This window comes from Theobroma umbraticum, unplaced genomic scaffold (assembly GCF_002168275.2).
Source record: "Theobroma umbraticum cultivar Fairchild unplaced genomic scaffold, ASM216827v3 scaffold_44.0, whole genome shotgun sequence".
NCBI classification, from domain to species: Eukaryota; Viridiplantae; Streptophyta; class Magnoliopsida; order Malvales; family Malvaceae; genus Theobroma; species Theobroma umbraticum.
The window spans coordinates 2,541,112-2,609,876 of record NW_018397255.1 but is presented as its reverse complement, the minus strand read 5'-3'; the positions used below and the strand labels follow the sequence as shown (position 1 = coordinate 2,609,876).

General features: G+C 34.1%; 12 protein-coding genes across 17 annotated transcripts in view; 6 read left to right on the top strand and 6 right to left on the bottom strand.

Annotated features, from left to right (window-relative positions):
• LOC110429478 (FMN-linked oxidoreductases superfamily protein) overlaps positions 1–698 on the top strand; it is a 2,218-nt gene extending 1,520 nt beyond the window's left edge. The window contains exon 3 of the mRNA XM_021445537.1: positions 1–698. This exon is cut by the window's left edge and continues 385 nt beyond it. Within this exon, the coding sequence (XP_021301212.1) occupies positions 1–354 (354 nt within the window). The 3' untranslated portion in view covers positions 355–698.
• A 67-nt stretch (positions 699–765) lies between these two features.
• On the bottom strand, positions 766–4,938 carry LOC110429480 (homoarginine-6-hydroxylase 2-ODD-C23-like). 5 transcript variants are annotated; one of them, XM_021445543.2, is made up of 12 exons: positions 4,727–4,938; positions 4,208–4,320; positions 3,736–3,854; positions 3,568–3,631; positions 3,026–3,093; positions 2,518–2,576; positions 2,255–2,420; positions 2,126–2,145; positions 2,001–2,047; positions 1,463–1,543; positions 1,283–1,372; positions 766–1,170 (listed from the first exon to the last, which is right to left on the bottom strand). In XM_021445543.2, exons 1-12 carry the CDS (start codon positions 4,758–4,760, stop codon positions 1,042–1,044), a joined length of 990 nt encoding a protein of 329 aa, XP_021301218.1. In that variant the 5' UTR covers positions 4,761–4,938; the 3' UTR covers positions 766–1,041. The 5 variants fall into 5 exon arrangements, with proteins under 5 accessions (XP_021301218.1, XP_021301217.1, XP_021301220.1 ...); XM_021445542.2 differs by having other exon boundaries at positions 4,205–4,320; positions 4,727–4,935; XM_021445545.2 differs by having other exon boundaries at positions 4,628–4,737.
• A 543-nt stretch (positions 4,939–5,481) lies between these two features.
• LOC110429481 (homoarginine-6-hydroxylase 2-ODD-C23-like) lies at positions 5,482–8,147 on the bottom strand. Its single transcript, XM_021445547.1, has 12 exons — positions 8,015–8,147; positions 7,768–7,883; positions 7,408–7,526; positions 7,259–7,322; positions 6,938–7,005; positions 6,771–6,829; positions 6,492–6,648; positions 6,319–6,338; positions 6,178–6,224; positions 6,008–6,088; positions 5,840–5,929; positions 5,482–5,738 (listed from the first exon to the last, which is right to left on the bottom strand). The coding sequence occupies exons 1-12, from the start codon at positions 8,046–8,048 to the stop codon at positions 5,610–5,612; spliced, it is 984 nt and encodes a 327-aa protein (XP_021301222.1). The 5' UTR covers positions 8,049–8,147; the 3' UTR covers positions 5,482–5,609.
• A 5,992-nt stretch (positions 8,148–14,139) lies between these two features.
• LOC110410098 (homoarginine-6-hydroxylase 2-ODD-C23-like) lies at positions 14,140–15,669 on the bottom strand. Its single transcript, XM_021419689.1, has 8 exons — positions 15,641–15,669; positions 15,298–15,361; positions 15,151–15,218; positions 14,997–15,055; positions 14,726–14,891; positions 14,596–14,615; positions 14,465–14,511; positions 14,140–14,265 (listed from the first exon to the last, which is right to left on the bottom strand). The coding sequence occupies exons 1-8, from the start codon at positions 15,667–15,669 to the stop codon at positions 14,140–14,142; spliced, it is 579 nt and encodes a 192-aa protein (XP_021275364.1).
• A 5,607-nt stretch (positions 15,670–21,276) lies between these two features.
• On the bottom strand, positions 21,277–22,564 carry IRX15-L (IRREGULAR XYLEM protein (DUF579)). The gene has a single exon (XM_021445548.2). The coding sequence runs from the start codon at positions 22,449–22,451 to the stop codon at positions 21,504–21,506; it is 948 nt and encodes a 315-aa protein (XP_021301223.1). The 5' UTR covers positions 22,452–22,564; the 3' UTR covers positions 21,277–21,503.
• A 3,978-nt stretch (positions 22,565–26,542) lies between these two features.
• On the top strand, positions 26,543–29,428 carry LOC110429474 (Leucine-rich repeat protein kinase family protein). The gene is given in 6 exon segments (XM_021445531.2): positions 26,543–26,854; positions 26,857–27,048; positions 27,051–27,494; positions 27,497–27,568; positions 27,571–28,128; positions 28,628–29,428. Coding segments are annotated over 6 exon segments (1,977 nt in total). The 5' UTR covers positions 26,543–26,709; the 3' UTR covers positions 29,194–29,428.
• A 292-nt stretch (positions 29,429–29,720) lies between these two features.
• LOC110429473 (kinesin-like protein KIN-4A) lies at positions 29,721–40,905 on the bottom strand. Of its 2 annotated transcripts, none has more exons than XM_021445529.2 (26): positions 40,412–40,905; positions 39,675–39,821; positions 39,410–39,559; positions 38,992–39,245; positions 38,167–38,354; positions 37,957–38,081; positions 37,318–37,354; positions 36,533–36,624; positions 36,189–36,293; positions 35,986–36,099; positions 35,686–35,779; positions 35,356–35,468; positions 34,887–34,985; positions 34,697–34,810; positions 34,476–34,592; positions 34,299–34,379; positions 33,637–33,708; positions 33,201–33,294; positions 33,095–33,126; positions 32,627–32,724; positions 32,446–32,544; positions 32,068–32,289; positions 31,518–31,680; positions 31,034–31,192; positions 30,652–30,954; positions 29,721–30,225 (listed from the first exon to the last, which is right to left on the bottom strand). In XM_021445529.2, exons 1-25 carry the CDS (start codon positions 40,526–40,528, stop codon positions 30,742–30,744), a joined length of 3,099 nt encoding a protein of 1,032 aa, XP_021301204.1. In that variant the 5' UTR covers positions 40,529–40,905; the 3' UTR covers positions 29,721–30,225; positions 30,652–30,741. The 2 variants fall into 2 exon arrangements, with proteins under 2 accessions (XP_021301204.1, XP_021301205.1); XM_021445530.2 differs by having other exon boundaries at positions 31,034–31,189.
• A 5,386-nt stretch (positions 40,906–46,291) lies between these two features.
• Positions 46,292–49,685, top strand: SCE1 (sumo conjugation enzyme 1). Its single transcript, XM_021445262.2, has 5 exons — positions 46,292–46,573; positions 46,674–46,757; positions 48,663–48,815; positions 48,918–49,031; positions 49,293–49,685. The coding sequence occupies exons 1-5, from the start codon at positions 46,505–46,507 to the stop codon at positions 49,353–49,355; spliced, it is 483 nt and encodes a 160-aa protein (XP_021300937.1). The 5' UTR covers positions 46,292–46,504; the 3' UTR covers positions 49,356–49,685.
• Positions 49,686–49,829: 144 nt separating this feature from the next.
• On the top strand, positions 49,830–54,110 carry LOC110429298 (RNA-binding (RRM/RBD/RNP motifs) family protein). The gene is given in 12 exon segments (XM_021445261.2): positions 49,830–50,426; positions 50,429–50,516; positions 50,519–50,703; positions 50,795–50,857; positions 51,059–51,143; positions 51,253–51,318; positions 51,536–51,608; positions 51,852–51,897; positions 52,445–52,527; positions 52,600–52,669; positions 53,652–53,737; positions 53,820–54,110. Coding segments are annotated over 12 exon segments (978 nt in total). The 5' UTR covers positions 49,830–50,336; the 3' UTR covers positions 53,863–54,110.
• Positions 54,111–58,837: 4,727 nt separating this feature from the next.
• Positions 58,838–60,117, top strand: DEAR2 (DREB and EAR motif protein 2). The gene has a single exon (XM_021418244.2). It carries the CDS (start codon positions 59,153–59,155, stop codon positions 59,696–59,698), a length of 546 nt encoding a protein of 181 aa, XP_021273919.1. The 5' UTR covers positions 58,838–59,152; the 3' UTR covers positions 59,699–60,117.
• Positions 60,118–61,196: 1,079 nt separating this feature from the next.
• LEJ2 (Cystathionine beta-synthase (CBS) family protein) lies at positions 61,197–65,463 on the bottom strand. The gene is made up of 8 exons (XM_021417951.2): positions 65,041–65,463; positions 64,460–64,547; positions 64,292–64,356; positions 63,601–63,649; positions 63,139–63,188; positions 61,981–62,096; positions 61,707–61,764; positions 61,197–61,604 (listed from the first exon to the last, which is right to left on the bottom strand). The coding sequence occupies exons 1-8, from the start codon at positions 65,263–65,265 to the stop codon at positions 61,530–61,532; spliced, it is 726 nt and encodes a 241-aa protein (XP_021273626.1). The 5' UTR covers positions 65,266–65,463; the 3' UTR covers positions 61,197–61,529.
• A 2,889-nt stretch (positions 65,464–68,352) lies between these two features.
• PAB4 (poly(A) binding protein 4) overlaps positions 68,353–68,765 on the top strand; it is a 4,931-nt gene continuing 4,518 nt past the window's right edge. The window contains exon 1 of the mRNA XM_021445516.2: positions 68,353–68,765. This exon is cut by the window's right edge and continues 60 nt beyond it. Within this exon, the coding sequence (XP_021301191.1) occupies positions 68,540–68,765 (226 nt within the window). The 5' untranslated portion in view covers positions 68,353–68,539.

The window sequence follows — 68,765 nt, the reverse complement described above, 5'->3', positions numbered from 1 at the left end:
CTTGAGAATCCTGCTCTTTTTGCTGGATTTCAAACTGCTGACTGGGTGGGGGATAATGAAAAAGACAATATAGCTGGAAAACTAGACCAGGCAGAACTGCTTGTGGAGTATTTGAAGCTCTGTGAAAGATACCCTGTCCCATGGCGGATGATCCGATCTCATGTGCACAAAATGCTAGGAGACTGGTTTCGGATTCAGCCACGCGTTAGAGAGGACCTAAATTCACAGTCCAGGCTAACATTTGAATTTCTTTACAATCTGGTGGATCAGTTACGTGAGTTGGGTGTAAGAATTCCACTCTATCAAAAGGATGCATCTGCAGCCAGAAGCTCAGCTGAGGATGTGGCTAGTTGATTGGCCTGATCCGAGTTAAATTGAGTTGTAGGTGCATAGGTGTCTAGAATATGGGGAAAATCAGATTCAGCTGTCAGGTTTACTGCTGACTCTACAATTTGATTTGTTATTCTTTCTTAATTCAAACAACAATTTATAGTTCTCAACCTAAAATGGTTGAGTTAGAATTATAGCTACTGACGAGTGAAGCAGGAGGGCTCTCAAGCTAAAAGAAGGAATGCCCTAACAATTTTTTGTACTAGATTATTAATTTACCCTTGTTGTATTATAATCTTCCCTTCAGTGGGATAAACCTTGTTTTGAAGGCATTGGTTTTTTGCTAGAGCACCAAAGACGTTTGTTTCCATTTGCTGTTGTACACGATAATTTTGTTGTTTGGCTGTTCTGGTGGTCTCTTGCACTCTGCTCATGTTAAAATGAACATCTCGATACCACAAAATCTGTGTTTGAAATGATGACAAAACTACAATTTAGTAGATGGCCTGAAATTCCTAAGAAATCTATTTGTTGCAAACAATAGTCTCAGTTTTCTGTCGTTGAAAGGCATATTATTTATTTCCTCAATCGACTCTGAACAGTTTTGAGGAATTATTTTCATCTCAGCCTTCATCAATGCAACTTGAAACAATTCTTAGTCAATGTACAGTGAGACTTTGAAAAGTTTGGACCGAAAACGAAACCTCCTAACTACATTACAAAGTTTGTTTGAACTTTGCTAACTAAATGCTCTCCATAAACAGCTTTTTCAAACCTCCGAGTTCCGCCACTCCTCCGTACACAGACTTCCAAAGGCTCCACTGCTGCATCATAATTCGGCTGTTTTGCAGAAACAAGAATATTCAGTTAAGGACCATTTATGGTGAATCATTATTCAAGAAAGCCAACAAAAAAAAGAAAAAAAAGGAGCCAATTTGAGTAAACGTTCAACCTCATAAAAAAAGGCAACGCAGACTCGGTATGTCAGGGAATTGTTGATGACTCGATGTAGAGTTGACTCGCATAAACCATTGGACAGTATCTGCACCACCTCCAAACTTGTAAGGATGACATAATAGATACGACCGAAATATTAAGATTTGAATCCACTTTTGGCATGGAGCCGATGTACCTTCAACATATCACCGATGTTACAGACAAATGTTCCGGGAATTGGAGGAGCCGAGATCCACTCACCAGATAGGTTTCTGACCTATACAACCTTTTTAGTTTAACTATTGTGGAAAAATAAAGCAGTCAAGATTTCAAACAGCAGTACATACAAAGACAGACTTAGGCACAAACCAGAAGCCCGTTAACAATGTGAAACCATCCAATATATACTGTTAGATCAGGAGAAAGAAGGGGAAAACCCCCACTACAAGCAATTGGAATCTGATTTGGTTAACAAAGCAACAAAGGAGAAAAAACAAGCAAGCGATGTTTCCATCAAGTAGCAACTTTTTCCTCTCCACACAAGATAAAATTACTAATAATAGCTGGTGTGATCTTCAGAATGACAAAAGAAGACATGTTTTGCTGGCTAAAAGAAGTGAAAAAAAAGGTTAAATAGGATATTCGATTAACTAGTTAATTCACTTTCAATCAAGAGAATTAGCTACAATAGATTAGTTCTGTTATTTCCTTAAAACTGGGAACTAGAACCATACCTGAAGTGCAGTAATATCTTCATCTTGATTAACCAATGTTAATAAACCTGTTGCGAACATTAAAATCTGAGAATGGTTTTTTAAATCTTTTTCGTAACTTGTTATCTTAAGTTAAAGAGTTTTACCATAGTCAGTGTGTGCTCCGCTGAATTGTTTCGCCAGAAGACATGGGCAGAAGCGAATGAGAGGTAGTAAGGACATATTTAAAGGCCAATAAAGGCAAGGCAAAACCACAATCATTTATATTCCATTACCATCCAATGTCATTCTCTGGCGTGCATTTCCCATTTGCTGTTGATACCCCTGGGTAGCCAATAAGACGCATCACCCAAAACGCATCTCCACCCCTTTCACCTTCAAATTCATCCGGTAATCCACCCAATGCTAAAGCGATTCCTCGCATAATTTTTCTTGAAAGGTCTGAAAGCACCAATAAACCAAAATTTGTCATGAATTTCCTACCAAGTAAACTTATGAAAGACAAAGAACACAAATACTTGCAACAAGACAAGCATGCCTGTGCAGAGGCTGATGTAACTCTCCATCAGTTCTTTGAAGTTTGGAGGATTATGTGGCCTGTCAAATACATTTCAAGATGAAGAGACAGAGCAACCTCATTATTACCAGAACCATCTAGCATCCAGTCAGTAACTTAAACATCTAAAAGGAAACATCAACTCCAAAACTGAACCTCCAAACTTTCAGACCAACTACTGCATGCGCAAAATTAAAGTACCATTATTCCCAAGAACTTGGCAAATCACTTATCATTCTGAGACAGATATATAACCTATTTGCAATTGCTTAGGGCCATTTATTAATTAATTCTGCATGGCAGATTCATCAGGAGCAACTAGCCCTAGAAAATACTAGGTCCTATGAAAAAAATTTCACCTTTAAGATTGCCTAAGGTCCTTCAAAGTTTTATCAATCTCCGTATCATTTGATGATAATTACTGCCAATACTGCATGAGAAAATTTGGATAATGGAAACAGTTGAGAAACCACTAGTTCTTTTCACTTACCATTGATTGCATCCTTCCATGGGTTTGCCAAGAGCTCCATACATCCCTTGTTTTAGTTCTTTATAGCACTGTCACCCAAAATAGCATACAAATAAGTACTAATATAAGAACTGGATGATACAGCAGCTGCATTTATGTGCTACTTATGAGAGAATAATTTCCTGACACTTCAGAAATAATACAACACACTTCAGAAAAACCTCCGTTTCAGGACTGCCCCTGAGATAGTTCATGTAAAGAACCTATCGGAACTTTCTGAAGAATCTATTCTATAGGATGGTTTGATATCTCTAAAAATTTGTTATGAGATGATTTACTAATATTAGCTACATAGCACCAGCAGAGAACTTCTATGTCAGAGGTCCGTATACATTATTGTCATTCTTTAGATTAAACAAAACACATGAAAATTTTTCACTGCAATTTTTTGCAGCATCTGCCACCTCGCAATAAGGAGATAATATCAGTCACAATCCTAGCTATATAGACAGCAATTCAATGTAAATGACTGGTGGAACATAAAGTGGCTAAGCAACACCCACATCAATAGCTTCATGCATATCAGGCACGCCTTTGGTTATGTTTTCTCCTACTCTCTGGTATCCCCTGCGTTAAAATATAAGCAAAAGTGGTCAACAACATTTATATACCATAGTGACAAATTTTAAACCACTAATATTTACATATAGATGCTACTTCATTGAAAAAACCTGTATCCAGCAGCTGCAGTCATCTTGATCTTGAGTTTTTCTTCATACGGGAGATCAAAGAATTTGTGTGTTATATTTCTAACCTCTTTCACCAAAGTCTCAGGGATACCATGGCCCTTCTGCCAAATCAGGAAGCATACAAATGGGGAAAAAAATCCGGTGACTAGTCAGTGTAAGAAAAAAAAAAGAAAGGAAAAAATAAATTTGTAGTGTTTAGTTGACTGGATATTGAGCAAAAAACACGAAAGCAGGCTAAAGCCATCCACAGGTTCATTCTTCATTTGAATCTAATAAAATATGATTGACATACTCTGACAGAAGTCAGAAGGCTATAGTTTTAGAGTTTGAACAGGCTATCCCCAAGATATATAGAAACTTTAATTGATATTAGTGAAAAACTAATGAAACATTCCATTTGAGTTTGGAAGAAGAGATAAATTCAATCACAAGCCAGAAGTGAATGTTTTACGACATAGAAGAACCCAGCCTCTCTGCAAGCCTGATCCAATTGCTTAACAACTTCACATACACCAGGGTCTTGAGCCATTTTTGGATCATCCCACTTCGCCAACAGAGGAGCAATATCTATATCACAATTTTTTTTTAAAAAAAAAAAAACGATGAAAATATGAATCCAAAACTAATCACAATTCAACAAGCTTAAGATTTTCAAACTTATAAGTTTATGTGCAGCTGCAGTCTTTAGATTAATATATTACACTGTTTCATTTTCCTTATGCTTTTGCCATAAATTAATCAACCTTCTTTCTTTTGGTTGATACCCAGATTCCACATTCAAAATGCTGATTTGGATTTCAATCGACCTTAGGACTTGAACTTAAAATATAACATAGATAAAAGTAAACCAACTGTTTCTGGAGGTAAAACTTACCTTAATTGAACAACGAGCAAGCAATCGAATCCTATGATTTAATAAAAAATATAGATAACTTTTGGGAAAAAGAAAATCATGGGATATATAATTAATTACCAATAATCGGGATGGATTTGAAGTCTGTGGCCATGGATGGAGTTGATGATGTTCTGTACTTCACTTCTTCTCTCTTTGTCTGATTGTCTGTCTCTCACAGTTTCACTCAGTTTCAAGGTACGACAAAAACCCAAAACTGACTTCGCTAAGAGCGATGAATAATCTTGACAAAGATTCGATTAATATTATTGTGAATTAAAATTTTATTTTTATATCAATTTGGTACATAAAAAGATGAGGATGCTGATATCATTTTTTGGCTTTATCCACTTTGCTTTTGCTCCAATGGGTCGACTACGGACGTGACAGGTTAGCTTCAACTTTTTAATCATTAAGGTTTAACCCTTTTCACCTGTTTTGGCAGTAAAGTTGGCGGCGGTAAAAATCCAACTTTGCACAAACTTTTGTATTTTCCTTTTATTTATTATTTGTTTTTCTCACCTTACTATAAATCAACTTTGGACGATCAAGATTCAATGATCTAAATGCCAAAATCTAAAATAAAAATATTATTTATTTTTATATACTGATAATATATCAAATACAAATCCATTACCTTCTAAAATTATGGAAACAGTTGTTGAAAGAGTAATTATAATGTTACTAATAAATCATACATAAAACTTTAAGAAAATTAAAATGTATTTTAAGGTTTCTAATTGAGGAGATTAGTTAACTTAAAAATCTATATTATGTTTAGAAGTGAAATCTAATATTTTAGTAACACTATATTCATGAATATTCATAAAGTGAAATTGAGAAAGTAAAGTACGTATAAATTTATTGATTATAAGAGGATATCAACCCCTTTTACATTCATATAGGAAAGCAGTTGAAACATTTATTCTCATCAAGATTGTCTACAGAAGATGAGCTTGATGATCTACATGACAAAGTTTGATTTCACTTTATTCACCAAATGCTTCCCATAAACAGCTCTTTCCTTGAGCCGCGTTCCCCCACTCTTCTCCACGCACATTTCCAAGGGTTCCACCAGTGTGTCGAAATTTGGCTGTTTCAAATTAATTACCACCAAAATTGAGCAATGTAATTAAGAAGAAAAAGCTAATTAAATAATGGAAAAAAAAAGAAGAAAAAAACAAACATCCTAACCTCGTAGAAATAAGCCACGCAAACTCGATATTTTGGTGAATTATTGATGACTCGATGCAAAGTTGCCTCGTACAAGCCATTGGACCATATCTGCAACATACCTCCCGGCTTTGTAAAGTATGATCCAACGAAGGTCAATGGGAAATATATAAAAAAGTTCATCTTTACCTTCAACATGTCACCGATGTTGCATACAAATGTTCCAGGAATGGGAGTAGCTGGTATCCATTCCCCAGATAGGTTTTTAACCTGCAACAACAGAGAGTTAGAGAGAACTTTCCCTAATTCATCGTAATTAAATCGAAGAGTTCATATATATGTAAGATAGTATAGATTACCTCAAGTGCGGTTATATCATCATCTTGATTAATCAAGGTCAACAAACCTGTTGTAACAATATGATAATGAGACTGAGAGTAATAATTATAATTATTTCTTAATTTATTCATAGTCTTACTGAAGTTGACGGATTTAATTACCGTAGTCAGTGTGAATCCCACTGGAATTGTTTGGTCGAAAGACATGGATAGAAAAAACAAGAAAAATAAGGAAATTAATATTCATAATAATAGCCTAGGTTAATATCGGGCGGTGATGAAATGAAGAAAGCTTTAATTGATTTGCATATTTTTTTTAATAAATTGATGATTACCATCCAATGTCATTATTTTGGGTATTTGTTGGTGATTTTCCAGGGTATCCAATAAGACGCATGACCCAAAATGGATCTCCACCTTTTTCACCTTCAAATTCATCAGCCGATCCACCCAATGCCAGGGCGATTCCCCTCATAATTTTTCCTGAAAGATCTGATAAAGCACCAACAAATTTACCAAATCAAAGTTTTTAAAGATCGGAGATGACTAGTTGAGTTCGTACTGTATGAAAAGCAGAAGAAAATGAATCTTTGGAGCACACAGAAGAAGCTTGCCTGTGCAAAGCCTCACGTATTCCTCCATGGAAGCTTTGAAGTTTGTAGGATCTTGTGGCCTAGAGTAAAACGGTTGATTAGAAAGGGAAAATACCACATACATATTGATAATATCCAAGAAAATTCAATTTAAAATGCACTACACAAAATAAATTAATTGTATATACCATTGGTTACATCCTTCCAAAATCTCACCAAGTGATCCATACATCCCTCTTTTTACTTCTCTATAATACTGTCATAAAAAAACATGTCATGCATAAAGTTAATAATAACAGAACAAAGATATGATTTAATACAAAAAAAGAAATAATAATTTTAATGGAGAGATAATATATTAATTATAAATATTACTTTAATCAGTGTCAATAATCACTGATTAAAAATTTTCATTATAGGAATTATAATTATATTTAATGATAAATTATCTAAGGGAAATTTATTCTTTACTGTAATATTTACAACCATATTGTTATGCGAATACTCACATCGATAGCTTCCTGCAAGTCAGGCACGCCTTTGGTTATATTTTCTTTGATTTTTTGGTAGCCCCTGTAGCATTTAAAACATTTATTAAGTCATTTTTAGCAATAGCTTTTAAAAATATATATATTATTTTATTTCAAAAGAAATTAACCTGTATCCACTAGCCGGAGTCATTTTGATTTTGAGTTTTTCATCATAGGGAAGATCAAAGAATTTGTGAGTCACATCTTTGACCTCATTGATAAGGGACTCCGGAACACCATGACCTTTCTATTATCAGCATAACAATTTAAATAAGATTAGAACATATGAGGCTATCTTGGAACATTTCCCTTGATAATTAAGAGCACATAAAAATGTTTGATATTAGGGCAACTATTTGTTATCTTATAGTCCAGGATGAGAACCTGGGCGTCATGTTCCGATATTGTTAATTAGCAGAGGATTAAGAATAGCAGGATATGTATGCTGAGTTGCTTGCTGATCATGACAAGAGCAATCGGGAAAGTACCACGTAGAAGAATCCTGTCTCCCTGCAAGCCTGATCCAGTTGCTTGACAACCTCACGTACGTCTGGGTCTTGACCCATTTTCAGATCATCCCCCTTGGCCACAAGAGGACCAACGTCTGTTTCCCAACACCAAAAAGAACAAATTAAGAAGGAATTCAATTACCACATTTTCTTGCGTTTTGATTGAAATAGTAATACAAACCCCATTCTGATTGAAAATAATTTGAGAAGCAAGGAATGAAATTACCGATGATTGGGATGGATTTGAAGTCAGTGGTCATGTTTGCTGGTGCTAGTGTTCTTGCCTCTCTCTCAGTTCCAATCGTAGCTTTGCTTTTAGCTAGCTAAGCTTATGATGCTACAAAAAAACCCGAGTTTCCTCGTCCAATATATAGACAAATGGAAGCAGGTATACGCCAAAAATACGTTCGTCGAGCCGCCGCGTCACGTGCTCAATTTCAAATTGAGACGAAACTATAACATATTAAATAGCCGTCGACGTACCAACAAATTGCGCTAGAAAATTTGAACTCGAACAGAGAAAACTGGATATTCGATTCCAACAAAAGTTTATGTTAAAGTTTATAATATTATCATATTTTTACTCTCAAAAGTTATGAATTGATTTATTTGTCTATTTCTTATTTTCTTTAAACCATCTGGGATCTATATATAATCTCCAATTAGATACTTATTTCTCTATTTTTTCAAATCAATTTGGTCTGTTCAGAAGATCTCAGTTAGCCCCACAACATATTGGCTTAGCTAATCACCTCAATTATGTTTCATTGATTATGGTTTTTTAATATATCTTGGACAGACACATGCACGGGCACATGCACATGCACGAGCACCGAGGCATGAGCATGTGGCCACAATATATATTAGACATAAAAAAGAAGACATATATTATCTCTGCTGCTTTTTGTTTGTTCTTTCAATGCACCTCTCGTCTAGAGAATTCAAGACTCTCTGTTCGGTCATCGTTTTCTGTCTGCGCCACAATTTTCATCTATAGACGGATAGATGTGACCTGACTTAGGTATGTGCTCTTTGAATTTTTGTTTTTGAAGAAAAATATTCCTTTTTTCTTCTTCCTTTTTTTTGTGAATATATCTATGTTTAATTGTTACTTCCTTTAGTTTCATTGTAGATTTTCTTTTCTTCCTTCATGCTTTTGTTTATTAGTTTGTGCTGTTTGTATAGGAAAAACCTTTTGGTGTTGAAAATAAATAAACAATTATATATAGAATTAATTGATATTGATGGCATACCTAACGTTTGCTAACATTAAATAAGAATTACGTGTAGACTCATCAGCTGGTGACACATGTCCGTTTTTAGGACACAAAAGGAGTAATATTTTATATACTGAAGTGGGGCTGCTTCAGATTAATTCTCTTGTATTTCTGTTTCCTTACAGTGGTGAGAAAAGATTTAGGGAGGAAAAAAAAAAAGAAAAGGAACATTTAGAGAAAAAGAAAAGGAAATGTATTGCAAGTAGGGTTGAGCATGGTCTAAATGGGGTCTAGAATTTATTTTTTTTTATAATTAGAAAGGAGAGATTCGAACATGTTCTTTAGGTAAGAGAATCATACACTAACCAATAAGCTAAATGTTCAAATGCAAATGAGGTTTAGAGTTGATTCAAAATTTTATAATATATTCAAAATTAATATTAAATAATAATATTGTATTATCATAAATGTAAATTACATTCAAATATTGTATTAAATTCATGAGCATTATAAAAAATTTCATACATGCACATTACGATTCATTTATTCATCTAATATTTGATATCATTCTTATTTTTCTGGTGTTCTGTTTTTATTTTTTGGGTGGAGTGTTCTCTTTTAGGTGTTGATTTTCTGGTGTTCTGTTTTGATTTTTCATTCTAATTTCATACATGAGGTCTTGTTGTTTTGTTTCTGGTGTTTTCTGGTTTTTATGTTTAATGCCCTCTATTATAGAGTGTTCTGCCTCTAGATTCCTTTGATTTTTCTAGTGGCATCTTGCATAGGTTGTAATTCTGGGTATGGATCAACTGTCATGGTTTGCAGATCCATAATTAGTTCAATCCGTATGAATCAGTTCACATGCAGGGGTCTATCAACTGTCGCCTTGATAGCCAAGCAAAGTATTATAAGGCAATTAGAATACTTTCCAAAAATAAATCTTTCTTATTGATCAAGAAGGCATAGTTTTAAGACTTTACTTTTCTTATATTTCAAGGTAGTTTAGGTTAGATACTTCTATATTTACTTTTACTTACGCACCAAGTTTAGGTTAGGTAGACTTTTCTTTTCATCAAACAATTTACTTTGTACTTAGATCTTAGGTACTTTATTTTTCTCTTGTTGGCATAAAAATACTTATTTATTCTTTTCAATATCTTTCTTCATATTTATTTATTTTACGCTACTGTACCAATGATCAAGAAACCTCATTTAAGCTTACTTAATCTTATGAACACAAGACTATAGCACTGCACGAAACTTGGTTAAAGTTTCAAGCCTGTGACAATTGAAAATAAAGGAACATTTTCCAAAGTTAAGTATAACACAGTTTGAAGATTGATGGAAAGAATGACATCAATTTGTGACTAAACCACATCCCACTTGAACGCCTTGGTTTAAGATAGTGTGAGTGTTGCAAATAGGAAAACTGTGCACACACGTATCACGAAACGTTACGAGTTTGAGGATATCTTGCAAGTACTGGATAACTGCGTATCTCGTTGTGAGACAATTATCAATCACGAGGTTTGGAGCAACTTCAAACAGGTTGAAGACAGTATTAAGCAGCTAAAATCCAATAACGATGAGCTTCGCAAAGGATGGCACAACACGGTAGATTCATTAATTCGCCACAATATGGGACTGGATGAATTGATGGCAAACAAGTACTAGGAAGACATGTTCCACGACTTCCTTACGGGGCAAAGGAGATTTGATTCACTGAGTTTTGACATTACTTACACGTCAAGCTCAAATTCTGTGTGTATCACAAATGGAGACACTGCGCACATAGGAGCTATGTACTTGGATCACACAAGTCAATCGCAAGCCAGTAATCCACACAGCAAAATACATCCTAACTTAAAAGTGTTCTTGAGATAGTTGGAGAAAAACTATGTTAAACACACCCATGACACTTGTGGGGAACCTGATGAAGATTGTGGTGAAAAGAGATCACGAGACAATAAGGGCGTTGCTTAAATCAAGTGGAGGAGAATGTCACAGTCCAAAGATTCGTAACTAGTCTAGCCTGTATGGACTATTGAACTAGTCCACATGCAGGGGGTCCATCAACTGTCGCCTTGAGAGCCAAGTAAAGTATTCTAAAGAGGCATATTTTTCAAAAATAAAGTCTTCCTTGTTAATCAAGAAGGCATAGTTTTAAGATTTTATTTTTTTTATACTCCAAAGAAGTTTAGGTTCGATACTTTTATATTTACTTTTACTTGCACACCAAGCTAGTTTAAGTAGGCTATTATAAATAGCTACTTTACATAGAATTTTCTTTTCATCAAGCAATTTACTTTGTGCTTAGATTTTAGGTATTTTGGTTTTTCATCATTGGAGCAATAATACTTATTTATTTTTCTCAATCTTATTTTTCATATTTATTTACTTTACGTTTCCGCTTCAATCATCAAGAAACTTTATTTAGGCTTACTTAATTTTGCAAACACGAGACTGTAGTGCCACACGAAACTTGGCTAAAGTTTCAAGCCCATAACACTTAACACTCTGTTGGTGTTTTTTCCATTCCTTTGCAATAAAATCTCTTGATTTTCCAAAAAAAAAATATTGTTATTGATCGCTTATTTATATATTTATCTATTTTATCTGTATTGGATATAAATCATTTAAGTAAATAGCTCTTTAGCTTACTAAACTCCCAAATCTTATAATTTGTAGATAATTAACTTGTTTTTGTATACCCGTAATTTGATTTTACAATCCAATCTTTGGATTTAGGATGGGTGGGGTGTTTAGGACCATTTACCATCTTAAAAGTGTGTATGCTAAAAATTTTAGATGAGAGACCATTCACTGAACTAAGAGACCATTCTAAAATTGATCCAAACCCATCAAGTTCATGAGGACAATCTGTAAATGGCTATCCACATAGATTTATCCACTTGTTTCCAAGTAAGCGCCAATATACCAAATAATTGCATGTGATTAATTATTTGGCTAACAACGTTGTTAATTAATTAGGATTTGTTTTGATTGAGACTAATCTTTCCTTAGGTAGCTTATCGAACCAATGAAAAGGTACATAGCCTCTTAAACAACTCGGGTGTTGTCAGATTGTGATAAACATGTTTGAGATTGGACATCTGCTTGACTAGGATTCTAACTCTACTGTTTTGGACTTGGGATTGGATCGAAAACGATTGTCTATCGATTTTTTCAGAAAGCATATACATATCTTATGCATCATGACAGTTTCGATGGCTTGTTATTTTTTATTTTATTTTCTGAGATGATTGTATCAGAGAAGAATTTGGTCAAATTTCAGAGCTAAACACTTTATTTTCGGTTTTTTGCAATGGAAAAACTTTTCATAACCTGGGTCAATAATTCATCAGTGTTTTGATTTTTTTTTTCTCTTTTCATCCTTTATTTTGTGTCAAATTTTCGATCCAGCTTGTTGTCTCGTCTGCTTATTATCTGCTTTGTTCTCTACAGTGGCACAATAAAATTTCCCTTCCTTAGTGGTCCAATACAAATTGATACATGAATGTACCAAACAATATTGGTGCATGCATCTGAATTATTGTCTTGGATTTTTTTTCTGTTTTCCTGATGAATTCTTTTTTTTTCTACGATTTTGACAGATATCTTTGTATTTATATTGAAATATTGATAATATTGTATGCATGAGTAAGGTTTTGGGTGATCAACACTCAGTAGACCTCCTTTGGCTTGAAAGACTGGTGTAACTAACACCAAGTCGACGATGCTTAATCCCTTGGAGTCCATAGTTATGTCACAGGCTGACGTTTCAGATACAGTAAGGTCCCCTGGAAGATTTGGATGAGAAAATTTTGGTCAAGGTTCTGGAAAGTCTGAAGAGGGAGAGGCGGCTAAAAGAGTTAGCATTGGACAAAGCCTGCTGAAATTTTTTCCCCTCCTTTATTGCATTATTTCAATTATTTTATCATTGCATGTTTGATAATCCGATGAAACTATAATCTACTTTTTTAATATTTCAAGATTTATTAACATTAATGTTTGTATCTTAACAGGAAAACAATGAAAATGTGATTTGATCTTGGACTCTTTAGCCTGGTAAATTTGCATTTGCCATTTGATTTGATTTTTCAAATTTTGAGATAAATGAAGAAAAAGGTTGAATGGATCACTATCAAGCACGCGTGTCGGATTACGTTAAGGTGGAATTTATGAGATGATAACCTCAAAATTTAGAATGATTTGTATTCAATGATTAGATCATTCATGTTTGGTACGTGACAGCGATCTTTATCGAGAGTGATTAGCTGATTGCATTCCCATCTAAAAAGCAGAAAAAACATTTTTTATCAAACTAATTTGTAAATTAATTAGGAAAATTTTACCTTACTTCCTTCTAAAGTAAAAATAATTTTTACATGGTAAGGTTTTACTCAATCAAATATTCTTTGACCAACTCAAAAGATATATATATTACATATTTATTCCAATATATATGTTCTTTTGTTATGTATATAATCTTTGTTTTGGTAGCAAATTCATTATTATTTTTATAATTAATTTAATGTTCCTATTCAAAGATTTCTAGTCAAATTTAAAAGGTTGAAAAATTACTTTATAAAAGATAAATATATTTTTTTATATTTGTTTATTGATTTGATTAATTATAACATATTTCAAACTTATAATGTTAACAGAATATTAAAATTATTAGTTTATTAACTTTTAAACAGTTTATTTTGGTATTTTATTTAAAATGATATTTGCTCTTTGTACGATACCAAATATGATCTTTAATTTTTACTGATTAATGATTATTAAGTAAAATCATGTCAAATAAGATGATCTTAAATCACTATATGATTATGATTAGATCACTATAATAATCTTATCACATGATTATTAAGTAAATTATTTCAAGTACGATGATCTTAAATCACTTTATGATTATGATTAGATCACTATAATAATCTTGAAAAGGATACCAAATGCTTTCTATAGAAAGAAAAAGGCTTATTTTAATCTTGAAGTGACTGTATATTTGCATGACTCCAATAAGTTGAGACCCCAGAGGCAACACTGCAATTAATGCTTAGACAACTGTTTCCAAAGAAAACAATATCTAGATAACTAACAATTAATACGGACATGGGATTTTTTTTATTTAATTTATCAATTTAGATTGCTCATGCTTCCAGACATAATTAAGCTTTAACATGTCACCAACGCTGCAAACAAACGTTCCAGGAATTGGAATAGCTGCTATCCACTCACCAGAAAGGTTTCTCACCTTCATTGTGGCAAAGAAAATTTTTTAATCATACAAACAGATGAGCGATTTAGGTAGAGAATTTAACTTCAATTTTTAGCCTTCTTTTTTAGTTTTTGAGTTTTAACTATGTTGTACCAAATAAATAAAATCCCCAAAATTCAAAGGAGTTTATAGATGGATATGATATAATATAATAATAGGGTTATAATGAGGGTACCTCAAGTGCAGTGATATCATTATCTTGATTAATCAGAGATAGCAAACCTGTGAAAGATAATGTATTAAATACTAGTATGATACTCACATTATTGAGCTACTAATTAGTCACCTAAACTTGAGAAAGTTTACCATAGTCTGTGTGAATCCCACTGAGGCAGTCAGAAAAAACAAAAAGAAGTTAGAAAATAATTTCAAGTCATAAGAGCCTAAGTAATATAACACCAAAGAGAAAAAGATTAAAGTAAATTAAGACATATACCAACCAATCTCATTTTCTTGCATGTCTTGACCATCTACAAGGGAAATTCCAGGGTAACCATTCAGACGAACCATCCAAAATGCATCTCCACCCCTTTCACCTTCGAATTCGTCTGGTGATGCTCCCAGTGCCAAAGCTATCCCTCGCATAATTTTTCTTGAAAGATCTAATTGACAAGGAAACCATAATTAAATTTAGTCTGCCCTGATCAACTAGCTAGCTTAGACATTGGAGAGAAAAGAAAATCGATATTTCCAGGGCAAAATCATGCCTGTGCAAAGGCTGAAATACTCCTCCATCGTCGTTTTGAAGTTTGGAGGATCTTGTGGCCTAAAAAAATAAATGGATCATAAGATATAATATAACTAGAACACAAAATTTTATTGACCCTAGTATATCATTGTAAGACACTGATTTCCACTTACCATTGGTTATATCCTGACATAATCTCTCCATAAGTTCCATACGTCCCCTTTTTTATTTCTTTATAGAACTGTGATCCAAAAAAAATGACACAAAATGTTAATGAGTTGTAGATTAAAAATGACATACAAATTGTACTATTCACCTACATCGATAGCTTCCAGCAAGTCAGGCACGCCTTTGGTTATATTTTCTTTAAGCCTTTCGTATCCCCTGCGTCCAAATCGTTAGGTTCAACACTGCAATGAGTGGAGTAGGTGTAGCTAGAAAAATGAAAAACTCAACAAAATCGGATCACGGCTTCTCTAACAGCCATAACAAAAAACTAAAACAAAATAACAAGTAGGTGACCGTTGGCCTATACAATCAAAATAACGCTCATGAAGAGCGTTTAGCCAGAAAATTTAAAAAATTAAGTAAATGACACCAGTAGTTATCGTTTCACAAACTTGAAATTAAGTAAACGACACCGGTGGTCATTGTTTCACAAACTTGAAATGCTTAGAATTCCTCCGCGACATCGTTTCACTTGGCCTTGAACCTTCTTCCAACCTTCAGCTTCTTTAGTTGCTTCCCGCCATTCTTCAACAATTGATTTCTCTTGGTTGAAGGTCCCTTTTGATCTTTAAGTGATGACACTGGTGGCCCAATTAAAGGAAAGATAAATTAAAGACGATAAGACAAAACATATTCATCAAAATTCTTATTCACTCTTGATCTTTAAGAAAATAATGATATAGTGTTCAACAAATTTGTTCAAATGACAATCTAGCAGTTTTTTTTTTCAAAGTTTTTCTTATTACAACATTTGAAAAGTTGATACAAAATATTGAAATGCGTCATTTTAAAGATTTTAAATCGTGCAGTCATCAAGAGAGTACAATACACACTATACTCTTTCCTTTCTCAAGGTTTTTTTCGTCGAATTTTTCTTAATAATGAGGCAATATCAAAAGCATATTCTTAAAAAGAATTATGCACTTTTTTTCTTTTACTCGAATTTTTTTTCGTAAGATTTTAACAAGGCATATTTTTAATACAATAGACATTTATGGAATAGTATTATGAATATATGTGTGAATATCCATTATGTTATAATCCAAAATTATTGATAGAGATAGCAGTATAATATGATTTGAACTTTTAGATTTGATTATGTATATTTAGATTTGAATGTAAATTAGATTGAATTAAAATTAAAATTTAATCCATCTAAATCAAATCTCTTAGTATTATATTTGTTTTTTAAATTTTATCTAAATAAGAGTTATTAGCCTATTAATAAACCTTCTACTTCATTTGTAAATATATACTCTTAAATAAGAACTTCTTACTTTATTAATACTTTTCTCTCATAAATGTTATTTATGTTATACTTCACAACATTATCAATCTATTTGCATGGATTTTTTTTAAAAAAAAATTACAAGTAATGAAGAATGGAATTATCCATAAAAGAAATATATGGGCAATTATATTTTTAGTAAGTAGTTTAAATTATTGATAGAGATTTTTTTTTTATTTCATGAAATTTATGTTAGTTACTGTATGAAAAGAATGAAATATATTTTTATTATAATTCCTTATAAGTAAGATGTAGGTACTTCATATTTCTTATGAAATTATATTTACATGTAATAATTATAATCAATTAACAAATCAGCTTATAGTTAATTCTAACATAAAATTGGATCAATTTCACTCATGATGAGTCTTGAATATGGGACTTCAACATTCCATTGTCTCTTAGTTGCCATAAGAAATGGTCTAAAGTATTTGTGTTGAAAATCAACTCCAAAATTAAGCTGTCATAAAAAAAAAACTAATTTAGTAGTTCAAAACTTGAAACTTGCGTAAACCCTTTCAAAATAATAATAAAAAAAACCATCTTTCCGTTTCTTTTTACTTGAAATAATAATCTTGATTTAAAACAATTAAGTGTCTATTTGATTTGTTTTTTTTTTAATTTATCTATTTCTTAAAAGTAGAAGTTGGACCAAATAGAGATTTTGAGAAGCTCTTTAAAAAAATAATTTTTTTAAAAAATAAAATTAAAAAAAACTTCAAGAAAAGCTCCAAAGAGGAGCTTTCTCTTCTCTTTTTTTAAAAACATGCCTATTTTTCAGAAAAAATTTTCTTTCCGTTTCAAAAATGTCATCTACTATTAAAAATAATCCCAATATTTTCTGTTTTTATTTTTATATGATTTATTATTAATTATAAACTTTATGTTATATAAAAATACTTTTTATATTTTCACAAATTTATTTTAAATAAATAAAAAATACAGTTAACTTTTTTTCATTGTGAACAAAAGAATTCGTAATTAATTAAAAGTTAATTATTAAATATCCTTTATGATAATTTTAATCAAAACTAAGACTTACATAAGTTATTTTTTCAAACAGTTTATCTATAAAATAGAGCTTATAAACGTAAATTTACTAAATAGATGTAACTTAACAAAAGTTATTATTTTTCATAAGAGAGTTTTATAATAGCTTTTAAAATAAAAAAAACAAAAACAAAAACCAAAACCAAACAGGCTCTAAAACTCAAAATAATTTAAACTTGAAATGTAGCAAGACAAAAGATGATTCTATCATTATATAGCTTTTGACTTGAGATAATATGAACATGAAATGATCAATGCTAAACACAACCCAATTAATGTAATTGCTAGGGGTAAATAAAAACCAAATTAGATCAATTATTCATCAAAATCAAATGTAATTTGAGTAAAACAATTCAGTCTAATTGGTTCATTGGATCAATTGGTTGAAAATGTTTGGTCTAATTGATTTTTTGATTGATTCTCAATTTTAAAAATTTTAGACCAATTTACCTGAAAACCAAACTAATTTTTTATATATACTTTATATATATATATATATATTAATATATAATATTTTTTATATATATTAAAAAGAATTGATAGTAAACTTAATTAAAAATATGCTTAAAATTTATTAGTTTATTATATATACGTATACAAATCAAAATCATAGTAATTTAATTTTAGTGTTATATATATTTATTTATAAATCTGTATTAATATAAAATTACAAATTATATATTTTAAATGATATAATTTATATATTGATATTATAATATATGATAGTAAATATCTTACATATTAATATGTTACAATTATTATACTTTAATAATGTTTCGTAATATAAAATGTTATTAATATATAAAATTGTATAAATATTATATAAATATATATACATATATTTAATTTTTATATAAGTATTACTATAACTTATAATAAACTTTATTTATATAACTACGTTTAATAACTTTAGTTATCACTTTAGTTTTTATAACATATTGTTTTTAATTAATTATTATTTATACAAACTTTGATATAAAATATTATAATATATAAGTTGTATCATTAATTTTATATGTACATAATAAAGTAATATATTATATATACATATATTTAATTTATACATAAGCATTACTATAACTTATAATAAACTTTATTTATATGATTACACTTAATAATTTTATTAGTTATTGCCTTAGTTTTTATAACATATTATTTATAATTAGTTATTATTTATACAAATTTTGATATAAAATTAAAATATTATACATATAAGTTGTATCATTAATTTCATATATATAATAAAGTAATATATTATATATATTCATACGTAATGTATACATAATTTACATATTTTATAATTATAGATGAAATTTATAAGTTTTAATATTATAATTTATAAAAAAAAGTGATAAAATTGTGCTCAATTGGTCCAAAACTAAATGGATTGAACCAATTCTATATTTTATCGGTTTGGTCTTCCTTTATTTTTGGTTGATTTTTTAAAAATGTTGGTTCATTTAATCCTTAAGTATGGCAGATCAAACCACCTAATTCACCCATTTGCTCACCCCCACTAATTGCAACCTATAAAAACAGGCATAATAATTGAAGTTATTAACTCTTGTTATGCAATAAATATATGCACATACACAATACATCTTCTAGATCTAACATAAAGCTAGAGTTAATTATGCTATTGATACTTAAATGTTCACAAATTATATAATTAATTTGATATCAGAACTAAATAAATGTACAATGTAGTACTAATTTATACTCTATCTAACAAAATGCACATTTTACAGGTAAAATCCAAAAAGCTCACTTAAAACACTTCAAAACGACACTTTGGTCATTCTTATTTCAAAATGATGTTTCTGGTCCTTAAACTGTTAACACAATTAGTCAATAGTTAAAAAAATTAAACCTAATATTACATAAATATTTTCATATATAATTAAGTTAAGCATATTTTCTTTTTTAAAAATTCTACTCATCATTCCCTTAAAAGCCTTAATAAAAAAAAGTTAGAAAATTTTGATTTAAAGGTCTGAAAATTTGAAATTGTATCTACCTTGAAAACTATAAACTTATTTCTTGAAGTAAAGTCTGTTGTAATCGAAGTCCTTATTAAAAGAAAATCTTTTGTTTAATGTTGGATATTTTAAATTTGATGGTGTGAGTCAAAAGATTGATTTCTTACTTGTGATTACTAATTTTGTTGAAAAATTTTTGTGCAAAATTTGTTCTTTGAGAATAGGGATTAGGGTGATGTAAAAAATATTTTGATTTGATTACTAAATATTAAAAGTTTCAAATTTTTTCCTTTGTGTCAAATATTGAATTTTATTAAGTATTAAAGTCAGGCAAACTACTCATTCACAAATTTTGTTCTAAAATTTTTCTAAGTTTTAATTTTTTTCTTCTATTTAAAATATTTAATTTTATTAAATATCAAAATGAATTTTATAAAGTTTTGGAAAAGAATATAAGTAGATTTTTTTAATAGGCCATTTGTATCTTAAAATATTTATGTAGTTTTAGATATAATTTTTTTAAATTGTTGACTAACGGTGTTAATAGTCAAGATTAAAAATATAATTTTGAAGCAAAAAAAGACCAAAATATCCTTTTAAAGTATTTTGAGAGGCTTTTTGGATTTTACCTCACATTTTACTACCACTATCATTAACAAAAAAATTTTGAAAATAAAATAGTGATAAATTTGTAATTAATTTAATTAGAATATTTTAGGTCAACTACTTTTAGATTTGTTAATTAAAAAAAAGGCTACTTTTAGATTTGTTAATTTGATTAATATAAATTGATTGATATAAATAGGGGTATTGAGGCACTTTTAAACATTTTTGGAGTTGGCATTTATATAAAGGAAAAAAAATTATGGCAATTTACCAAAATCACAATTAAATAAACATCTCACAAATAAATTAAAGCATTAGCATGTGCAATTAATTAGGTCAATGCACGCACACTAAAAAATATAGGTCTCACTAATAAACTAAGGCATGTACATATAACTATATAGAAACTATATATATATATATATATATATGTAAGATTTTGATCCAAGACTCGAGAATGAAAGAATCTCATAAAAGAGTGCTTAACAATGAGCCAAAAGACAATCCCAACGTTAGGCACTAACCAGTCAAGCTCAACTAGTTGCATTTCTGGTCTTTACCAATGTCCATGTGTTTTAAATGCAAATGGCACAAAATTTTATATCTTTATGTCTTTTGGAGTTATTGATTTTTTTTCCTTGTAGGATGATAAGTTCACTTCAAAAACATATCAATGTACAAGCTAAAAAAGATATACTATAATTTTCACCAGTAGCTCTTGGGTGCATGATGGACATTAGACAGTCAATTACAAGAGTGAATTGACCTGAACAAAGTTTTGAAGTGGGAACAGCATACTACTAGTAGATTTGGCCTTTGTTTTTCCAGTAACCTTTCAAATTGGATTAGAACTTCAACATGTCGTCGTGGTGGGTGAGAGACTGCTAAATTATCTTCTGCCTACAGTCAATCTGGCTCCCAATTCCATCAGTCAGTCAGTCACCTCTTTCTTGGGCTTGCCGTCCTCCTTTTAAATGGGTCACCAGGGCCCTACTTTGCTCTCTTTTTACTTTATTAAAAACTCTATAAATTCAACCAATGTGGAATTCAATAGACTGATAAGTCTATAACTGTTCACAATTTGACTGTGAGTGCTCATCTGCTCTGACATTAACCCAAAAATGAACAAGGGGAAGAATTTAAAATAATGAGGATTTGAAGCGCTGGAACTTCTGATTCAATGAACTTAATGAACTTACATTTTGCATTGCCAAAAAGAAAAAAATTATTTTTACGCACACACCCCACCCCAAGAAAAAGGTCGATCTAGACAAATTTGAAATGATGATAAATAATCCATATTCACCTCTTTATACCATTTTTTGACCCTTGGGAACTGTATATGATGATCTTTATGAACTTTGATAAGTAATAACTAGGAAGATGAAGCTTTTGTTGATGTATTATTCTTGTTGCGACAATACTGGAAGCTGTTCTCTTCCATTCTTTCCACCACGAAATGTGCAAGCGTGTCATTGTGTTCCACCAAGTTTTCCCTGCACAAAAACTCATCCCCAGACATCTGCTCCACATCTCTGTAATAATCATGAACGAATATGTGAGTCTTGGGATTGCCCCCTTTCTTGCTTCTTGCTAGCACTCCGGAGGTAAAGATTGGCTGCATCCTTCCAGGGCCGTCGGGTCCATCTCCTCTTGGCCCATCAATCAATATCACATCCCAATCAACTTCATAAACATGGTTAGGCAAATCATTAATCCCAAGCTTGCATTCTGAGAACAACAGGTTTTGGACAGGCCTACATTCGTTGCGAATCTGTTCCTTGGCAGATGCTATAAGCTCTCTCGTTTCACTTATCTTGGTCGTGTATTGGACATCGAAGGCGTCGATTTCAGGGTGTATCTCTTCGAAATAAGCAGCGTAGTAGCGGTTTTCATCGATGAAAACTGTGCGGCCATTGTGGTTCAATGCCTTCCAGAGAAGGGTTTCTTGTGTTAGGCCAAAGACAAGGAAATTGCAAGGGGAGGAGCATTTGCGCAGGACGTCAGAGATTGGCTTGAGCTCGGAGTATGTCATGTGGAAACTGTCATTGGATTTCGAAGCATAATGGAGAAGGGTGTTGATGACATTTGTTGGCAACGGTGCACCGCCAAAGGCAGAGACAGCGGAGCTGGGGCCTGTCACGGTTGTGCTTGTGGCTATGGTTTTACCGGAAATTGACTCTCTGGTGTATATAAGTGTGAGAAGGAAAGCAATGGTAAAGAAAGAAACGAAGGCAAGGAGCCATAATCTATTAGAGCTTCCTTGTTTTTGGATATAGGGATGGAGGAGGATTAGCTTGGTGTTGCTGTTACTGTTCTTCATTTCTTTCTCCCTTTTCTTGCTCTAGAGAAAAGCAAGAATTCTTTTAGGACTGTTTCTTCCTCCTCTCTTGCAAACGTAAGAGAAGATTTTGACTCCTGAGAGAGCAGAGACAAATGTGGTTTGATTTAAAGAAGGATACACAGAAGGTTGAAGCAATAAAGGATTAGCCAACACGAAGTGACATTACAGACAACCTAATAATATTCTAGAAACCAAATTAAACCTCATGGAAAATAATTTAGTTATTTTTTTAAAATTGGTTGGTTTTGTTTCCATTGAAATCTTATTGGGTAGTGATGATTATTTTTGTTGAGGAATGGTGAAAACCTGATCCCACATTTGTTGTGGTTTTCAGAGCAGAGTGGTTGGACCAGGGGCGGGTGGGGGGGAAGGTAGACGGAACTCTTGTAGCGACCCCATAACTAATTACAATCCAAAAGTCGCTTTTGCTTCATCAATTTCAGGTTTAGTTCTCACGTAACCTTTTTAAAAATATACGATTTCTTAGATAATTAGTTACCATCGAAGGCGACCATTCACCTGCTGCAGATTCCCATTGGCAGAAACATGGCCTTGGGCGTTAGGATTATGCCAAATTCGCATCATTATAAATAAGATTAAGTGGGCTTTTTTTGGACTGATTCTTCCGTCAACAAACTATTTTGCTGGTTTTATATATGCCGTCAGATTGACTGCTGTCTGGCTTAAAGTTATATGAACAAAGTATTATTTATGGCCCATATTTTTCCATACCAAATTCCGCTGATCTGGATATGGGAGTAATCAGTTTAATTGGATTCCTAGAAAAGTTCACGGGATAATATTAAGAACAATGTGAGCCCGATTTTGGAGTAGACCTATGTTTTGACACCCCACCAACCCAATCCGTCAAGCTCGAAACCCCAATACCACCACGTTTTGGTTCCTATTTTTTATTCCAGATCATTTTGTACATGCAGTGTTGCAGAGGTGCATTGGAATTACGCCACAATGGCTCAACAGCTTGACTAGTTAACAGGCCAGATTATCAAATAACTTGTCTGAAATTTTCCTTTCAAACGAGGCTACAAGGAAGGGCTGTCAATCCTTGGAATGGCCCAAAAATGGGACAGGTAAAGTCGACCACTTGCTTTATGTTTAGGAACTTGTGTTTTTTCTTTTGGATTGCAAAGACAAAAATATGAAGCCCTGAACAAATCACTTTGGGCGTGGTCCATTGAATGAGCCCCCTCTAGTTGCCTACCCGGGTGTCCTCCTGGGTCTTACCGTCAAAAATTCTGGCTCTTTTTCTTTTAGTGTTCAATCTCGTGTCCTGCTCGTGACAGTGGGAACACGACCGTAAAGCTTGGCCATCGTTTTCAAGTGAAAAAATGAACAGATTCTAAACACAGCAAAGACAATCCCCTATGCTTTTTGGCCAAAACACGAGAAAATTTAAAGTTGAGTGGGAGAAAAGGGAGGCTTTGAGCTGTGGCCCAATTACCACTATAATTCGCATGAAAAAACAACACTGACATGACCTTTGTGGATTGGTAACGTTCACTCTTTGGTCAAGAAAGCATCAATCTTTCCTCAATGAGATGGAGCAAAGAGAAAAAAAAATAGAGTGAAAGATTAGAAAGAGAACAAGCAAAAGAGGAAACAGCATAAGGGTCTTGGTTGTGATAAGAAAGGCACATGTTTCAAGTGCGTTAGCTTAGAAAGATGGGGCAGATGGGATGGGATTTTCAAAAAGGTCAGGAGAAGATATCCTGTGAATGATGAATATTAATGCAATATATTATTAATTTAACCCAAAAAAAAAAAAACAACCCATTGCGATTCACCCAACTCACTACTAGTGGAGACAACATGGAGGCCGCAGAAGCATGAATTTTCCTTTTATAATTCAGAAAGGTTTCCTCTCAACAAGCAGACGTGAATTTGGAGAAAATGATAAGTGGGGGATTTGATTGCCTTGGTATCATCATTCATCAACAATAGAATTATTAGTATTACTTTATTTCACAAGTTTATATTTATCTATTGTGGGCGCCATGGCATCATCAAAGATGATTGAAGACTTGGAATTTTATTTTTTTTACATTTTTACACCTGCAAAGCACGTTTTCACCCTTTTTAAGAAGTGGGTTACTTTAAAACCCATTTCGAAGTGTTTTTTCCTTGTTTATTTGGTTAACATTTGGAGGTAATAGAAGCACTCTAAATTATAAAAGAAAAAAAAAAGAATTCCAAAGCAATATCATTTTTTATGCTCTTCCAAAGGGTTCACTGACCATTCAATATATATATATATATACATAGAGTTACAAATAATATAAGTTAAACTGCAATATATTTTACATGCATGCATGGGGAACTGATCCATTCAATATATATTAACCAAATGCAGCAAATTAAACTCTTTAAAGCAACCTTTTCCATCTAACAACATGACAACAGGCCAAACAGCTTACAATAATTCATGGCACTACCAAAAAAGCTTAAGTCTGTATTAACCTTTCAAACAAACAAGACTAAAGAGCTTAACTTTATATCCATTCTTGAATTAAATACTAATTCTTTTTGTTGTATCATAAAAATATGTTATAATAGAGAAATTGATCAACAATGAATTGAAAGTAACAAAGATCTTATGATGTAAGTATGAAATAATTAATTAGTGTATATAAAAACATAATAATACTAATAATAATAGATTGATAACCACTAGTTATATATATTTGTAGGGTTGAATTGATCATGTCAATCCAAGTAATGAGTAGCACACCAAAAAATAAGAAAATGAAAAAGAACTTAATCTTAAAATTTTGCTTAAAGCTAAAAATAAATAATGCCTCATTATTGTATGGGGGTAAATGCAATAATAATAATACTACAAGACAACTTCACTCAATCATGAAACCATAGCTAAATTAGCTGGCTCTTTTCATGTTGCCTACCTGTTGCAACGTCAGGCTCAGGGCCTTAGCCCATCAGCCCCTAGGGTGGCCCGGCTCTTTGGACTTCACGGGCCAACCAATTTGAAAGCTGCTTGTTTTGTTTGACTAACGTTTGACTTCATCCCGACTCGAATGCTTGTCCTGGTTTATCACACTGGGTTTCCATGCAAACAACAAGTGCGTACGCTCTCCCATCGGCGCGTGAGGAACCCTCTTATTAACTTCGGCTGACTATTTTGATCCTTTGATTTATTTTGTGGACCAAAGTATACATTAATTATACTGTTATTGTACGGAATCTGACTGTTGTAGTTTCATTTATTTTGAGTATTCAAAAAACAAAAAAACTTTTTTACTTTCTAAAAATAGTAGTACATCTCAAATTTTAATATTATTCACATATTTTTTTTGAAAATTTTAGTTATTTAGAACGAAGATATTAAAAGTATATTATAATACTCATTCCATCTCTTTTTTTTTTGTCTTTATTATTTTCATAGAGATTAAGTAAAAAATTTAACTTTTTTTATATTTTATATTAAAATTTGAAAAAAAATATAATATAGATGTTCAATACTTTTTAATATGAAAAAGTGAAAAGATATAAAAAAATAAATTTATAATATAAAAAAAGTACGAATATTAAATGTCTAAAAAAAAATAAAAATGAGGTCACTCAAAGACATTCCAAAAAGAAAGATAGACAAAAAAAAATGAAACAAAGAGAGTATCATGCAACATTAAAGAATTTAAAACTTAATAAAAATGAATTTTGTCAAATATAATATATAATATTTAATTTTGTTTTTTCTTTAGCTTAATTTTGAAATGCTTCTTTGACTGGGAGCAATTAAAAAATTTAAACATTTAAGTCACTACCAAATAAAGAACAGAATCCCTTCTTGTTTTCGTTTGAATATGTCAATTAATGTGCTTGGATATCATATACCACCCAACAACTTCCACTATTTATTTTAGTAGCAACAAAAAAATATAATGTATGCATCTGGGTCCCTACTTCCCACCGGTTACGTCCTTTTCTAGTATATACCCCAAAAAAATAATTTGAAAGTTTGAAGGAAGGACACGCGCTGGTGATTGGGGTAGAGAAGGGCAGAAGTAGAACAATAATCTCCCAACATCAAAATTCCTCCATTCCCCACCTTCACGTGACTCTCTCTGACTTCCCAGTACCCAAATACAGCTGCTGCTGCCGCTGCTACCACTGCTTCCTTTCCTTCCCAAAGCAATAAACAAAAGGGATATGAGAAAACCAACCTACAACTAGAGCAAAGCAAAATCCAAACACATAAACAATGCCCAAAGCCAACTCCCAAGCTTTCCTTCCTCTCTTCTTCTCCTTCTTCTTCTTGACCTGCTTTTCTAAGCCTATCACTTACCCTCCGCAAACCAACTTACTCCTCCCATCCGACGCCGTTTCGATCCTCTCCTTTAAATCCAAGGCGACCTCGATAACAAACTCCTTTACGCGCTCAACGAGCGCTTCGACTACTGCCAATGGCGAGGCGTCAAATGTGCTCAAGGCCGTGTCGTCCGCTACATCCTCCAGAATTCCGGCTTACGTGGCATTTTTCCCGCTAACTCCCTCACGCGCCTCGACCAGCTCCGTGTCCTCAGTCTTCACAACAACTCGCTGTCGGCCCGATCCCCGACTTGTCCTCTCTTTACAACCTTAAATCCTTGTTTTTAGATCGTAACAATTTTTCTGGAGTTTTCCCTCCGTCGATCTTATTTCTTCATAGGATAACTTCCCTTGATCTTTCCTACAATGATTTAACCGGTCCGATTCCGGCTAACTTAACCGCCTTGGACCGGTTAAACATCCTTCGGCTCCAATGGAACCGTTTTAACGGAACGCTTCCGCCTTTAAATCAATCATTTCTTCTTATTTTCAACGTTTCAGGCAACAATCTTACCGGAAAAATACCGGTCACGCCGACTTTATCCAAGTTTAATACGACAGCTTTCTCGTTGAACCCTAATTTATGTGGGGAGATCATCAACAAAGCCTGCGCTTCACGTGCTCCTTTTTTCGGTTCTTCAGCGTCGGGTCCGCTAGGGCAAAGCGCGGAGGCCCAGGGCGCGGCGGCGGCGCCACCAGAGGGATTGTAGTTCTACCCCCGCCGTCATCACCTAAGAAGCACCAGAGAACTGGGTGGTCTTAGGGTTTACTATCGGCATTGCTTTGATAATATTTTCAGTTTTGTTAGCTTTAGCTTTGGTTAGAAAACAAAGCGGTAAAAAGAGAGTAGAGTCAAAAGAAACAAAGCCAACAACAGCTTCATCAGAAGTGACGAACTCAAACCTAGGAAACTCAAAAACCCAAGTAGTTGAAGAAGTTTCGGATAGAAAAATAGTGATACCCGAAATTCAAAAGCTGAAAAAGAGTGGGAATTTAGTGTTTGTTGCTGGAGAAGTCGAAGGTTACAGTTTGGAACAATTAATGAGAGCTTCAGCTGAGTTGTTAGGGAGGGGTACAATGGGGACCACGTATAAGGCGGTGCTTGACGGGCAATTGATTTTGACTGTGAAGAGATTGGATGCTGGCAAAACGGCGGTAACCAGCGGTGAAGTTTTTGAGCGGCATATGGATGCTGTTGGAGGGCTTAGACATCCCAATTTGGTGCCGATCAGAGCATATTTCCAAGCCAAAGGAGAAAGGCTTGTAATCTATGATTATCAACCCAACGGAAGCGTTTTCAACCTCGTTCATGGTATGATTTTAGTTTTAATTTTTCTTTTTTGTCTTTGGTTCTGAGTTTACTCAGTGAGTTTTATGGCCGAGTTGATGGCATTTGGTTACAGTTGCGGCTGTGGGGTTTAAAATGAACCAAAGTGGGGCCAACGTTTGTGAAGAGGTGTTTGATTATTGGTGGGGAGGAGTGGGGTAATATCTGGGCCAATCAACCATTTGTTTCTGGATGAGCTAAACGAGCTGAAGTTATGGCGAAAAAGTAGTGAAAGTAGTGAGAAAAAATTGCTGCAGCTTTTAGAACATGAGTGTCCTGAAACCGACAATTACGGTGATGTCTTTTTTAAGTCAAAACTCTGGAATGTGACCACAGTAGCCTTCAGTCAGTTTATTTCAGTTTCTGTTAATTTTATTAGATCGAATTATTGCCAGGATGAGTTAAATTCTTGGAGAATATGAACAGGTTCATTGAAGCTTTAGGTCAATCCATTGCTGATAACTGATGCTAAGATTATGAACAGGTTCGAGATCAACAAGGGCAAAGCCTCTTCATTGGACATCATGTTTGAAGATTGCAGAAGATGTAGCCCAGGGCCTGGCTTACATCCACCAAGCATCAAGGCTCGTCCACGGCAACTTGAAATCCTCCAACGTGCTCCTTGGGACTGAGTTCGAAGCCTGTCTCACAGACTACTGCCTTGCTGTCCTTGCAGACCCTTCTTCCACTGAAGATCCTGATTCCGCAGCCTATAAAGCTCCTGAGATTCGAAAATCCAGCCGCAGGCTCACCCCCAAGTCTGATGTTTATGCTTTCGGTGTATTCCTGCTGGAGCTTTTGACGGGTAAACATCCATCGCAGCATCCGGTGCTGGTGCCCCATGACATGCTGGAATGGGTCAGAACAATGAGGGAAGATGATGGCAGGGAATATCACCGACTTGGAATGCTCACCGAAGTTGCAAGCGTTTGCAGCTTGACGTCGCCGGAGCAGAGGCCGGTGATGTGGCAAGTGTTGAAGATGATACAAGAGATCAAGGAGAGTGCAATGATGGAGGATAGTGCATCATTTGGGTATACATTACAATAGGATGCGTCAACATGTCTTGAGGCAAATACTTGTTGGAGTTCATCCACAATGAGTTTCGGTATGAAATCAACCATGGGAATTTTTATGTGTGGACTGCTCAAGCTCTGCTGCGAATTTTATTCTTCTTTGTATATGACGATCCGATGTCATTTATTACACCTGATATAGTTTATAGTTTTATATGATGTTTACCAAAGGCTTTTGTTAGCAATTTTTGACATAAGCTTTCTTTCAACTCAAGCATTCATTCTCAAATGCAACGAGGATCATGTACGAATCAAAACATTTTAGGCCAGCAAACCCATAAACTCAGCACTTAAATCTAAATGGTACAGGTTGGAACGTGGCCGATGCAATCCACAATCTGGACTGCTGAGACGCCGGAACCAGACTCGTAATTCTGGGTTGCCTCTGCCCTAAGAACCTGCCCTGAACCCAACCTACTCGGTATTAAACATTGACATCATGGCAATTCCATCAACCGATAATGGCCGATTTTAGGCAAGTAGCCGGGTATATATAATTGGTTTGAAGTTCGAATTACCTTCCTTTAAAATTTAATTAAATAATGGAAATATAGAAAAGGCACTCATCCTAAAGAAAAGAAAAGAGAAGAAAAATAGAATCAAGCGTTGTATCTCTAGAACAAGTTTAGCCAATATCAAAAGATGACGTAATTATATATACAAAAAAAAATAACAATTGGAAAGGTCAATCATACAAAAACTTTGGCAAAGGAAAATTTCATTTTCACGATAAAGAATTAAACAATAAAAAAGAAGACTACAAATAGTCAAGCTCTTCATGAACTGCAACACCCACATATGTAACCATGCGTAGTCAGCTACCATCCACTTTCCAACCACATTCGATGCCTACCACAGCATACCCACATGCTTCGATGTGATGATTCACCCCCCAAAAGTATTGAAACCCAAACATTAGCTAAGTACGTTGCAGAAACTTCGTGTTTAGACATCTTGGCTAAGACTATGGCAAGCGCCGTGCTCTTCTTCCCTATTTACAACACGCCTGCATTGATCGAAGAAGAAGAATTATATTAAGAAATGTAAATTTTCATTGAGCAAGGACTTCACTACAACTGAAGGGCACCAAAGCAAGACAGAAAAGGTTCCTCAAGTATTTTGTAATGTCAATTGGAAATAGTTTCTAGCAGTGCAGGAGCCACAAAAAAGAGTTAATTATGTGGAATCAGTTCAAGCAGCAAAATGTGTAATCGTCCAGGAGAATGGGCTGGCTGTATAGCCTGTCAGGCATGGCTCAGCTGTCTACGCTTCATGGTCACAAAGCACGAAAATGAATCAACTCTATCAGGGCATAACTAAGGTTCAAGGTCACAGAAACAAGGAAACTCTATCAACCATACCAAGACATGAGTAAAACTTCAATGTTTTTCATTGTGTCAACAAACAATTAAATTAAAACAAAGGAGATTACCTGCATTTATTTTCTCTGTAAGCCATGCAGATTCTTTATGCCAGTCATGATGTATATACAGGCTAAAGAACGCTGATGAATATAAGCTCATTATATCAGTTCAATCAGAGCCTGTGCACGAGGCCTTGATCTCATGATTGTCTCATCACTGTGTTTGATCCATTCTGAGAGTTTCCATGGCTTCTGCCATTTCCATCTGAATTGAAGCAACCACTGGTGATGACTTCTCTTCCACCTCCAGAGTTTTCCAGTTTGGCCCATGGTTGTCAATTTCTTCATTGACAAATGTCCAACTGGTACCATCTGCAAACACAAGATCTCTACTTTCTTGATCAAGCAGAAAGACAGCAATCCAAAAGACGGTATGGAGCAGATAATTTACCTTTCGTGACTGATCTAGAAATGCAGCTGAGTCTCTAACAGACCCATTAACAACCCCAGGTGTAAATTTCAGTTGCTTGGGGGCTGGGAGTGACATCGGTGAAAGGGGACCGCTCAAATCATCCGCAAAGTGTTTTGATGAACTGCGAGAGTTCCCCTGCTGAATTCCATTTATTAGGTATGCGAATAGATACTTAGAGGCACGTTATAAAGTTGAATGTTATTGGATCCCTAACATTTGAGTTTGATGACAACAAAACCATTTCTAGCATCACAAGTTTCAAAAGATCACCCAAGGCTGATAGTTCCAACATTACTAATGGAAAAAGACACAAAATTCCGAAGGATATTTAGTAATCATGGTCACTTATGGAAATCTTGATGCACCACTAGGATGTGCTGCCTTAAATTCAAATGAGAACATACTAGTGTATTAGACTTTAAACCTAACAACAAAAAGTGAACTGCAGAGATGGTAATCTCACCGAAGCTGATGTAGCAAGAGCAATAGCAACAGCTTGCTCCCTCATCTTTTGCTCCTTCACAAGCTCTTTTTTCTGCGCCTCACTTTGCCATAATAGGGCTGTGAGATCCTTCAGTTGCTGTTTGAGGTCCTTAATCTCCAAATCTTTCTCCTGCAACTGGCATCTGTTTATACAGTTACCATCAAAATTAGCATTCAAACTAAAATTACAAATCTTTGTAACATTGGGGTAAAATAAGTATAAAGAGATGTATGTGTAGTCATTGTATAGCCCGAATGTGCAAAACAAGTAATCTGCCCCTGACATCCATATTTGAGTTTGTATAAAATAGTGTCAAAATATACTAGCTTCTCATATGAGTGCATGACAATGAGAGCCTAGGTATTTTTAATATCTTGGCTAGGAACACATTTACAGTTGCATTTAACCAGCTAAATATAACTTATCTTAATAAAATTCAAATATGGGCACCTTACGTCAGATAACAAAATGCAGCAACAGAAAGACCAAGTTAAAAGGAAATTATTCAGATTCTAGTTTGTACAAGCACCTTGCTTCTGCGGTAGCATTAAACAAGTGTTGAAGCAAGTTCTTTGCATCATTTATTGAGCGCACTTGATTCCACCGCCCACGACCAACCAAACCACGCTCCCTTTCTTCTGCCTCTGACAATTGTGAAGCCATTGCCTTGAGCACATTTGAAGACATGCTAAGCATGTGCTGAAGGGAAGCTCTTCTTTCCATTCTCGCATTTGGTGACATAGATAACAATCTAATGACAAAGTATAAGGAAATCATAATTAGTTCAACATAGTTATCTGAAACACTTCCATTCTTTTCATAAGATTCACTATTAAGATATAATCCCAGCATTCCATGATATTTTCAGAAAATATAAAAAATAAGTAGATGACATAATCATATATACCTAGACTGTCCATTGTTTACTCTGTGAGGAATGTCACCGTTTGAAGACAACTGATCCACTTGTTTCAATAAGGTTAACTCCTCTGTCAGAGCAGTTTGCCTACACAATGATTTAAATATCAGACTTTCACAAAGCTTATAACAGATACTAGTGTAAGGGAAACAAAATGTTGGATACTTACACTTTGGTCTGTTTCTCATATTCAAAACGAACTTCGCGCACATGCACCATTACCTCTAGCTCATGATCAAGCCACCTTTGCACAGATTTTTCATTGCTCTAAAGATCCAAAAATCAAATTGAAAAATAGCCAACATCAGCTATGAAACTTAAATAGCACACAATCAACAACTAGCTCAATGTTGGACTTAGAGTTGCCCATTCCTTTTTATGATCATGTGATATAAAAAATTGCATCCTCAACCACCCATTATGATTAATTTACTCCATATTTCCCATCTGCGTATACTACACATTTGCTTTGTAACCAAAATATTTTAAGACCATAGTTTGCACTGCTGTCACTTTGATCAGGATTAGAAGGCTACCCTGAATTACACCAATCTATGAACATGCTACTAGATTGAGCAGATATTTGCTGACCCAGAGTAACAAACTATGAGTAAATGCTTAATTACAAATCATTTACCTGTCCATTTGGTGCATGTCCATTGTGATTAACTGAAAAGATTAACAACCAATTAGTATATCAAAGAAAGAATCAACATAAGTTCAATTCACAAAGAAACATTTACCTGAATTGTCACGTGTGGAAGACTTCCGTGCTTCTAACAACTCTTTCAGCCTTTTGGTCGCCATTGCTGCTTCTTCTGTTTTCCTTTGAAGAACCTGCAGGAAAAAGTTTGATCGTTGGTCAATGAACTGATAAAACCTTAACAACTATTAGATATGGAGTAGCAAAAGAAGCATGCCAAAAGGCATGTCCCAAAGATTTATGTATGGGGCAAAATCCCTTAGAAACTTGACTGCATCAATTGTCAGAGTTCTCTGTGTTGCCCTTCAAGGAATTGCTTATATGACCAGATCAGGCAGGGAATGAATAAATGCTATGTGCGGCAAACCAACTTGGCACCCTAAAATGGGTATAAAAGGAAGCCCCATATTCTAACACTTCAGAACCAATTACAGCACAAATCATCAAAAACTAACTGTGCCTGTCATGATCCTTACCATTTTTTGGCGCTGATTCAATGCTTCAAGTTTATGCCTTTCGTACTCATTCCTCCTTCCCTCTTTTCTAAGCTGCTCAAGAAAAATAAAAGATGAATATTAAAGTTAAAAGCATTAAAGAATAAAATACAACAAAGGATACAAAAGACAAGCATGACTAGCAGAAGTTACTTTCTTTAGAGCAATGGAAGGCAAAGTTCACTTGCAAAAATAGTTCAAGTGTCTATTAGATGGCAAGATTAGGTCAACAGGAAATATTAGGGGAGAAAAAAGATCCTAATGTAATGTCCATGTAGAAAGTCCAGAAGATAAAGTAGTTCTTTGAGAAACATAATGCTTTGAAGTGGTGAATAGAACCTCTTTTTTTCTTTTGGATAAATTGTGGATAGAAACTTTGATGCAATGGTGTGACATTATGTTGGATGGGAGCACATTATATGGTACTGCACCCCGCTCATTATAACTTCAACAAGATCTAAAAAATAGTTGCCAAGTAGTTAAGGCATGCTCAGTTGCTATTAACTCCAGCTTGTGATTCATCATATTTCATAACTGAAGCAAATCTGTTTTTGACGTATAAACCCTTCTGTGTTTAAGATATGTGAAAAGATACTTGAAAGGAAGCTGGAACTATGTTAAGTTGTTCATGAAAAGCGAAGCACCTGCAGCAATTCCTTCTCACGAGAGGCCTTCCATTGTCGAAATTGCTCTGCCTCCTGTTTTATTTTGTGCTGCAATTGAACCTGCAAATAGGGAAGGCACATTTCCAAAAATAGTGAGATATTTATGCCGCAATGTTCAGTTGCAAACATGGAAATATCTCTCCAGTAAAAACTAACTTTTTGTGCCTTAATGCACTGTATTTCTGCTTGCAACCGTTTTGCTGCTTCATCACTTCTTTGCTTTTGCTTTAAGAGCTCAACCTGGTTTTCCTGTTTCTTCTTGAGATCAATAATCTGAAATTGGAAAGAGAAAAGAAAAGAAAAGAAGAATAAGATTCAGCAATCAAAAAGAATATTGGCTCGTAAAAAGTATAATGATTGGATATTCATGATTTTACCTGTGCCTCAAGGGCTTTAAGTTTCTGCACATTCATCTCTCGAGATTTTTGCATTTGTCCATCAGAATGAGCAGCACGGTTCTCAACTGCAACTAACAAACGATCTCTCTCTAGCTGTGATTGTGTCATATAAAATTAGGCATGACACAAAGTCATATTAAACAACAGAAACTGAAGAAGGTTACATTACCTGCACAATTCTTTTTTCATCCTCAAGTTCCATGATTTTCTTCCGAAAGTGCTGTTTTAGTGCTTCAGTGTCAGCTCCCCCAACAAGTTTCATCTCAGACTACACAAAAAATAAAAACCTGAATTAGCCCATGAGAAGACCAACTTAGTTCCGGCCATCCACCAGAAAACAATAAATTTATTTTAGAAGATGGGAAAGAGCTGGTTACAGATGCACATTTAATGCCTTTCCATAGCGTTTGAACAAGCAAAATGCTTCGTGAAAAACTATTGGTAAGCATTGAATATGATGAAAAACAGATTCAAAAAACCCCACATTGTCATCTCTTTTACTACGTAGGGAAAAATCAATATTTATTTTCTTCCCAAACATGTATATTCGGAGTGATAAACACTCTCTTTTAAGCTATAATCAGTTAATTAGTGATTTATATGTCTGTGCAAATTAAAAACAAAGTGCTTAAGTTAACCTCTTTCTGCTCCAAGCGCTTGTTTAACTCAATCAACTCCCTATCCATGGTATTCCTCCGAAGTGCATGCTCCAACTCTTTTGCGACTTCATTAATTTCTTCAGGACTTTCGTCTGCAGAAATCAGCAATATCACATTAAGAAAACTGCATTTTTGTATTCTTGAAGAAGAAGAAGAGGATCCAAAGGAATTTTTAATGTTACAGAGTAACATAAATGTTATCTATTGTACAACCACCAACACAAACTGGGATTGGAAATGGATTTTCATATTAAAGGACATTTAATTTTAGTCTCAACATGATGCTATTCAGCTAAGTAAGTGGTCTACCTGACACAGCTTCATCCATTTGATAGTCAGATGAGTCCATACTCTGAAAGCCCCTCTTATGTCCATCACTTTTCATTAAACATGAGTGGCCTTCCTGAAATATGGAGCAAGAAAAGGGATATAACTTCCAAGCTCGCAACTTTCTTTTAAGTAGGTTCTTTTAATATGAATCAACATAATCCATTAGTATCAAAGAAAATGATCCAGTTCAAAGCATATAAGAGTACTATCATCGATTTGCAAAGACTAAGAAAAACCAGGGGAAAAGGTAAAAAGCAACTAGATAATTCATCAACATACTTGAGCATCACTTTCACAACACTCTACAACAGCACGTCTGCTACGGTATTCATGAAGTTCTCGACAAAGATCCTCATTAGTAGCCTCCAGCCAAGAAATTCTTTCTTTGAGAATCTGTTAAGACATTTTATGCACCATTGTTGTCATATCTCCATAAAAAAATGATTCAGAAACCAGTATGTTGACAGAAATCAGGAAATTACCTTCATATCTGAAGTACGTCCTCCACGAGCACAAAGTTCTGCTTGTAAGTACTGTAGCTGCTGACGCATTTTTTGCATCTCATTGGATATTAAATCTCTATTCACCTGTCGAATAAACAAAAACCTGACAGGTCACCTTAGCTGATTTTTCATTATCCAATAAAACTGGTGTGAAGATCCAGAAGTTTTAAAGAAAAGGAAAGGGTTGCAGGGGGCAGTAATTTATTTCAAATCAGGATATAAAAACCTCAAAACCAGAAAAAGGTTTGAAGTAGTTCATAGTAAATAGTGTAGGATAGAATTACAACAGAACTAGTCATAAGGAAATAGCCTAAAAAACTTACAACAGGCTTATTCTGGATATTGCGAGCACGATTAGCATATTTCAGAGTGTTAAGACTTTCCTCTGCATTGATGTCTGCTGGACTGATACAAGCTGGAAATGAAATTGACATTTTATAATGCTACATAATAGGAGTATCAAAAAATTTAAGCAACCAAAATCAAGATTTTGATGAACATTCCTAATGTGTTACCCAACACAAGATGAAAATTAGAGAGATCAAGAATTAAAAACATGATTAAATAATTAGGAAGCAGAATATATGCATAGGCAACATATATGTGTCTACAATGTGCACCAAGCCTGGGAAATTCGTAGCCCCAGAAAAGATCTGAATCCAACCATCAAATTTTAGATTTTGTGAACAGAAGTTAGATTTATAATAGCAAACAATTATTATTGGCCAAACAAACAAGTAGAAAAGGCATAAGCCAAAGTAAGAAATAGCTGGATCCTGATAAGTTCAGGACTTCAGGTATGTAAAATTATACAGCCTTCACATTTTTGTTTCTCTTTTGTTGCCACCTTAGTTTCAAACACACAGAATATCTTCCTACAAACACAGATTATTTGTATGATTGGGCATAAGATCCTATGGATCAAAACTTAGTTGTAATCAAAGAGACTTGAGAATAAAGACATCTTGCTTAAAAAAGTAACTAACGGGAGCATAGATATCATGTGTGCCAATATCATTTTTCTGGCGAAGAAAATAAAAAGGTCTTTATAGATTGTCCAAAAACACAGTTGATATAACCATTATAAGTCAGCCATTTGGAGATTTACCTATCATAACAGTTTTGCTGTTTCCACCAAGTGAATCCTGACAAAACACAAATCACACCAGATCAGAACAACAAGACAAGAATAAGGAAGAAATTAAGCGGGAAATAAAAGTTTTGTAGTTACTTTAACGTTCCTAAACTACAACCCTTGTTAATAACACTAATAATCTGGGAATTTAATTGTCAACTTATGTAAGATTGAGTCCAATAACATAGAATTTTAAGATCATGTACCAAAAACCTAGACACCGCTGTATCACAACAAAGAAGTGTACAGCCTCAACTTGACATCTATAGTTGCAAAAAGAAAATAAATGATTAGATGGCATTGCTCTTACAGCTTTACAACACAATGTTACAATATGACGTACGCTATACACCGATGACCAATATGTCTTAAGACTTTATAAAAGCATCTGATATATAATGAATTCAATAAGGCTCAGCGATCACAAAAACTTGGGTGGAAACTCTTCTGATTTCCTTAGTTTAAGGGTCTTCATATTTGTGCATATGAGATAATTGAGCAAGCTTGAGATTACTATAAACTTACATATGCTTTGAAATCAGGTCATTTCTTGGTCATCTCAATGTCATCAGTTCAACTTACTTACATGAATCAACAGAAAATAAATCTGACCTGTAAGAGTCGAGTCAGTTTACTGTCTCGGTAAGGAACATGCATGCCTTCTTTACGCTTTTTCTCATCCCCAAGGGCACTGATGACATTGCCAAGTGCAAGAAGCCCTCTATTAATATGAATACCTGTTCATGAAAATAGAATGGATATTTAACATTGCCATCAGCCACAGGAAGCATGTATGATAAGTTTATAAGCATATTTACGAACCTTCTTTTAACCGAAGACCATCAGAACCTGTTCTTTTTGCTCGTTCAGATCCAGCAAGATCCACCAAATGGAGCTTTGCACATAAATACTCTTCACCCATGTCATCGTCCAGAGTGTCGTTACCAGAAGAAACTGATTGGATTTTGCACATTTGTTCTAATGTGATCGTGAAGATGGCATGGGATCGACTATTGAAATCACCCAGAATGGAACCACAAGTTATTAAATTATGAGATTCACATATAGGTTACAAAATGAAATAATTCAATCCCAGCAACAAGGTATATGAGTCAAAACCACGTTTCTCTTAAAATTTTGGGAAAAGAACCACAATTTATTTGCAACTAAAATGTGATATCGCAAGCAAAAGGTCAACACATAATTATTCAGCAATCAAAATTACCAATCTTAAGTCCACTCTGTGAATGTCCAAATCATAAGGATAGTGCTACTTCCTTTTACAAATTCCTAGGTATTTTAACCATAAATTGTTTAGCCTATTTGACCATGCCTGCACTTCCAATCTTGTTTTTTGTAGTAGAACTGCTTTAGAAATTTGGAAACAGTAGAAATATATACTATTGTGTATGCACTGATTGTAAAAAGAAAAGTAGCCATCACCAGTGCTAGTCATAGTGTTTTTTGCCCTTGCCATTGACATTAAGTCTCAGAATATTTGAAAACATTCTGTCAAGCCATCTCTATAGTGACTCAATGGGTGGAAAACCAAAATGCTTCAAGTTCAGATATATAATAACCTCTACAATCAGTATAAAATATTTCTTTTGAGAAAGAAGGGAAAAACAACATATGTGGCGGTTTTACCTTGACTGGTTATTCATATTTGTGCTCCCCGTTGCCCTACTTATTGATCCTTGCTCCAGGCAAGTAGCCATTTCTTGCAGTGTGGTGACTGCAATTTCAGTTGATCCAGCTAGTGTTATAACTCCATTTGATGATTCACGAATTTGTAGTGGTGGCCTTCCTGGAACTGTAACTTTCACAGCATTTCCATTAGGAGTAACGGATTTGCTTACAGGTTCAGAATCCAGTAAATCCCTCACTTCTTCCTTCAGGATCTTCAAATTCAAACCATCAAATTAGGTTAACCCTCAGAAATGATTTGGTATTCATTCAAAAGAAGCAAATTGCGTGACTTTATTCTCAATTAATTTAAAAAAAATTTACAGTGACTCTAGAGAAGTTTCATATCATTATCACAAGCAGGTAACAGGTAATCTACCTCTATGAAGGAAACATGCAGCTGAAACTCTGTTTGGTGCTTCAATGTTTCAATTTTCTTGAACAATGCATTCATAGCTTGAGGAATCAATCCTGTTTGGCAACCATCTTTCATGGCTGTCCCCATGGTATATGTCTTCCCAGATCCCGTCTGCAGCAGTTGCACATGTCAACCGTGAACATAACTACCAAAACATAAAAATAAAAAGAAGAAAAAAAAAACTTCTTTAACTTAAGAGCAGCTCTCGTATATCAATCAACATTACCTGACCATAAGCAAGTACAGTAGCATTGTATCCTTGGAATAAACCATCAACAAGAGGAGCAACGCATTCTTCGAACATGGAAGATGACGGAGAACCGCCATTTCCGTAAACATGATCAAACGTAAATGAATGTGTCCCAATTTGCACCTGTACCCAAAGCCCAAAAACAAATACTATACTGCTAAAGTAATCGTCCCCCAAGCTCAAATCAATCAATTATGTTTCATCAAATCTAAGGTTATCAAAAAAAAAATAAAGGAAAAACTCACTTGGAAGTAATAAAATAAAAGAAATAGTAATAACTCCAGTTAACGCTTTTGAGTTATGCCGTAATTTTTAGCTGCGTTATTATTAAACACGGGGGAGCCGCTGTACTTAAATATACTACTCAAAATAAACTTGTACTTCACCAGAGCCTTTTCTACTTAAATAACTGCAAATTTAGCATAGCGTTAAGTAAATTCAGTGCATGGGATACACGATTTCTGACAACTTTGACCTTCCAATCTTCTCTCTGTCTATTAAAAGAAATGGATTTACAGAGAAAATTTTTTCGAGCTCTGCATGGTTTATTTACACTCCAGCAAAGTTTTAAAACCCAAAAAATAACGAAAAGTTAATATGAAGAGAATCGTATGCTAACAAAGAAAGTTGATTAAAAGAAACATTTCTAAAAAATGCAGGAATGTGAAGAAAAAAAAAACGAAGAAACTGAAGCTAAACAGAGTAGTGAGTACCTGAGGCTTTCCACTAGTAACAGTAACAGATTCTTTACAACCTTGAGTTCGTTCGTCCCCGATTAACGGCCTAATATGAACTGCGACTTTCACCGAGCAATTCTCTGCTGCTTCCATTTCGAACAACAAAAGAATCCAGAGCAAAATGCAGATGCAGAAAACGAAACCAGAGCCTCAACTTTTTTAATTTAATTTCTCTGAAAAAGAGACTGATCCCAAACTCATTGCTTAATAAGCTCGGATTACGATTTTACAAAAAAAAAAATGGCGGAGGCGGTGGTGGAAGTGGCGGTGGTTGGAGTGGAGGCGGGGGATATCGGATTGGTTTCGAAAAATAAAAATACAAGAAAGAGTAACAGAAAGGAAGAGAATGTGAAGACAAAGACAATAACAACCGCTAATCGATTTTTCCTTCTCCTTCACTGCTCCTATTCCTAACTTCCACCGGTGAGCGTTTGTTTGGTTTAATTAACAAAAATCCTTTTCTTTTTCTTTTTTACCCAATTTGCCCTTCGACCCCATCATGGTCCGCCGCCCTTTTATACCGGGAAAAAGCGAAATACCGGACTACGCTTTTTTTTTAATTTATTAAATTAAAACTGGAAGGCAAAAATCAGCGGTATTACTAACTAACTGTATTTAATGCATCAAAAATTACGTGTGAGTTGTTTCTGATCACGAATTTTGGAGGAATTAATGGGGCTGGATTAATCGTTGGCTGGAAGGATTAAGGCTGACCACATGGATTTTGGGATTGCTTAGTTTTGTGAGTTTGTGACATTAGCAAGGCTGAATTATTTGGCTACGAATTGAACATTATAGGATACTAAAGTTACAAGGTTGATTCAAAAAGTGGAGAGAAAGGGTGACGTCATGCATTTTTAGTTGTTGTATAATAAATGTTAGATCATTTAAGTTGGTTGCTATACTTTTTTTTGTGGAAGAAAATTTGAAGTTCTAGATTATTTAATAACTAATTATATTTAATTCATAAAAGTGCATGTAAATTGTGTTTAGATTACAAATTTTATTTTATTTTTTTTAATTTAATGAAATCGTATTAAAAAGTCTTGAGAAAGATTAAATCGTGATCACATGAATAATAGATTGCTTAGATTCGTGAATGTGTGACAATAGCAAGGCTCCATTATTTGGATCAAAATTGAAGCCTATACAATACTAAAGCTAAAGTTTAATTCAAAAAGTGAAAAAAAAATAAAAAGATAATAAGAACAATAAATAAAAGTTGGATGAGATCGAATAAATAGTTGATGTAGTTTTAAGATAATAAATAATAGTACATCATTTAAGTGGGTCTGCTAGACTAAATGATATCATGTGATGTATTTTAAGGAGGAACTAGGGTACTCTAATTCCAATTATTGCTAGATGCCAGTAGTGCTTCTAATTTCCATGCCAAAGTCACTCGTAAAATATTTCTACTTAATATGCTAAATAAATTTTCTATTATTTAACCATTTTAATTTTCTATTTCTTCTCATTTTTTTTGTTTTTTAATATTTAAACTTAATTAAGAGTTTTATATCTTATTATTTTTTAACTTATGTCCCTTTTTTTTTATAATCTGAGTTGGATTTTGTGAGCTGTATAATTACGAAGATGCCAGGTAGGAGAGGGCTAAAGGGGTAAATAAATTACCAAAAGAATAAACAAAAAGGAGAGAAAAAAAAGGTGGCAGCAGCGTGGACGGCGAAGAAGTTGGCGGGAAGTAGTAGAAAGAAACACAAGAGGAGTGAAAGCGACTGCTGAAAAACATTAAAAAAAAAAAACAAAAACAACAAAAAATGGCAGCATTAAGCAACTAGCAGCTTTTGGCCCTTTGGGCCCTCAATCACATGGCTATTTCTATTTCCAGATGGTCCCCCAAAAAATGACCTTCTTGTTCTACTTTCATCTCCAGTTTTTTTTTTTTAATTTGGTAAAAAGACACGTCTTTTCATTCTCTCTGTTTTTTTTTTTTGTATTTATTTAATAATAAATTAATGACCAATATTGTTATATGGTCTTTTAAGGAGTTGGCTAAGTTTCCAAAAGAAGAAGTAAATTACACACTACATACATGTAATAGTTCACCAACTTACCTTCTCCCTTCTTATGAAGTTGTTTATAGAAAATAAATTATTAAAAAGAGAAAAATATTTGTTTGAACTAAACAAGAACTTAAGTTTTGGTTGAATGATATTTACCCTTGCTAATTAAGAGGATTAAGTTTTAATGTTCAGATTCCCCTTTTTCTTGCGTTGCTTAATTTTGACCTGTCAAGCACAAAAAAATGACTTGATTAGAACAAACTCCTGAGTCTAATCTCTTTGGCCGGAAGAAATGAAAGGAGAAAAAGAAAAGAAAGTAAAAAGGAAGAAAATGTAAGGATAACAATCTCAACCTCATAGTTTCCTTTTCCTACACCTAACCCTCTATTCATTGGATTTTGCCCCCATAGATATCAACTTCAGCCGTTAGCTTGGATGCTACAAAACCAGTTTTTCCATTCACATTTGTTAGTTTTACTGATTTGATATGGGCTTAGCATTGACATAATCTAGTTAAAACATTGTGTTTATATACCTAAGTGGGTTGTCCATAAATCATGATTAAAATTAGTCGGCAAATCATGATCCCCCTCCACTGCCATCCCTGGATTTTCATGAAAGGTGAGAAGTCATTAGCCCAATGACGAGTGTAGAATAGTCGGCAACAAAGAATGTCCACTAGAAATTTTAACATTAGGTGGAACACAAACATCAAAGGCTGGGGCTTTGGTAGGAAAATTAATTTAACACCGAAAAAGGGTAAGTTAAAAACCAGTTGAATTAATGGCCATAAGACTCACAATGCTGGCGTCCAAGAGTGACTTTTTAAGGCTTTTAGATGAGATATTGTCAAGAGGAAGAAATTATTGGGTTTTTTTTTTTCATTTATTTTAGTTTCGACTTTGGAAACAAAATGGGAAATCTCTCACCCCCGGGAGTAAAGATTCCTGTCATAGAGATAGACAGCAAAGTTCTTGGAGTTAGAGTGGAAAATGGAAATAATGATGAGGGAAACACCATTTCCATGTGCCACTCTCTCAAGTCTCAAGATCCAAGACCATAAGGATCCAATGCAAATTACCAGCCCGAAAAAAGAAACAAAAATTTAGATTTTGATTTAGCTTGGCAACATTTTGATAGAAAAAGTAGCAAATCAAATAGAATTTGTCTGTTTATGTTAAATATATTTGAACCCATAAATAAAAAAAAAAGGAAATATGTTCCATTTTGATTAGACTTGCAATGATTTATAAGATGGGTTTTACTTGAACAATTGGTCAACCCAATAAGACATGGCTTTGCATAAAGCAGGGTAAATAAGTTGTTACTATTTTTGTTTTATTAGGTTGAAACTTTTCCAAGTTAAAACGTAAGACTGAAGTCTTAAGCAACCTCTACAAGTTATACCAAATTTTACTAGTGTTAGATTGATTGGAAATTCTTGGAATTTCTTGAAAAGAAAAACAAAAAAAGGGTGTTGATTAGTTCTGATTAAAATCCGCTTAAGTTTTCCTTTCATGGTCTATTGATAGAGTTTAGAGTTGTGGGGAAGACAACTTTGTTGATATTCCCCACCTTTCTTTCCTTCTGATTCTATTGGTTCCTTTCGATTTCATTTCTGCTTTCTGCCATTTGTGGGCCTTTTCTTTCACATGCTTTCCCTTTTGATCTGATCAACCATTTCTTCTGTCTGTTCTGGTTTGATTATCCTCCACAAAAAACTAGGCTTTATCTGGTACCAATGCCATTTTTATGAAGTCTACCTCAAGCTCTTCCCAACCCAATCAGAGAAATGAATACATTCATCATCACCACCATCATCATATCTCTGAAACTATGATTTGCATCTTGGATTAACCGATGAACAAAATCCAGGTTATTCAAGCACAAGAGGGAAATGAGAATGGGCTGTAAAAAGAGAGAAATAATTCCAAGAGGACAATCATGGCTGCTGGTGGTCCTCCCAATTACTTGAAACATCTTCAAACCACCAGTCTTGTTACTATTTCTCTTCCTTTTGCTATGCAACTTGTTTTTGTTTGGACATTAACTGGATTGGCTACTAAACTTTTCAAGGCTCAAAGCTTTGATCTTTCCCTTTTTTGTATTCTTTCCAGCTCGATCTTTGAATATTTGACAGGCAGAAACATGTGCCAGCACCCGCACTGCAAGTAAATCCCATCATGGTATATGCCTCGGAACACTTGACCCTGTATTTTTCGGGTATATTTAATCTTCCTAAGGGCTAAAGTAATCATGGGGTTCAATTTCGTCGTGTCACTGTTCAAAGATACCAATTTGCTTGCTTAGATGTGGTATCCAAAAAGAAAGTTGCACCAGCTCGTTCTATCATTGTAGAACTAACTGGAAAAGGAAAAACAAGAGAAAAGGTGCATTGAGGCATCTACAGAGAGAAACACTTGAAAGAAGAAACTGAAAGTAGGAAAGGGAAAAAGCTAGTTCCACCGGCTCAACTCAAATCTTTATTTCTTTCTCATTTCCTTTATTAAAGTTTGAAATAAGGATCAGTCTCAATGGAGATTACATTACCAAATTGTCATCGTTAAAATTGGTGTCGATACCATAAGGAGCCTTGTTTTATGAACTGGAGGATGAAAAAAGAGATAAGAATTGGAAAAAGGACTCATTTGACATTATTATTGAAATTTTGTCTACAATCATCAAATTTAATCGTAAATACAATATCAAACAAAACAAAAACTAATAGATCAAAAAACCAAGTCTTAGAAAAGAGAAAGATTACCAATATTGATTTTGATTACATGAAAACTTTACCCTTACCTCAGGGGTTGAACATGTAAGTATTTAATTTAAGTTATGGTTTCATAAAGTCACATAGTTTAGATCAACTTTATACAAGATTTTAATGCAAAATTAAAGTCAATAAAAATACAGTGGAGGGTTGGGGAACATGTGGTCGGTCTTTTGAGTTTGATTAAAGATTATCAGTTAAAATCCCAACAATCTAATCAAAATGTGGTAGGGACTTAAACATTTGCAACGTTGTTGGGAAGGTTAGCAATGGAGGGCATGAAGCCATGACCCCTTTCTTACTTTAAGCAAAAGGATTTTCAGTGAGAATCAAATCTTCCAGTGTCTCAGCTAATCCGTTGGGAAAAAAAGAAAACAAAAGCACTTAAAAATGTACTGGGACATGCCCATCACATCATTACAGTGAAGAAAGATTATCCTTAAAAATGGTGGGTCTTAGGCACCTTGACTGTATTATTATTTCTCACAAGAATCATTGATTTAAAAGGTTTTAAGCCAATTAGGCCCCTTAATTCAACCTTATCTTTGGATTAGTGGGTCTCAGCTGCAATATCGACTTGCTTAAAGCAATAATAAAGGACAGATCCTTTTTTTTTTTCTATTATTTCGGATAGGAACCTAGCAAATTTGAAGTTGGACGCAAGCTCAAAAACAGTGTTGGGCTGCCCTAGTCTACGACTTTTCATTTAAAAAAGGCTTTAATGCCCTAAAGTGGGCCGGAGCTCAGCCGAGCCCAATAAAATGAGGCATGTGACTTGTGAGGAGGCGGGGAACGTGGGTCACGTGGGGAGCATAGTGGCGTGGATTTCACGCTAGATACAAAACCGCAAATTCATTGACTTTGTAAGGGCAAATGTTTAATATTTTATTATAAACCGATAGACGTGAAAAGGACAACGTACCCTTGGGATTGGGACCCATCTCTTTTGTTCCGCCTCCCTCTTGATCAAATCTCGACCGTACATTCCCCTTTGTCAACTCTGCGAAACGAAACAACGCTTCTGCTTCTCTAGGGCATAACCGGAATAAAAGAATATATAATAATTCTTTTTCTTTTTCTTTTTTTTTTAAATTTTTAGACGCTGAAGAAAAAACCATAAAGGCAATTCCAATTCCATTGCACTTTCCAATTTTCCACTCCTTAAGTCTTTCTTTGATCTTTATTTATAAATTTTTTATCTTTTAAGAGTGAGAAAGACGGAACAATTGCAACGGAGAGGGCTTTAGAGAGAGAAAGAGAGAGATAGAGATGTCGGGAGGCATAGCGCGTGGACGACTCGCTGAGGAACGGAAGGCATGGAGGAAGAACCATCCTCATGTCCGTACAGTTTGTTATTATTTTTTTGGTGATTTGGTTTAAAATTTTAATGTTATTACTATTACATGTGTGATTATTCTTTTTGTTGGTGTAATTTTAGGGTTTTGTTGCGAAGCCAGAGACGTTGCCTGATGGAACGGTGAATTTGATGGTGTGGCATTGCACCATCCCTGGTAAAGCAGGGGTAAGTCAAAGATTCTCTCTAGTTCCTGCGAAATCTTTTTCACCGCTTTGTTATTTGTTGTTGTTTCTGTTGATTCTGCCTTGTAAGGACTATGGATTCTGTTTATTGAGTGGGTTTATCTGTATTATTTTTAGTTTTACTTATTTGGCACGTGTATTTTGCTATGTTATTCTGCGGTTAAGATTTTGGTTTGGGTTATTTCATTTTGGTGAAAACTTGGCAGTGATTGAGAAAATTCTTAGAGATAGAGTTGAATTGATGTAATTTGATCCAAAGTTATGTGCTTTAATTGGGTAAAACACGGGCTGCGAAGATATTGATGATTCGCTTAATTGAGTGATGGGTTTATTTTGCATGTAGGAGTTTTGTTTTCTATGATGGAGCCTTTGGTTCCTATGTGTAGCTTGCCTTTGGAATGCCGGAAATTAGGTAAAATAAGCTTTTTAAATATTGGGAGGACGCACATCTTTGTCTATAGTGCAATTTGTTCTTGTTTTTCTGGCACAACTTATTGAATCCAGGATGCTGCGTTTCCCTTCTATTTTGTTGGAGAATATTTCAGAAAATGATTATTGATCTGAAAGATGGTGTGTGTGCCAATGGTGAAAAGTGAAAACTCATAGTCTTTTTGTTCGTGAAAAGAGAAAGAATAATACATTTTATGCTTTAATGAAATCAAGGTTTTGTTGTATCTAAACAGCCATTTATATCAAGAATAATAGATTGCGTTCATTTTCAGTTTCTTTGCATCTTCCCCATCGTCAAAAGCAGTTATGAGCAACTCTGCAATTCTTACAATTCTGCTTCCTTTCTGTTTCAGGATTTCTATTGGTTGCTGAAGCTCTATCTCTCTCTATATATCTTAATTACATTAGTGTACAAGAACACAGATCCGTTTTAACATGAATAACTGTCATGATAGTCCATTTTGTCTAATGTATTGGGTTGTTCTTATTTGGAAGTTAACCGATATTGTTTAAAGCCTTTGTCCTTTGTTAATTTATTCATTAATTAACCTGGGGTGGGCTGTTGGTTAAAATTAGGTCTCATTTCATCATTACTTATTCCATGTTAATGTTGATTTGTTAGCATTATGGACAGGGATTATGGTAATAATGGTTTATTTTCTTGAAACTTTTCATACCCTATCAATTACTAAAAAATATTTTTATTGTCTTTTAACTTTGTGAAATGAATCACTATCTAAAGAATGTATAGTTCTAGATACAACTAATAGAAAGAATTCGGAATTGAGTAGCTCCCTGCCTGCTTCTTAAGGCAATTTTCAATTGTCATTATAGCATGGCACATTAAACAGCCTCTTTTAGAATTCCAAGTCTTGAGGTTATTTGGCTATTTATTCCTATATGTTGCAGATTGAGAGCCAACAAGTTTGGGCTGCAAGTTTTAGGTTTGCTTTGCAGCATTCTGGTGGTTGTTATGTTACTTGAAGAGTGACAGCTCTGTGGTATTGATTTTGATCTCGTAAAAATGTTGTTCCTCTGACATTGATTTTCTGTTCTTGCATTCACTTCTTCACCATAGTAGATCAATGTTCTAGAATGGCAGATCTTGCAGCTTCTATGTATTCCCTTGATCTTACTTTTGCATGATTCATTTTATCTATGGGCATTAATGTTTCCTAGTGGCTTCTAGTTCTGTAAATAGATTGACAACTTGAAGGTGTGAGTCAGGATGCTAGCAATTTTTTCTAAAGCATATATCAATGACATCAAAATGATTCTTAATTTTTTTAGGAAACTGATTAAAAAGACTCATGAGTATTGTCTCAATATAGTGCAAAGAGAAAGAATGTTGAATGAAAGTGTGCATGCTTGAATCCATTGTAGCTGTGTTTCTTTTAAAGTTGGATAGGCCTAACTCCTTGCATCATCTATGTTACAGACTGATTGGGAGGGTGGTTATTTCCCACTTACACTCCACTTCAGTGAAGATTATCCTAGCAAGCCTCCGAAGTGTAAATTTCCACAAGGTTTTTTTCACCCAAATGTTTACCCATCTGGTACTGTTTGCCTCTCAATCCTAAATGAGGATAGTGTAAGTATATTCCTCTTCTCTTGATGAATGGTTTACACCTTTGGTTTGATGTGGTCCCATCTATTCATCTACCGTTTACCCATTCCTGTATTGTGTACATAGGGTTGGAGACCAGCCATAACCGTGAAGCAGATTCTTGTGGGTATCCAGGATTTGCTGGATGCTCCAAATCCTGCTGATCCTGCACAAACTGAAGGCTACCACCTTTTCATACAGGTATGTTTCTTAAGTTTTTCTTCTTTGTAGAGACTGGTTAATTGACGGACTCTAATAAATTCTGTATTAAATACAAACTGAATTATTAACCGTTCCTGATATGAGGCTAAATATATTTAGTTCATTTGATTTTGATCTGTTTTAGATGGTTGGTAAAGGCAGTAAAGTTTTCAGGCATGGAACTGGGAATCCCCTCAATGAAGTGCTGGATTAAAGTAATCGTAATCAGTTAATAACATAAAATCTCTTTTCCTTGTGCAGGATGCTAATGAATATAAGAGAAGGGTTCGCCAGCAAGCCAAGCAGTACCCACCTCTTGTCTAGTGTTATTAAAATACTAGATTGTCCTTGACATTTCTGGTAAAAATGCCGGCTGGCTGCGTCCTGTATAATGCTAGACTTGCTTCTCCTAGAGAAAGGCTTTGGTATTTGGTAATTGTCAGTTACCTTACTGTGTAAACTGTATGAAACCAGGCTTTTCACTCATCAGATTTGGATAATGGTTGTTTATATACTATTTAGACTAATAACTTGCAAGTGGAAAACTGTGAAAGCCGCCTTCCATACAGAAAACTGTGTGTTGTTTTAGGTGTGCACTATGCACCAAAGACCTATGACAATAATTTACAACTGGCTTTACGGTTTGGATTAGAATTGCGTATTGTGTCAAATTTGCAAAAAAAAAAAAAAAGGAAAGGGAAAAGGGAAAAAAAAGGGAGGCCAATGGAAAGATCTGGAATGAAGAAAGGCATTGGAATAATTGATTTATAAAGAGTTTGCAAGAAGTTGCAACTCTAGTATTGAGACTAGACGGTCTGCAAGAGGGGAATGTCTCTCGCAAATAGTGTTGGTAATTAAAGCTTCAATAAACAATAATTTTGGTACTGAACTAAGTCAATCGTTCCATAGAAATGGCATGGAAATGGATACTACAGCAAATGTGGATTGGATTTTATTGAAGAAGCATAAATCATATAATATATTGATGAAGTTTAAAAAGAAAGAACAGAATTCGAGATTTCAAGTTAAGTTTTTAAGATTAAATTTTGTGCAAAGAATGAAGTTTGTTCATGACCCTTTGTATATAGTTTTAGGTCCTATTAAATTTAGCTAAAGACTACTGATTTTATATATTTATGAAAGATAACTTTATACAGAAAGATAGGATGGCAAAGAACAGACGACGATGATGTAACGATTAATGTACCACTTAGATTAGATTATATTAGATTTAGACTAGGACAAGAGTTTCATAAAATCCAGAGGTTTGCAGTGACCAAAAAGCTCCAAAACTATCCTCTCGCTATGGACGACATGGCTGCCTACTACCCTCCACCCTCAGGCCTTCTCCCTCCTCACTACCCCTACTACCAAAACCCTCCTCCGCCTCCTCCTCTCCTGCACTAGCGCCGCCTCCAGCTCCTCCACCTGGTGCTACTGCACCCCTACCTCACCCCCACTCCTACATCCCCCAACAACAACCACCACCCCTTTTCCCTCCTATTCCGTTCCTTACGTCTCTGCCTGTTCTTCCCATGACTCGGTTCGGACCCTCTTCATCGCCGGGCTACCCGAAGACATTAAGCCCCGGGAGATTTATAATCTTTTCCGAGAATTTCCGGGTTATGAGTCATCTCATCTCCGAAACCCCAACTCCGCCCAAAATTCTCAGGTACTCTTCTCTTAAATTTTAAATGTTAACACTTTTTTTTATTTTTTAGTGTTTTTTTTAATTGTTGACATTGTCTGGTTGGTTGTAACAGCCGTTCGCCTTCGCTGTTTTCTCCGACCAACAGTCTGCAATCGCCGCGATGCAGGCGCTAAATGTAAGAACTTTGATATGATGTTTGGGAATTGTATTCAAAAGCAACCACCTTATTTAAGCTGAGTTGTCATAGTAATTTGTTTTCGACTTATTAAATTGATTAAGGACTATGAAATTTGCATTGGAATTTGTTTTTCCAAAACAGATTAGGCCTGTATAATATCAGTTGAAAGCCCTTTTGTTTCGGTGCCTTGTTTTACAGGGAATGGTGTTTGATCTCGAGAAAGGTTCAACTTTGTTCATTGATTTTGCAAAATCTAATTCCCGATCGAAGCGCCCAAGAACAGGTTAATGCTTGTTCTGTTTCTAAATTTTAGTTTTCAACAATTCAGTCTTCTTTATGTTTCAAGTAATTTGAACCTGAATAATGTCTAATTGGCTGGTTATGGCAAATAGATGATGAGTGGACTGGCTCTGATAAGAAATCTAGGGGATCATTTTCGAGGCCTACAACTGATTCTGGTAAGACAGTCACCTAGGATTCTACTTGGACCTCCTTGTTTGCCCATCATTTTTCGAGCTTCATGTCCATTGCTTCTTGATATGCTTAAGCTACTAGATCCTTGTTGTCTGTTGCTCAAATGATGTTACACTTGGAGTGCAAATTAGTTACTCACATGGAGGACACATTCTTCTAAAGCTCACATTGCACATCTTTTGCACGCTTGGACACTAGCAGGTTTTGGCAGCGTTCACATGCCTGGAATGGGTAATTCTGCTCACAACATGATTGGTTATCCACCTGCACAAAGGTCATCTGCACTACTTGAGCACATTTTTATTACTTGGAAGTGATTGCTTCTAGATGGACTAGCATGTAGTTCTAGTTTATTTCAAGTGTTTATGTTTAAATGAAAGGTCAAGGGCTTCATAGCAATAGTTACGACATGCCCTGTTTCCCAAAGTTGAAATAAACTATTTTCCTTAGAGACTTTTGCTTCTGTGATTTTCTGGAATCTCATGTAATGTAGATATTCTGTTTTACAATTGTGCAGTTCTGGAAATGCTGATACCAATGCTGAGTCAACAGCTATGAAATCGGTACAAATGCTTTTTCTTCTTCTTCACTTTTATTAAATTTGTTTTTAATTATAATTCAGTGAGTTGCCATGTATCATTTCTCTTTTGTTTTGGATATTATAAGAAACATGTTCTACATCTTTTAATTTTGTTTGACATTAAGCTTCCTACTACCAAGGAAATATAGATCTTTTCCATTTAGGTTGTTGACACTATTTATAGAATCGCCAAAATACGTTGTCATCACCCCATTTTCTTCTTGTTGGCAGATCATCAGCCTCGTATGGCTTCTCAAAGAAGCCATGTGGTAAAAGGATAAACCCAAACTAATATAGGATAGCTGCAATCAAATTTTTTATTTTGTTAATGCCAATATTAAGTCTAGAAGAATTGTTTAGAAATGTTGCCCTCTTTCATTCATGAATTGAAATTTGTTTAGTCATCTTAGTATTGTTTTACCACTAACTCATGTTTTTTGAAACAATGACTAGATAGCCTTCAAATTATACTGTTAGAGTGGGTTTTCATATAAATTTGCATAATAACCTTCAGCCTCGCATGTTTGCAGAGTGCTAGCCCATGTCCGACACTTTTTGTGGCTAATCTAGGGGCAAGTTCTACAGAGGAAGAACTAATTCAACTATTTTCAAGGTAAAAAGAGATTGTTTTGCCATGTAAAATTTGCTCAGTGAGTGATTTTTTATACTTCATTTCTTCTGTCAGATGCCCTGGGTTTCTGAAGTTGAAGATGCAGAGCACGTATGGAGCTCCAGTTGCATTTGTTGATTTCCAGGTACATAATTTTTTTTCTTGTTTCATGCTGTTTCCTGTACTGTTTCTTTCTTTTCCCCTTTCATCTCTCTAGCTTTGTGTCTAATATCCTTAATAAAGAACTAGAGGTTTTCATTTTGAGAAAGGAGCAGCAACACTTTCTTTCTAGCTTAATGTGCAAGGTACACAAATGTTGGTCAATAGTGACCAAATCAGTGACTAGTTATACAGGTGTGTTACAAAAACTGCAGAAGGTGGGAAAAGAGAAGGAAAAAGCTGCAAATGCATTCAGTTATGCATGTAGATTCTCTCTTTGAGTTAAATTAGGGAGTGAGCATAGAAATTCAAGTTTATTCGTTTAATGTCATGTGCCTAGGTTGGTCCATTTTTTTTTTCTTAGCCCATCAACTGGGTTAATAATGAAGGTGATTCTCTATTGTACCTTTCGGGTTTTACTCATTCCACCTTTGTGCTAAGATTCAAATCTAGAACCTCAAACTTCCTTATGCAAAGGTGATAAGCTTTGGCAGGTACATCAGTTATATTAATGACAGTAAGAAATGCTATAGCTTAATGAAGAGACATCCTTGAGGATGTGGTCTTACGTGGAGCATAATATTGGAATATAATCCATTTAGCAAGTGGAAAAAGGCTATGTTTTTTTTGCTGTTGTAAAGAAGTAAAACTGCTTTCAATCTAAATTCTTGATAATTGATGTGATTGAAGCCAGAATTATATTCCAGTTTTTGACTCGCTTTGGTCTATAATTCTACCATATCTTTGTTTCTTTACAGCCTTTGAATGCATAAAAATACTTATTTTGGGGATTGACATAATTTGCTTGCACCAAATTATCTTCACTTCTCTTTGAATTGCAAGTGGGAGATGTGGGTGTTTAAAATTTTTTCGTTTCTTTATTCGTTCAATTGTAGAAAAGCAAAGCATAGCAGCTAGGTCTCCGGTCTTCCGATGCTTGCAACCTTAATATGTAATGGTGTGTGCAGGATACTGCCTGTTCAACTGGTGCAATGAACTCTCTGCAAGGGACAATTCTATACTCATCACCAGCTGGGGACGGCATGCGATTGGAGTATCCTTTGATTCCACCTTTATACTTTTCGTTGCATTTATTCTATTGTCTTTTGAGATTTCACTTAATGAGCACGATCCAGATATGCAAAATCTCGGATGGGAATGCGACGGAAAAGAAAGTGATCACACGGAAGCATAGACGTATTTGCAATGGAGGCAGCTGCCGACCCTGAAATCTTGACAACCTTTTAGAAGTATAATGTAACTATTACAAGTTCAACAACAGTTTTAGTTTTGCCACTTCTGACGTTCAATTAGTTTTACACTGTTGCTTACTTCTCTAATTTAAAATCCTTTTCTCTTTTTTTCTTTGTGAAACTGCCTACTCAAATTTCATTAAAATAAAAACAAGTGAAGATGAAGATTTTATATTTGATGCGCCTTTTTTATCTTAAACTTTAGATTTTACATATCATCTCCTTTCTTAGCGAAAAACTTAAGAGATACGTTGTCGACGTATGTGTAACACTTGCTGCGTAATACTTACATACTAATCCATGGAGTATCATATATATTTTCAACAATTTTTTTACTTTTAAATTTATTTATTAATGAATTAATGATGTTTTATTCGTTAATAACGTATAAAATGTATGCACTAATAATTACGTTTTCATTCTTTGGTGATAAGATAGCCCTAGGCTGGCTTTCATGGAGACATGCAAAGTTGCAGATTTCTTCCATTTAGCAGCCATTATTTCCTCAGATATGTCCATTGTTCATAATTCCATCAAGGATAAATAATCCAAATTTTCAGAACCCATTGTTAAATTTCGTAGATGAATGAATGCATCTGTTTTTTTTTTCGTTGTATACTTTTCCTCTGTCCACTTTTCTTCTAGTGCAGAATAAAGTCGTTGGCCAATGTCCGTAATATTTTCCTTTTAAAGACAAAGTGTAAGAAAATGTGAAAAAGGTAGTGATAAGAGATGAACTATGAACTTTCCCAGAGTTGAAACAAAGAATATACAAGTTTAATGAACAGTATAGCCTTTGGTGTCAACCAGTTGAAAGCCTAAGTAATTTTCCAATTACGTTCCTTCACCTAAATTTTGACTTTCCAGTTCAATAATTGGAGGGCCATATATAGATATATTGATATATAACTTGTTCCTCTCAAACTTAAAAGTGGGGGAGGGATTTCATTTTCACTTGCTTCTGTTGACTTGTTTTTCCGGTCACATGACCCGATACTCTTAATCCCAGCCAAAATATTCTAATGTCTTCCCGTACTCGTCAGGTGCACTACTGTTAGCTCATGACTTTGGCATTTTAGGAGGACTTTTCTTTGGGAAATTTCAAAGTCAGTTTGCCTCTCAAAAGTCTTAGGGGTTGGCTGATCCATCTGCCTTCACTCATTTTTCTCACGTTATTTATTGCATGCCATAACATCATTTGCATACATATATATAATCTTAGTCATTCCATTATCAAATGGCTTATTCCATTCTAATCATCATGTCTCTTTATGTTACTTAAATTAAGAGTGAATTATCAAATATTAAGTGCTTAATAAATAACTATTCATGCTCTCAAATCTCAAGCTTGCATTTTATGTCCTTTATGTTTTTTTTTCCTTTTTTGTTTTGATAGAGGGACAAAGATATAAATGAAACCACCCAACCGACCTTATTAAAGCAACATTTATAATTCTTAGTCCTTTTGCTCGTATGGGTCTAGCCTTCACCAGCCTTTGCAAATTGAATCTCGCTTTCGTTCCTACCCAAAGAGCAAAGATTGAATAAAATTATAGTTTGAACATCCCTCACTTTAAGGAAGAGGATTTTTGAAGTAAGTAGGATCATAAACAAAGAAAAAGAAAATTACATGCACGCTGGATATATAGCTACCGTGTGCTTGCTTCTTTCCCACGTCTCTCTCTAGAGACTCTCCCTTCTTTGTTTTGTTTTATATTTCTTGGTCGGCATCAAATTATATTTGCCCAACGATGCATATAGAATTGGTAGGCTTCGTCATATATACTCATTGATGAGTCAAATTTTTATCTGAATGTACATATATATATATATATATATATATATATACATATGTGTGTGTGTTTCTTTGGATTGGATATGCTCTTAAAATAGTGAAAAGCACCTCCTTGCAACGAAGAAGATAACAATCACGTAAAATTCATCTTTAAAATGACAGCTAAAAGCCATCGGTCTGGTGAAGACAAAACCCTTTGGTCGGCCAAGCAATGCATGAATTTGTCAAATATTTTTCATGGTCGCCAATCTGCCATCATGCCTACGTTATGCTAATTAATCTTTTTCTTCAAACAGTACAGGTTAATCTCTACAGTGAGAGATTATTGTATGGAAAAGAATCAAATATATAATTTATTCAAATATTTTTTCAATAACTATTTGATATCGTGACATAAAATTGAATCGATCTGTTTTGATACGAGTGCTGGGATTCATTATTCAAAGTAATTACTAACTTGAAACGATGGTATAGGATATTGCTAATACGCATGTGCCACCCACTTCACAGCTAACATCCACCAGAAAACAAAAATCTACAAGAGAATATGTAGGCTTTGTCTGTTTTAATTTGAACCCTAAGAGACGTCTAGGGTAGCACGTCATGGCAAAGCTCGATTACCATAAAATCGGACAAATGGGGATTTGCGGAGGAAATAAAAAAAAAATTAATCCCTCTTAATATTTATAAACAACTCTCTTTTGTCCAACCTGTCTTGTCCTATCTCATTGCTAAATAATTATGAAAACAAGAAAACTTGGAGCTTCCTTTCCATGAATTTTGCAATCATAAATAACAAAAGGGACGCAGTACTGACAATATGGTCAAATAGGTTAAATGGGGTTTTAGGGGATTTAGGAAACATAATAAATAATGCAAAGAGATGAACCCAGCCAAACCTTATTGCAAACATCTAATTGGGTCTTGTAGACCAATGTACCTTGCAAACAAAGACAGCTCCCCCGTTTTAAAACAAGTGGGAGCATCTATTTATACATACAAGTACTACGAGGTCCCCCTCAAAGCTGGCTATTACTTGGTGCCTTTGGCAATTTGGCATCGGCAACTGTAAAATTTGGAGATGGGGTCTCATGTGGGCTCAAATCCCATCGAGGACAGCCTTAGCAGTTTTCGTTTGCCCTCTTCCTTGAGAAGCATAATAATCTTTGTCTCAAATCACCCAGCCAAAGGCCAAAATATAAAAAAACAAAAGAACCCTAGTTTTTAATGTTGGCTACATGGGTTCCCAAGATGGCAAAAAGTTGGAATTATTGGGGGTTTTTAAACTAATATTAAAATCTCTAGAACTAGATAATCAAGAATTTGGAATTGCAAATTTGCATCAGTACCAGCAAGTCATGTTTTTAAATGGAAGAACAAAAAAATAGAAAGAGTTTCTTTCCAACTATTAATCCTAACCCCTTGGAATGGTAAGACTATGAAGAGCTAACCCTTCTTTTTCTTTGTTTTATTCGATTTAAAGTCTTTGTCTATAGTAGAAAATTAGATATAGGTTCTTCCTTAGCTATGTTAAGCTATGTTTATTTTCAACCGACTACTCTTTTTTTTTTTCTCGATCTTGCTCTTTCCTAATTGCTTCTTCACATCCATTTAATTCCAAATCGACATTGCACATGCTTAGAGCACTATCTAACCCATCAAAATGTTTGGGTTCTCCTTTTCTTTGTTTCTTTTTACGTAAGCATGGTTTGTGTTAATTATTTCCATTAAAATACATAAAAAAAAATTCCATTTCATTCCTTACTTATTGTTGAAATCCTTCACTCTAAGTAGACACTTGTTTATGTCATTTGTTTAATTTTCGAAGTCTAAGGAAAGTGTTTGTGATAAAATTGCCATGAACAAGAAGATTAACCATGCATTTAGCTCTTGTCGTATTATGCATGCTAATTTGAAGTCAATATGTGGAGAGAATTTGTAAATGATAAATAAAATCATTTTTATTAATTCATAATTTTAATTTTAAAATAATCAATTTCATATCATGGTTGGCATAAGAGGTTCAATATTTAAATCCTTAATTTTCTTTTTCACGTCCTATACATAAAATATAAGACCTAGAAAAATTCTGTACCATTCTACATGAGTTGTTGTAATTCACATCATGTATTTATTTATCAACATAATTTGGTATTATCTATATGGTTAACCGTGCATTATTAAATTAATATTTAAAATACAAGGAGAGAAGAATTGGCATTAAATATATAAAATTTCCTACAAATTAAAAGCTTAAAGCATTAATAATTAAGCCGTCCATTAATATGACAAACAAGGGGATGGCCCCATTCCTTTGTAGTAGGTGGGCCACAACAATATCAGTAAGTTTCCAATAATATCCTCAAATTTATAACAACAAACCAAAATACCACAAGGACAAAAGTGCCCATCCAAGTCATATCGTTATTGCGTGGAGGGAAAGTCAATTCCTAACGGTATCTATCCACCGACCACCGACCTACCCCTTTGCTCTTGCTGCCTCCTCACAAATTAATTTAAATTAAATTAAATTAAAAATAGAATCATCAATGAAATTAAAAAGACAATTTATTATTATTTTTCTTTAACCTTTGAATTCCGCCTTCACTTGCCCACAAAACGACAACTCGCCATCACCGCCTGCCAAATACATAATTATTTTCCCTAATTAAATTATTTTCCACTTTAATTATGATTAAACTATTAAAGTATGAATCTAGTTAGACAAACACCCTATTGACACCTGCTCAATCCCACTATTTAAAATAGATAGTATATTTTTCAATCATCATTACAAGGAAAACCCTCATAACTATAGCCAATCACATAACAAATAATAAAACCATCTATATATTTTTATTTAAGTTTTAATTTATCAGGTTTTTAAATAAAAATAAGTTGTTTATTTATTTATATAAATAAATCTTCAATTCTGAATACGTAAGTTTTGGCTATTTATGAAAAATATTTAATTAGAAGTAATTATTTTAATTTACTCAAGAAGGCCCAAACAACACCCCGAAGCCAAGATTAAAGCATTTACGTCGAAGCCCTGTTTTTAATTTTTTTTTCCCTATATAATATTTAAAAGGAAAAGAACATAAAAAATAAAAATAAAAAAACACATCCCTCCCTTCTCACAGATTTGTGTCGGTGAATTTGGATTTTCTCGTTTTTGAGTTTTTTCCCTTCTCTTTCTCTCTCACTTTCTTTCTCACATATACCTTTGTTGTGTCTCGGAAAAACATTTCAACGTGTTACCTTAAACGCTTGACACAACCGAACTAACATGCCATCTCAAAAACTCAACCCTTCCCTTTCCTAGCTCCTCCGAATCCTCCCCTGTCCTAACAAAAGCCTTTGAAGCAAAAGATACACAGGCCATAGCTGAGAAACATAGAATTTTTGCGATAAAGAAGCCATGGAAAATGGAACAGGAGGAGGAGTGGTTGCTACGAGAGAGAGTGCGAGGAAATCTACGGAAAGGCCGTACAAGGGGATAAGGATGAGAAAGTGGGGGAAATGGGTGGCTGAGATAAGGGAACCGAATAAACGGTCGAGGATTTGGTTAGGGTCTTATTCCACCCCTGTGGCGGCCGCGCGAGCTTATGACACGGCGGTTTTTTACCTACGAGGACCGTCGGCTAGGTTGAATTTTCCCGACCTTTTGGCGGGAGAGAAAGTTGGCGGCGGCTCACTTGGTGGCGATATGTCGGCGGCTTCTATAAGGAAAAAGGCTATTGAAGTTGGTGCTAGAGTTGATGCTCTTGAGGCAGCTCAGCATCACCACCACCATCATCATCATCACCACCACCACCTTCATCATGGTCATAATTACAATCTTAATCAGAATTATAATCGTAGTTATGCCGATGAGTTGAAGCCAAGTGGCAGGTTATTACAGCGGGTTGACTTGAACAAGATGCCCGACCCGGAGGATTCGGATGGTGAATGGGAAAGGAAGTAGAAACAAATGAAAAAGAGAAGTCGATTTAATCGTGACCCTCCAATTATTATGATTGCTAATCAAGACCATGATTACAAGTTGTAAATTTTGGCTGTCTCTTTTGGCGGCTGTGCTAAAGAAAGGGAGGGAACGGGAGGGCGGTTGCTAACATGCACCGCGGGCGTTAGCTAACGTGCGGCACGGTCTGGGGGGAGGTAAGTCTAAGTGACGGCTGAAGAAATGATGAAGCCTTTGTATTAATTATTAGTGTAATGAAAAACCTTTTGTTTTTCTATATAGGCACCCCCTTTCCTTTCCTTCTTTATCTCTTATATTTGGGATTTGATGGCAAAAGTTTTGGCCAGTGTAAAAAAAAAGAGAGGGTAATTGTATATTTGCTCTACTAATTCTCATCCTTCACTACTTGACTTCTTTTCTTAGGTTGTTTTTCTTTTAGGTGTGTATGGCTTTTTAATTGTTTGTTTTCTTAATTGGGGTTTTAAGGTTTGACTTATAATTAAGGGTCTTTGCATTCTAAAATTTGATTTAGTGATGGTACATGATCTTAGAAAAGTTGGAAATTGTGTTTTACAAATGAAAGAAAATTTGGGTTGTAACTTTCTCACAAGTCTTTAATGTTCTAGTGGGGAGTGGATGGAACAGGGGGGCCAAGTTGAAGGGATTTTGCTTTTAAAATTCTCTCACTGAAACAAGGAGGAAAACAGAGAGATGGGAGTGGGGAGGAGGGAAGAGGGAAGAGGGAAGAGGCAGGGAGGGAGGGAACAGGCAGTGGCCTACCCATCCCAGCAGTTGGTGCAAATGGCCGTGCTAACCACTAAAGTTATAACCACTAAAGTGATAAGATTTTTGAGTTAGGTATTTTCGGGTTCTCCACTGTGGATGTGGGACTAAAGTTAGGGATTGCCGTCCTGCTAGTGCATCATGATGTTGGGTCCAACTTTTGAATGTGGGGATGCTTCTTTCCTTTTCTGTTTTTGGTTTTTGTTTCTGGGGTAACTTTGGGAAGACTTTGAAAACATGTTGTCAAATCGCCGCACCTCCGTAACAATGCAAGAAACCATTTTTAACAGCTTCAAAGAAAACGCCAATCTGATGAAAGGTTTTTTGACTTGTTTTCTTCTCCACGTTCAGTTAACAACTTGCATGCCCACACACCTTTCTAATGCGGGACAGGACAAACTCTTTTCAGTCCCCACAATCAGCGGAAACAATATTGTTTGCTTACAGTCATTCAGATTATTTAATGCCTACAGCAAGCCGTCTCTTAATCAAAAATCCAAAGCCCATATTACTTTTCCCCGTATTCACGCTTTGCTTCCTTCCTTCTAATCTCGGGTGAAATGCTGATTTTTCCTTTTATTTTTTTCCATTATAAAATTCGAACAGCCAATTCGCTAAAACCAAAATACTGGTAAGAAATAAAAACTGTTGTTCGCTGGGTAGTTACAACCACGAAAAAACTGAGGGAATGGAGTTGGACATCAACTAGTAAATTCGGTTCAACAACCAACCACGGCGGATTCTATTACAATTGCAAAAGCATACTGGTGAACTACAACCTGCGACTCTAACAACATCATTTCGTGTCCAAATCTCTATGCAATGTTCTAAAAGCAGATACTAAGAATAACAGTTGTAGAATTATAATGTTAATAATGTCAATGATATATGTATATTATGCAAAGGCAGGACAAAATTGAATATATTAAGCACGTAAGCTCCTTCCTTGCAATCTTTTTCTTTGATAAATGGAGAAAGGCTAGCGGAGAAAATTTCATTCCTGTATTGCCCTATCGAATGCCTCAAAATTCCTTGAATGATGCTTCTCGGGTTATGCTTCGCGTTCAATAGCACGCTTTATTTGAAGGGCAGCTCTCACAACATTTCCTCTTGTGATGATACCGACCTTCAGAGAAGGAATTGAGCTTAGCAAACACCAGAAGAAAACATAACAAACAAAAAGAGTTTAAACCCAAGGAAAAATCGTTTATAATATTTTTTCACTTACCAGCTTACCCTCAACATCAACAACTGGAAGTCGACGATATTTTGTCTCGAGCAATAATCTGAAATTTTATAAACCAATTAGAACAAGTTAGATATATATACAGTGAAGACTTGTTGGGCTAGGTGCAAGAGGCAGGATTATATGGATTTGGATGAAGATCTTAGATTTGAATCTAAATGCCTTCCTATTGTACCAAAAAATGAAAAACAGAAGCAGGCATTAGGGAGGTAGTTAATCAATGTGCCAAAGAAAAGGCAGAAGAAGTCTAATAGACCTAGCAGCATCCTCGAGGTTAGTTGTCTCTCGTACAACTACTGGAGCTGGTGTCATTAAATCACCAACCAGCTGGCCATTGGTTTTACTGAGTAACTTTTGTACCTCGTTGAAAGCCTGCAAAATGGACGACCACTCGGTTGGAAATGTCAAAATTAAACAATAAACACAAATGGGTTCTTCTGGAGCCACTTGCAGCAGACTGAAATAGACACAACCAAGTTATGCAAACTTCAAAGTAAATATCATCAAAATGGAAAAGATCTGTTTTGATCCACCACATTGCAATGCACCACTATAAGAACACAGAACTAAGTTTCAACTTATCTTTCAATACAAAGGCACATTTTTTCATGTTAATATATAATAAAATTCTTTGAAAATATTCTCTTTTGCAAAAATGTTTCCTGTCTTCCTGATTTATTCTCGAAGTACCACTTGCATTAGAAAACAATTATATAAAACAAGCACTAGATTTCACACTTGTATGGAGCAGCTTCATGCAAAAGAAATGCCCATGTCTAGCAAGTGAACTTCTCTGTGCTTGATATGAGATGAGATACATTACAAGTGGCTAAAGTTGAATATGTTAAAGGATAATTACATGCATGAAAGCTGAATGGTGATCTGGAGGATTAAAAAACATGAACTACTCAAAGAAAAGATTTCGAAGATGGTTTAGCTTTCTGCCATATAAACAACATAAGCAGCAGCAGGGAAATTGTTTGACGAAAATTCAGGAAGCCATGAAGATAAGGCCATGGACAACATATTTTGCGTGACATTGTCACCAAGAATTTAGTTTCACTGAATCTTACAGAATCGGAGAGTACAGCAATTGCAACAACCTCAACTCTCTCAGTGATGTAGACAATAAGAATATATCTTATCACGGCAATATACTCTTTCTCTTTTCTTTCTTTTTTTTTTTTTTGTTTGAGATATATTATGGCATTATACTTTTCAAACCTTGAAATAGTTGTTATTTCCCCATTCCCTTCAATTTTCTTTTTTCTTTTTGAAAAAAAAAAACCTCTGTTAGTGATGAGGCAGTTGAAGAAAAAAAGCTTTGGAAAAGAATAATATTAAACTATGTAGAATGGTCATTGTTCCACTAAAATGATGCATCTATTTCAACAAGAGAGCAGTTTTTGCATACTTTCCAAGTGCTGTCAACTTCAGGAAACATGTCATTTTCAGTCCGTCGCCCTGGTTGAAGAATGAGTCAGAAGATGTAAGAAATTACAATCATATTAAATAAGTTGGCTTCATAACAATCAATGCCTACTCTACTTTCTATTAGCCATTAGCAAGAATAAAGAAGTGGTGGCATTCTTAGCAAGGTATTGCCATATGAAAACTTGCATCTCAGCGAATACAAACTGGTCCATGTTATACTATTAACAAATAAAAATCCTAAACACCACAAGAAAGGGAAGTAATAAAATTCAATGCTCAATTAAAACTGCAGTTGTCGTTCATACCAAGGTAAAAATTTGTTGCCTACTTCTAATAGAACTGTACAGAATTATATTGAGTAGACAGATAGATAGTAGATAATAAGTAACATCTAAAAGAAAGATGAATGACACAGTGAAATAAATTAGATAATTTTATTTACCAGATATGGAGTCCAATGCTAACAAGTCATAATCGGAAACAAGTCCAACCTACAGAATCAGAGAACATGTTCTAATTATTCCAAAAGCAATACGTAATCTACTAGGTCAACAAGATACGGCAGATTTACCGACCAAACAACCAAAACGGAAATTGACTGCTAAATTAAGGATGATGGTATATTGGAAAAAGAAAGCATCTAAATGTTGACACTTGAGACAATATGACATCGGAATGTGGAAGCAACAATGTTGTTGTTTTAGAAAGATAATGTGATTAGGCAAAGAAAGTCATCATATAGGCAGGACCATCTTTCCTTCACCCATCATATACTCACCTTAAAGTCTTAATGAGGGAGAAAGGGAGGAACATATATGTGCATAACTACAGTCACTATTTGCTATCTTTTCATTCTAGTATTTGCTTAAACCTAATGAATCAAGTATGAGTGAATGACTATAATTCCAGACTTGAAGAGTAGCATTGTACCCGTCATTGACAAGTTCAGCGGTCCAAGCCAACATTCACATTTGGGCCATGGGCCTAATCGGACAATGCAAATACTAGGATTCCACTTATCAGGAAATGTCAGGATATCATGATAGTATGGAGTTTAAAGTTTAGAATTAATAATTAGCAAAAAAATATATAATTAGGAACTCATGACCAAGATTAAGGGTGAGATAACATACCAATTTCCAATCATCATCAATGACAGGAAAACCAGTGATTCTGTGTTCAACAAGACTTTCCAATGCTGTTGGCGTTGGCACAAGCACAAGAACCATGCATTAGAACTTTTAAAAAGATTTTCAAAAAACACAACATATTATAAGACATAAACTAAGCATAACAAATACCTTCATCAACAGTTGTTGTTGGCTTTACCACATGCAAATTCTCTTTCCTCGTCATAAAATCCCCAACTGTATATACTCCACCTGTTGGCTGCATTAACAACAAACAACGAAAAGAAATTAATATACAGATGAAGAATAAAGTTTGAAGACCATACAAACCATCTTCCCTTGTTGCCAATGCTAAACCCTTCTTCCTATCGAATCAAAGTATTTTAGGATTCAAACGGTTGTGTAAAAAAATATACAGGGACAATAGAAATTCAATCTAATGTATTTGCGTGAAGCATTAGAATTTAACACTACACTATTTGAGATGAATCTCAGACACACATAAATTCCATGCATTTAAATTGAAAAACTCTCCCTGAGACCGAGCTGTTTGGCTTCTAAAGCAGTTCTAAAATCAGTATTAGTTTAAGCTAAATTGACAAAACTGGGCATCCAAACATTAACAATAAATATATAAATAATAAATTGCTTGCAAATTCTTACAAGTAAAATTCACTAAAGATTTCTCATGTAACAAAAAGCAGAGTAAAGAAACGCGATAAATTTGAAAGCGAATAGATAAGGTAACAAACCAAAACGGAGTTGGCGGTGAGAGTGCCGCTAGCAGCTACAACGGAAGTGTATGCCCTGCGAGAACCAGTGCCTGCGGAGACGGTGGATATGGGACGGAGGAGACGGTAGACGGGACGAAAGATGAGTTGGCAAGGCATGTGGTGAATGGTAGCGGTGGAGGTGGAAGTGGAAGCGGCGCGTAGGCGCGTGAGATATAGGGATTCTGTATGGAGAATTGAATCCATTTTTTTTTTTATCCGCTTTTTCCCTTCAGTGGCGGTGGCCTGGTCAGTGTTTGGATATTTTTGCCTTTTGCGAGGAAAGTTGGGGAATTCGAAGAGGGCGAAGAGAAGAGTGACGGATTTGTTTTGAGGTGGAGATATAGTGATTAGCGTAGCCAAGCTAACCGACTTAGGCTGATTTCGACTTGCGATTTTGGCAAACGTGAAAATTTTGAAGCGGCCGCTCATTACGACGTGAGAACGGTTAAAATTTTTGCGTAAATTAATAATTCAATTTCCATCCAAATAAAATAAATAAATAAATAAAGAGTGCTTTGTTTTTGTAGAATTATTTAATTTAATATTTAGACCATTTATAGAAAAACTTTCCTGGAAATTATGATGGTTTTAAGGTTTTTTTTTCATAAAACATTGTGGTTTCTTTTGTCTCAATTAGAATCATATAAATAACTTCTATTTAAAGTTAAAATGTTAACTTTACTTAACAAAAATTAAGATGATTATAAATATTTTAAATGAAAAACACCAATGTCACATGCCAAAATTTAAGCACATCCTCATACAGTTTTAAATTTTAAAAATAAAATTTAAGTCAATTTTAAAATCCATAAAATAAAAGAAATAAAGGAAAAATAAAAACTTTTAAGAAATAAAATGTTATGTATTTTTTTTAGATAATACCATAGATCTATCGTGAAATAAGATAAATTTTAAATATATAAACACGAACTTTTCATCATTTATTAAATATATTTTTTTAATTAAAAACGTGAGTCGATAACAATTGATATTAAAATAAATTCAAATTTTCACTGTAGTATCTTACGAGAGATGCAAAGGTTAATATAGGTTTGTACTAATGTAAAAATTTTTGAATATAGTAAAATGTCACAAATCTTAAATTAGTAAAAAATTATATTGATTTTAGGTATATAAATTTAGCTCAAACTATTTGTTCACACTTAAAAGTTTTTTCATATTTTTATTAGATAAAATCAAAAGCCTATCTCTTTATAAAAATGAAAGTTGAAAAAAAAAAATTATGAAATGTCATGTAAAAAAATTGAAGGCACGGAAAGATAAAGTAACTAATGTTTAACCTAATTCATATAATGTAATTTTAAAATTAATATCATAAAATATAAAACATATATAAGTTAAATCTTGAACTTTATAAAAATACAGCAAAAAATATGCACAAATGTTAAACATTATTTAAATTTAAAAACTTAAGCTAATAGATTATAAGTTATTGTTAGATGCTATCCTAATTTAAATATTTTTCTTCCACGTCCCCTCTTAATTGCATAAGAGATAAATAAACTCATGTATGAATCTCAAACATATGAAACATGAAACAAAAATCATACATATACATTACTTATTTATATATAAAAATATAGAGAGACATGTATGTGCGTAAAGTTAGGTTTTTACATAATAAATGTAAATATTAAAATTATTATTTTTTGAATGAAATAGTTTAACATTTAATTTGATATAAAAAGTTTTTTTTGTTAAATAACTAATTATTTTTGCATGTTCATGAATGGCAATGAGAGAAAAAGTTATAAAATGTTATCATATTATAAATTAGTTTCATATTATACTAAACATTGGATTTAGACATTTAGTTAAAACTATAGGGAGAAGAAAAGACACGAATCATTATTATAATAATTTTAATATTTTCGTATTCTATTTAATTAATGATTCGAAAACAAATCTTTAAAAAGGAAAAGAATATAAATCATTTTTATTTGAAAAACTTTTCATATTCTTTCAGTTACTATGAAATGAAATTTGTAGTGACTTTGGATCTTTCTTATTTAATTTATATAGAATTGTTGTGTTACAAGAGAATGGAGATTTTTGTCCACTAATATTTCATTTCCATTATTTTTTGGTTTTCCTTTTTTTATATTTTCTTGAAAATTTATTTCCTTTTTTATTTTAATTTTTCCAATAAATGAATTACCATCAATATATTGTTTTTTAAGAGGAACTTTTTCATCTTTAGAAAGTTATTTTATATATTATTTAATTATTTTAAAGAAAATAAAAGTTAATTGTAAGGATGGGACAAAAGAAAACCTAATTATTTTCGAAATTAAATTCGAAAATAAATAAATCAACCGAAAGATGTTATTCTTATCTTGTTTCTTAAAATTAAGTCTATTTTCTAAAAAAAAAAATCAAACTTAATTCAATGAATAAAAAAAAATGTATTTATCATTAATTTTTTTTTCTTAACTGCTTTTCATTTTTCAGTAAAACGCTATAAAATGAATTACCATAAGTATATCATTTTTAAACAGAAACTCTTCAGATTTTAGAAAAAATAATTATATGTTTTATTTAAGTATTCTTAAGAAATTAATAATTAATCATACAAAGAAATGACCAAAATATTAATTATTTCCAAAATTAAATTGAAAAAAAAATGAATCACCATAAGATTAACCTTATCTTGTTTTACAAAGAAGAAATCTAATTTCTTTTAAAAAAGAGAACTCAAGCTTTATTCTTTGAACGAAAGGATACATGCATTTGGAAAAGAATGTTAGCTTTAATTACATAACCATCTACTTGATTCCTATCTGTTCTTAGTAATAAGTTACTCTGAGCCAGTATAAAATGTATAAATACAAAGAATTCAATGAATATGCAGCACTTTTTGATATGAAATCTTTTATGCTTCAATTTTTCCCAATTTGATCAAATCTTGCACAATAATATTTCAACATATTTGCAAAAAAGTTGATAGTTTATTTCTGGCCAAAAGAAAATATTTAAATTGCATGGTTGAGATTTATTTATTCTTTATTTGTTCACAGAATTTAGTAGTATTTATTATCGAAAAAGACTCTGATAATATACATCATAATTTATTTATACAGTAGAGAATCTCCCCGCTTTTACCCAAAAAAGGTCGGAAAACGTCAAGCACCTCACGTGAGAACTGAATCAGTGACCCAACATGGGGAAAAAGAATCAACGGCAGAAATCTCATCAATCAAAAAAAACGAAAATTAGGGTTAGACAGTTGTCGCCCTGACCAACTTTCCCTACTATATAATCTCCCATTTTCTTACAAGTCCAGTGCGGTGCCGCCCGTGCTGCCCAAAAATTAAAATTCCCCTTTCTTTCTGCTTTTATTTTTATATCGAAAAATTTTTAAAAAAAAAACCAGAATACTATCAGTTTTTTTTTTTGGTTTATCATTCCCATTTTTTGAAGAAAAAAGAGGAAAAAAGAAAAAAAAGGGAAGGAGGTAATGTCGCAGTTACAAGTGCAGGGTCAGGCGGTTCCTGTGGCGGTGACGTCGCCGCCTCCGCCAGCACAGCAGCAGCAGCAGCAGGTGGTGAATGGGGTGGCGGGTAATGGTGTGAATTTGACGACGTCGTTGTATGTTGGAGATCTTGATCTGAGTGTAACGGAATCTCAGCTTTATGACTTTTTTAGCCAAGTGGGAACGGTAGTTTCGGTTAGGGTTTGCAAAG

Coding starts and splice junctions, on each gene's coding strand:
- SCE1 (XM_021445262.2), top strand. CDS start 46,505: ATGTCGGGAGGCATAGCGCGTGGACGACTCGCTGAGGAACGGAAGGCA. Junction 46,758..48,662: donor CCATCCCTGGTAAAGCAGGG/GTAAGTCAAAGA, acceptor TCTATGTTACAG/ACTGATTGGGAGGGTGGTTA. Junction 48,816..48,917: donor CAATCCTAAATGAGGATAGT/GTAAGTATATTC, acceptor TTGTGTACATAG/GGTTGGAGACCAGCCATAAC.
- LOC110429480 (XM_021445542.2), bottom strand. CDS start 4,760: ATGGCCACAGACTTCAAATCCATCCCGATTATTG. Junction 2,146..2,254: donor CCAGAGAATGACATTGGATG/GTAATGGAATAT, acceptor GAAACAATTCAG/CGGAGCACACACTGACTATG. Junction 1,171..1,282: donor GCGTTGCCTTTTTTTATGAG/GTTGAACGTTTA, acceptor TCTGCAAAACAG/CCGAATTATGATGCAGCAGT.
- LEJ2 (XM_021417951.2), bottom strand. CDS start 65,265: ATGGATTCAATTCTCCATACAGAATCCCTATATCTCACGCGCCTACGC. Junction 64,548..65,040: donor TCACCGCCAACTCCGTTTTG/GTTTGTTACCTT, acceptor TTGTTAATGCAG/CCAACAGGTGGAGTATATAC. Junction 63,189..63,600: donor AGCATTGGACTCCATATCTG/GTAAATAAAATT, acceptor TTCTTCAACCAG/GGCGACGGACTGAAAATGAC.
- LOC110429481 (XM_021445547.1), bottom strand. CDS start 8,048: ATGACCACTGACTTCAAATCCATCCCAATCATCG. Junction 7,323..7,407: donor ACTCCGGCTAGTGGATACAG/GTTAATTTCTTT, acceptor TAAATGCTACAG/GGGCTACCAAAAAATCAAAG. Junction 6,339..6,491: donor CAAAATAATGACATTGGATG/GTAATCATCAAT, acceptor AAACAATTCCAG/TGGGATTCACACTGACTACG.
- IRX15-L (XM_021445548.2), bottom strand. CDS start 22,451: ATGAAGAACAGTAACAGCAACACCAAGCTAATCCTCCTCCATCCCTAT.
- LOC110429473 (XM_021445529.2), bottom strand. CDS start 40,528: ATGGAAGCAGCAGAGAATTGCTCGGTGAAAGTCGCAGTTCATATTAGG. Junction 38,082..38,166: donor TGGTCTTCGGTTAAAAGAAG/GTTCGTAAATAT, acceptor TTTCATGAACAG/GTATTCATATTAATAGAGGG. Junction 32,725..33,094: donor GACATGCACCAAATGGACAG/GTAAATGATTTG, acceptor TTGGATCTTTAG/AGCAATGAAAAATCTGTGCA.
- LOC110410098 (XM_021419689.1), bottom strand. CDS start 15,669: ATGTCGCGGAGGAATTCTAAGCATTTCAA. Junction 15,362..15,640: donor AGGAATTCTAAGCATTTCAA/GTTTGTGAAACA, acceptor ATTTGGACGCAG/GGGATACGAAAGGCTTAAAG. Junction 15,056..15,150: donor ATGTCAGGATATAACCAATG/GTAAGTGGAAAT, acceptor TTATTTTTTTAG/GCCACAAGATCCTCCAAACT.
- DEAR2 (XM_021418244.2), top strand. CDS start 59,153: ATGGAAAATGGAACAGGAGGAGGAGTGGTTGCTACGAGAGAGAGTGCG.